General features: G+C 48.3%; 2 protein-coding genes across 3 annotated transcripts in view; one reads left to right on the forward strand and one right to left on the reverse strand.

Annotated features, from left to right (window-relative positions):
• Positions 1-1,182, forward strand: part of FAM174B (family with sequence similarity 174 member B) — a 19,747-nt gene extending 18,565 nt beyond the window's left edge. The window contains exon 3 of the mRNA XM_052808281.1: positions 1-1,182. This exon is cut by the window's left edge and continues 2,742 nt beyond it. The gene's annotated coding sequence lies outside the window, so the exon portion shown is untranslated.
• A 23,545-nt stretch (positions 1,183-24,727) lies between these two features.
• ST8SIA2 (ST8 alpha-N-acetyl-neuraminide alpha-2,8-sialyltransferase 2) lies at positions 24,728-60,355 on the reverse strand. 2 transcript variants are annotated; one of them, XM_052808304.1, is made up of 6 exons: positions 60,312-60,355; positions 43,256-43,318; positions 41,147-41,275; positions 40,358-40,615; positions 37,781-38,074; positions 24,728-27,269 (listed from the first exon to the last, which is right to left on the reverse strand). In XM_052808304.1, the coding sequence occupies exons 1-6, from the start codon at positions 60,338-60,340 to the stop codon at positions 26,984-26,986; spliced, it is 1,059 nt and encodes a 352-aa protein (XP_052664264.1). In that variant the 5' UTR covers positions 60,341-60,355; the 3' UTR covers positions 24,728-26,983. The 2 variants fall into 2 exon arrangements, with proteins under 2 accessions (XP_052664264.1, XP_052664262.1); XM_052808302.1 differs by lacking the exon at positions 60,312-60,355 and adding an exon at positions 58,388-58,602.
• Between the last annotated feature and the right edge of the window lie 593 nt (positions 60,356-60,948).

A 60,948-nucleotide genomic window follows, 5' to 3' on the forward strand; every position in this document is an offset into this window, starting at 1 on the left:
TTGCAAATGTGAGGCAATGTTTACCTCTACAAAAGTTGCTGTATGTGATTTAAAGTGTCTGGTTAAATATTCTATAGCTATATTTAGTTAAGATTTTAAGAGCACTTGATGTGACTCATCTAATAGTATATATATGAATATTTTTTTAACAGTAGGAATTAGTTTAAAACATAGTTTTAATAATTTGAACTGTTTGGTTCAGGTAGTTCTAGGAGTTCATCAGAGAAGAAATAGCCATTAACCACTACATGAGTGTTTTACCTTAATGTTCTGTGTATCTTACACTGCAGATTTAATCTGATTGTGACTGTAATGTGTCTTAGTATCTGCTGCTATTTTGTGTTGCATAGTCAAACTTGCTTTGTTCAAGAGCATTTTTAAAGGTGTATTTTTTTGTTGCAGAAAATGAAAAGAGAAACGTTATTACAGATGTCTGTGTAGCTCGCACACTGCTTACAAAATCTAGCGACTAGTAGCAGAGTCAAACAGAGCAAGCAAATTAGAGGCTTTCCTATTTGCGCATGCTGTGCTGTGGAGGAAAAACCCTGCACAGAATTGCAGCTTCTTTACTCCAACCACAGCCCTGTCACCAGAGATTACATTTGAGAAGCCAGAAGTTGGTGTGCCACACTTGCCTGCAGAATTAAGTCAGAAAGTACACAGATAGCTTTGTAATTGTTTGGTGTGTTGGTTTTGGGGGGGTGGGTTGGTTTTTTTCTGTTGTTCCCCCCCCTCCGAAGATGTGGAGATGACTGCAAACACTTGTTTGGCACACTAACTTGTGCTATCCTAATGCTTATCTTAAGCCCATACTGACTTCTGGAAGTCTACAAGCACTAATGAAGCTTGAACACACAAGCACTAATGCATTTGAACATTTTGTTTGTAACCGTTCCCTCTAATTCACTGTACATGATATAATCTCTGCAGGGTGGCAGGCTATGGTTTTCATTAAGAGTTTTTTCTTCTGTTAGATGAGTTTCTGCTGCTGCAGTTTTTGTGGGAGGAGTTATCAGGACCATGCGTTTTGTTTTGTGCAATTGCTTGAACTTTAAAAAAAAATGTTTAAGAGAATTTGTCATTGTGACCAAAGCTTCTTTTTAAGAAAAAATTGGTAAGACGAGTTTCAGTGGACTTCTCATGTTTCAGTAGAAACTGCCATCATTAAACATGTTCTTGAAATCCCCCTTGTGTTGCGTGTTATGTTTAAGGAGGGAATGGGAAAGCAGCTGTTACTTGTTGAAGTTTGGTGAATTTGAGAGCCTTGTGTGATCCCTCAAAGGGCTGCAAGTCCCTTTGTCCCTGAACCAGAGCATGACAAGGGGGGAAACTGATTTTAGCAGCAGGTTAGAGGAATACGTTTAATCACACAAAGTCCCCATCAACCATCAAGAAGCTAGTCTTACATCTGGATTCCAAAGGCAAAACCCTCTGCAACAGGGAAGATAGCTTAGTACGTTTGACTACAACCATGTTCGGTACCTTGGAGCCCACAAACTGTAGACCTATTGTCCGAGACTCCAAGTCCAGTTGAGTGAATCAAGCCATGTCCTCTCCCTGGGGTGGGTGGCCAGGCCACAGCACAGCCATTAAGCAGACTTCCTTCCACTTCAGTCTTGCTTGACCAAATTCCCTGTGTCTGAAGCAATTTTGCCTTGTGGTTTTCAGGGTGTGGTGAGATGCTGAAGTGCAAGAGATAAGAATCAGGACAATCAGGCTTGCTTGTTTGTTGTTGTGCACATTTTAGCAGTACTTTGAAGACTGTTTTCCTCTTGCACTATTTTTATATGGAGTGCAGGCACTCCTAGACTGTAGAGCAGCTACAGGACAGACTGATGCAGTACACTGTGCATGAATCAGCTCTGCCTCTTTCCTCTCCCACGTATCACGTGATTGTTCCTGCCTTCATGTCTTCATCTCTTCAGTAATGGTCTTAAGAGTAATTCAGTGTTGCAAACAAAAGGCAGCTGCTGTCCAGCCAGTGCCTTTTAAATTATGTCCTGCCAGTAAAGTAAAGCTCAATCTAATTCAAAATACTTAACAAAATGCTATCAGGCCTCAGCCACGAGCCAGCTGTTTTGCAGCAAAGCTGGTTTGTGTAGGAAGTTCAAGACCCATCAAGGTGAGCTGTGGCTAAACAAGACAGGCCCTTCTTAGCATAGGCTGCAGAAGTGAAGATGCTGTGTAATGGAAAGGCAGCAGCTGCAATCTCTGGGTGTACTTACCTTTCTGATGAGGTCTCAAGTGGAAGATGAGCAAATGACTGAAAATCTGGTATAAGTTTTTAGCTAAGTAAGAGCAGAAAAGCTAGAGCTTGATGAAGATGATTGCAGCTGGGGCTCTGGGCAGAAAGGGCAAGGCTCAGTTTAGCCCTTTCTGGATTATGACATGGGGGAAGCCTGAAGCTGCAATTAAGATCTTGCACAACAAAGATTTTCTTAGACAAGTCGATACATTTGTATTTTTTTTAAATGGGTCCTATTAAAGGATTATTTCTCCAATATCTAGAAGAGTTCTGCGTGGGCCACAGTATAACATGGACTTCCCTTCTGTCCTGTATGTGGCTGTTGCCACCTTCGTACAAGCTGCTGCTCTCATTAGCAAGTCTGTGTGCAAGTGTGAGGTTAACAGAATGGAGCCGTCTAATACACATTTATAACCCTGGAAAAGGGAGGGGGTGCCTTTCTTATGTCTCTTAGTGTCAGTGATCTTTGGATGCCTTGATACTGATAACTGCAAAATTATCAGTGATGTTTGTCAAGTGCTATCAGAGAGACCTTAGCTTAACACTGTGATGATTTGAATTATGCCTGACAACAAGCTCCATTAAGAGTATGAAACAGGAATAGCTCTAATTGCTTAAGACCAAGTAGGTTGTAACTAGGCTGCACAAAAACATCACTGAAGATAGTTCATGTCCCTATCAGCTGGCAATTACCAATTTTTAAGATACCAGAAACTTTTCAAGCTCTGGTTTGTAAGAGAGAGCTACTCATCTGAGCTCAGCCAACTAAGCTCCCAGTTGGCTCACTTCTCCAGTGGCTGTTTGCTCATGGCATGTTAAATGAGCTGAATATAATTCAAAACAGCACTTCTATCTCATGAAAAACAGTATTCAGTTCAAGAAAGCAGTATAGAAGGGGTGGCCATTGCTTTTAAAGCTAAGAAGCAAAGGGACTTCAAAATCCAGATGCAGTTCTTGATGGCTTATGAGGTATAAAGCTGGCTTCTAGGCTGTTCGCTCCCCTCCTGCTGGTTTCTCATAAGCCATCATGTTCACTCGCTTCCCTCCACATTGGGGGACTGGCAGCTCCCAGGGGACAACCTGCTTAGGCTGTGGGTGGATGAGGCAGGGGAAGGCAGGTCCTGAGGGGCTTGAACAGCTGCTTCAAAGCTTCAACCAGCATGTTTAGTCTCTATTTTGGAAGAGATTACAATCTTAATTGCCAGCCTTCAAAGGCTGCCAGCCCTGGCTTGAGAATACACTCCTAGTTGTTGCCTGTTGCTGCCCTCTCCATTCCTCCCAGTGATGGAAGGAACCCACTGATCTGCACGTGAAGCAAGCACTAGGATTCCCTGGCCAGGGTTTCAGCTTTGTAGTGTGCAGATGCAAGACTGTTGGTTTGAAAGATGAGGTGGGATAAAGATTAGGTGACCTACTGCACCGTTTCTGCCAAGTCGATTTATTTTAAGGCTTTTATATGAAGTGTAACACATATCATCTACTTAAAGCTCTTCCTGACTCCTCTGGGCTTCTTACACTGGCTCTTCTAGATAATTTAATTCAGTGTACATCTTGTTATTCTGGCCTAGCAACAGTTAAGCAACAGATACCTGCTCAGGACCTTCACCAATTCCAAAACCCAAATGAGCCAGTTTGGCCATCTTCTCTGACCTGCTTTAGGCAGCACAGAGCATCCTTGGGGACTCCTCCACCAAGCATAAAAGCTGGTGAAATAACTGTGGCAGCACTCCCACAAACCCACTCACTCCAGGCTATAGGATCACAGAAGCCAAACTCTCTCCTCCAGACTTGCTGGCCCTGCTCACAGTAAATCCTCAGCTGTGAGTTTCAGATGTGCATTTCTTGCCAGGTAACAAGTCTGTTAAAGGGACACAAGGGGCCTGGGTTGATGTGGCTGGTCCTCATCAGCTCTGATGCCAGCCCAGAATAATCACTGTGCTGCTGCTGAGCAAAAATAAATGCTTCGAATCATCATCAGTTCCTTATCTTCTGCCTCCCGCCAGCTGTTTCCCCCCCTCCATGAGTTTCCAGGCTGCCTCTGCCCTGATACAAACATACTTAGCTGAAGAGAAGCTCTTTTTTACAGACACTTTTCTCTTCTCCTGCCCTCAATTCATAAAGGTTTAAGCTCAGGTCAAGAATATTTGACATTTCCCCACTTCATTTCTGTCTGGCTGTCAGCAGAGTTGTCTCAGCAGCACCTTTTGGACAGTGTCTGAAATCACCCAGCTCTCTCCATCTCCTTGCGTAAGGACTCCTACAGTACAGATCCCAGTGGCATCAAGATGTTTCTCAGGTAAACAGGAAAAACAGTCTATTTAAGCAATTTCTCTTGTTTTCTTTCCTTGATCTGATAAAATTTTTTGGGGGTCAGACCAGTACCTCTTGTTGATGGTGCAGCAATACTCTCAAAGCTCAGAAGTGAATGCGGTGGTCCCTGCCCTTCTTCCCCTGCTGCCCCATTTGCCATCCAGCTTCCTCTGATACTTATGCCACCAGCTTCCCAGTTACCCTACTCTCATCCCCAGCTGCTGTGGGTTACCTGCAGTTATATATTAGCAATGCCCTTGTGGATAAAGCTATGGATAAGGAGAAATAAGGCTGTTTCTTTTGGACTAACGAGGTAAAATGTTGCTGCAACAACCTACTGACAAGGTTGGGTCTTGCTTGAAAAGCAGATGTTATCCAGAATACTGCTGAGATTCTCAGGACCCACTATTTCCCAAGGCTGACTCAAAGACACAAACCTGCCAGCTAATAAAAGCCACATGCCCAGCCTGTACAGCAGCAATGAATATCCATCCCCTGGCACAGGTCAACTGTTTGGTGCTTCAGCTCTAACCCCATCCCTAAAACCACCATAGGCTTGCATACAGAGTTAGCAGGTGTGGGATGCAGAGGCTGTGCTACACCATAAAACACTCAGAGGTGACATTTGCCATGGTCTATGCACAGCAATAAGTGTGGCCCCAAGTCACCCAGGCATGCTTGCTTCTCCTCTTGCGTGGCCATGGACCACCCTTTAGCTTGGTAATGGGCATCGTGGACCATCCTTTGGCTTGTACTGCTTGGTAACAAGCAAACTTCAATGTGACTTAATTCAAGGTTCCAGTCTGAGCTCCTGTAGTTAAGAGTCAGGTCTTCTTAAGCAGTATTAGCATTCCTGAAGCTTGCTAAGCTTAAATAAAACAATAGTACAACTCAGGATGCTTACAGACGGGGTGAAGTTTTTGCTGAAGAGCTTCTATTTAATGAGCTGTTCAAATGAACAACTTACTCTGTCCCTCTGCATATATGTAATATTTTTAAAATCGCATATTTGCAGCACATTGTTTGTTACTGTTCAAGGAAACAAATTATTTGCTTTTAACATAATCACTATCAGAAGTAAATTATTCAGCATTTGCTGCTTGGAAGTTAAAAAGGGAACCTGAATTTCTTTTTAGTTTCTTCCTCTTTTTTTATAATAGATATACAAGCTGCAGGGCACACTTTTATGCTCCTGTAGCCAAGATTTTGTAGAATTGACTAATAATCTATTTTGCATATTTATAAACACTTTATTATTTATTAATGGAACATTTCAGGAGTAAATTTATAATCCTGCCATGTGATCTCAAGCCCTTCAGAGAAAAATGGTTGCTCATGTCAAAGAGTTGGAAATTAGAGCTGGCGTAACGAAGAAATGAGTGAGAATATCTCATTAGTGTGAAAGCAAACAGGCAAGAGCCTTTTGCAAGAATGACTACACGCATACAAGATGGCTCAGAAAAACTACATTAGATGTTAAATACAGAACACAGCACTCACGATGTATCAATTCCATGCTCTGCTTGCTAGAAACCCACAAGAACATAGCACAGCCCTACAGCCATATAAAAGCACTGGCCCAACACACCCTGTCCTCACTCTCCAAGTTGCCATTACTGCACTCAGCCACTCCACCTCCAGGTGTTTCAAAACTCCAGCTTCAGGAATTTCAAAGAGAGTGCTGATGCCCTCCTTGGTGGATTCAAGCCTAAAGACCAGATACAGGTGTCCCATCACCACCCCACATCCCACCCCACTAATGCTGGAAGTCACAGACCACTCACCTGTTTCCAGTATCAAAGCTGGATGTTTCAGGCATCCTCTCTCCACCCCAGAGCATTACCAAACCACTCAGAGATGGGTGCCAGGAGCAAACAAGCATACGTACACATATGGTTTCTGATACCACCATTGTTTCAGTTAAAGACAAAACCAAAACATCTTCTAGGTCCTCAGAAAAAAACCTCTGAGCTCCTTTTTCTACCTTACCTGTCTCTGGGAAACCCCTGGATATCTGTCCTTACCAAGAGTGCCAAACTTCTCTGGTTTCCACAAGCTCTTTGCTAATGAAGCATCTCCCAACCACCTTATGCCACTTGCAGTGATTACTCCACTTGTGCCCTTTATAATTTTCTGGTCTTGACAGCCCCCCCCCTGCATCTCATCAAGTGACCCAACTCCTGCCAGGTGCCTTCCTTGCTAAAGATGCTCCTCCCACCCTGGTCCTCATCTGTCAGACCCAGGTAGAGGAGGAAGACCAGTGAAGAAGGCACAAGGCTCCAGATCCAAAACAAAGTTGGCAGCTTGTATAAAGACAGTTGTGGGCTGAAGGTTTCCGAGTTATGCAGATTCCCAAAATCACAGCCCTCTAAGTGCAAGGATGCTGGAGCTATCCGTGCTTGCACTGTGTCTGTGCTTCCCCCGGGGCACTGGTGGAACACGCCGTTTTGGAAGCCATGTGTCCAGAACTTCACAATACAAGGCAAAACCCTCCAACAGCTTCAGTGGTGTTGCTTGCATTTCCTAGCCCTAGAAGATGCTTTCTCCTGGCTGCTTCCAGCCATAAAATGAATGACACTTGCTACCCCCATGCCAGGGCAGCATTATTCAGCCGTTTAACTGTGTGGCTGGGCTTGGCATCGCTACCCGCTGCACAGCCGGCTGGCTTTCTGTGAGGCTGAGCTTGCAGCTCATGCCAACCTGTGAAACCTGAGCCACAGGAAAGACCTCACAGAGCTCCATCTCTTAATCAGGGCTTCACAGGTCGGTCAGGACATAACCATCCTGCACAGAGGGCTGCAAAACCTAAAGCTCCAAGAAACCTCAGGTCAAAAGCCTGGGAACCGCGTTCGTCTCTTTTCGATCCAGAGCTGGCAAGCAGGGAGTGTGTAGTGAGGTCTGTCTTGGTAAGGGAGAGGTGATTAATGAGTCTGGCTCATAAAAGCTTGGACAGAGAACTGAGGAGACCTGCCGGGCTCTTCAGCAGCAGAACAGGCAGCCGGGTGCAAGGTGGGTCTCCTTCTGTCACGGAGAGCTGCTGTGCAATTTGCCCTGCACCAGAGGCATCAAGGGTCTGCCACTGTTATGGGGCAAAAGCGTCTGGAAGGTGACATTTTCTGCACTCATTTTATTTTATTTTTCTGAAAGGAACTTGGAGCATTTGGAGTTTTCTTTGATTTGAATTTCAGAGGAAGCGGAGCAAACCGGCTGTGCCTTGCCTTCTGACAGGGAGCAGGTGGGGAAGAACAGAAGTAGAGGAGAGAAGGTGAATCAAGCTGCAGTTTGGCAGCATACCCAAGTGTAGCAGCATGTCATTTATGCCATTTAATTGTTCCCTGCAACTCAAATAATGTGGAAGGCATTAGTAATAATAGCACCTTCATTATGTTCCTTTTCTGATGTGCTGTCTAAAAAGCTGAAATCTGAGGAAGGACATTAGGAACCCAACATTTTAGGCTTCCTTTGGCATTTTGTTATTCTGCAGAACCTGAAAATACTTCAGTGAAGGCTATTAAAGCCTAATATAAATGTGCGCAAACAGAGGAAACCTGCATGCAGAATACAAATAACAAGTTTTTAGCAGGTGGGGTGTTAGTCAGCGGTTGCAGTGCTGCAACACTGAGCTTTTGCACCCCACATCTTCAACCCTCCCAAAAATGCATGAGCTGCTAGGTCAGAGACCAAGAGCTCTTGTTAGGAGCTACCTTTATTTAGCACAGAGCAAAACAACGTCCTGTTGGCTTAGAAGCCTTGTTGGGGTGGAGGTAAGAAGGTGCAGGAGTCACAGCATGGCCTGAAGAGCTGGGGGACGAATCTGTTGCTGCAGCCTTGGCCATTGTGGAGGTCAGCTCAGACCCTGCTGCTGCACGTTTAACATGGCCAATACATTAAATCATCTCACTCGATGGCTCCATCGATCTCTTCATCACATCCCGCTGGCCAGCTGTTGTCAGTGGGGTGTTCAGAAATGTGGTGTGGCACCTCTGAGCACCCAGGGGGTTTCACAGCTTGGCGTCATTCAGACTGCATTAGGCTTTGGTGAAGCATGTACTGACCACGAGTGAAAGGCGGAGGAAGGTTTTCTGCCAAAAATACAGCCAGTTCAGCTGCTGTGCTGCTGAGACAACGGTAGAGGTAGATTTCATGTGCTGCCAGTTCCCAGCCGACAAGCCCTTGTTTCATTCTCAGTACATGGATGCGTTGTTTTGCTTTTTTGACTTTGGCCACCCAGCAATAAAGAGCCAGAACGATGGATCCTGCTCCCACTGACACCAACACGAATGGGGAGCTATGCCACTGCTTGCAAGAATATCGATGCCTTATGTATACAAGGCATTGATTTTCTTTACACCCCAGTGGACAGAAGGGAGACATGCTAAAGGGGTGTTTTAATGGCATTGGGGATGGTGGATAGGTAGTTACATGAAAGATATTCACATGAGGTGCTGGAGTTTGTCACAACTCAACCTCCTCTTCGCGAGGAGGTCTGCAGCCTGCAATGTTTACATTGTCAGAGGGTATTTACCATCACTGCTGCAGTGAGTTTTCCTGACACTTGCTGGGGAGCACAGACTCACTGAGAAGGAAGAACTCAAAGTAGCAGCAGCCCGGAGAGGTAGGAGGTGAGAAAATCCTCTTGCACGTAAGACAAGAGGCTAAGCTGAGATTTCACAGTTTGCTGAGGCACGGTCTTTGCAATGACCTACATTCATACATGATATATGGGACCCAAATGTAAACAAGACATGATGAAAGAGCTGGGGAAGGGCAGAAGTGGTGCGTGGTTCCCGGGAAGGCTCTCAAGGCTGTGCTGGTCGGAGCCGGACCCTCGGTGCTGGGATCAGTGCTGCACCAAGTGTGCTGGTCCTAAATCAAACCGAGGTGCCTGACCTGTTTTCTGTCAGCCGATAAGATGAAAGCAGTGACAAATACGGCTCTCCCTGGGCAGCCTCAGAAAACTGTTGATGGGAAGAAGAGAAGAGGAGCATCGATGGTGATTTGTCCAATGCACCTGAGTATTGAAATAAATAGTTCAGGAGAGAGTTGGGGTTATTTGTGTTTCCCCAGCTCTTCAAGCCATGCTGTGTCCCTAATGCCAGGCTATCCTGGGTTTGGAGACATAGCCTGGGTGAATATCGTTGTCCTTTCAGATGTTACTGTGTCACTCAAAGGCCACCAAGCACAGCTGGGTGGCTGCTGTTAGCTATTACATGCCTTCCCCAGGGTATATGGGCACCAGGAATGATGGTTTTTTCCATGCCTTGTCCCCAGAGTGTACAAGGATGCTTCTTTTTCTCTTTTCCCCCTTGCCATGGTTTAACCCCAGCCAGTAACTAAGCACCACGCAGCCGCTCACTCACTTCCTCCCGCACCCAGCGGGGTGGGGGAGAGAATTGGGAAAAAAAAAAGTAAAACTCATGGATTGAGATAAAGACGGTTTAATAGAACAGAAAGGAAGAAAATAATAATGGTAATAATAACAATAATAAAATGACAATAATAATAAAAAAAGAATTGGAATATACAAAACAAGTGATGCACAATGCAATTGCTCACCACTCACTGACTGATGCCCAGCTAGTTCCCGAGCAGCAATCCACCCAAGCCAGCTCCCCCCAGTTTATATACTGGGCATGATGTCACATGGTATGGAATACCCCTTTGGCCAGTTTGGGTCAGCTGCCCTGGCTGTGTCCTGTGCCAACTTCTTGTGCCCCTCCAGCCTTCTTGCTGCCTGGGCATGAGAAGCTGAAAAATCCTTGATTTTTAGTACAAACACTACTTAGCAACAACTGCAAACATCACTGTGTTATCAGCATTCTTCTCACACTGAATCCCAAACATGACACTATACCAGCTACTAGAAAGAAAATTAACTCTATCCCAGCTGAAACTAGGACACCCTTTTTCTCACTCCATTCCTTTTCCTTCAGATTATTTTGTCTTTTCTTTCATGCTTATTTTGTTACTAATAGCACCATTTTACATGTCCTCCCAAACCTGGGGAATGTAGCAGGCATGTGAGGGCTCTTCCTTTTTCCCTGTGCACAAAATCCAGCCAGTGTTACTCATATTTTCTCAAGACTAAAGATATTCTAGGTGTTGAGGTGACATGACGGATGGAGTGAAGACGAGGTCTGAAAGGATCGGTGAAATTGGCACTTTCATAAAAGATGGATGAAGCATATGAAGAATTCCCTTATTCACAAAAAGCACCTGCCAGGTTTTTTTCCTCCCCCATGTGAAGGAAAAAGAAGCCTGGAGTGAAAAACCTGCCTCCAGTGAAGCCAATGGCAGGAATGCCACTGATGGCAGGCAAGCCAGGACATTGCTGCCGCAGCTGCAGTCTGCCCATGCCTCTGCCAGGGGCTGCCATGCAGTGGGTGCACCTTCGTTTGCTCCTGCCAGCACCATTCAACATATTAAAAAGACAACAGGAATGATAAAATTCCCTTTGTTGTCCATCCTTCTCCTGTAAGGCAAAAATCCAGATAGTCCTGTGTGATTAGATCCCTTTAGAGAGACCTGAGTTTTCTGTTGGCTTGGGCAGGGCATTGTGGCAGCCATGTGTGCAGGACACGGCTGATCTAGGCAGCATCTGCTTAGGCACAGTCATAGCTTCCCTCCTTGGACACCCAGGCAAAGCAGGGCATTCATGTGTGTATTCCAGATTCAACTTGAAGCTAGAAAATGTCAACACTGGTAAAAGGGGCTTATTTGGAGCTGTGAATGTAGGTCATGCCGAAGACAAGCGACCTACATTTCCCAGGTTTGAAACTGCAGAATAAAGTAACAGTCGTCGACCCCGGTGACTGTCCTGCTGCTGTCCCTGAGATGGGGGAAACCAGCCTCGAAGGTCCAGAGTAGGGAAGGAGATGGCCTATTTTAGGGAAAACTGAGACGCACTAGGCTGGCTTGGAAATACAGTTTATAAGCCAATATTGTACTTGTACTGAAAGGGCTGTGAGCACCCTGGAGCGGCTATCGGGTGAGTAATTAAGAATGCCTGGGGGGCCAGCGGGAGATGTACATCTCATCCTTTCAGCAACAGTCGAGGCTCACTACTATGCAATAAGTTAAATGGCTTGCCCTAGGTCCAGCAGGCCATTTTTTAGCAGAGCAAAGAAGTGAACAAGGATGTCTCTCTAGGGAACATGAAACAATGAGTCCTGCTCCCCTCTCTGAATCACAGCTCTAAGTTTCCCTTCCACCTATTGCCTCCAGGCCCATGTTCTGCACTTCTGCTGCTCCTGCCCCTCCTCAGGCTCTCAAGCACCCAAGAGCCAAAACACTGGCTTGAAAGGATTTGAAAAGATCCCAAATGAAGCTTGTTTGTTTATTTGTTGGTACTTTATTGTGTTTTATATAGGGTTGTCTCCTAACTGATTTGAGCATCTCAGTGGACACCTGTTTGCACACTTCTCTGCACAGCCTGCCACCTGCAAGGTCTTCTACTTAGGGTTTTGAAAGTGAAAACTGAGCACGGACTCAGATTCAGGAGCTGGAGCTGCAGAAAAAAACCACCCTTTGAAGCACCATGAGGCTCAGAGGAGGATCGCCGTCTTCTGCAGAGGAGTGCTCAGGTCATCAGTGCGGCATGCTCATGCGTTGCACAAGAGCCGGAGCTGCCGTGCCCGGTCCAAATGCATCCTCCTGGGTGCGCTTTTGATGTCGGAGAGATGGAGCATGCTGGATTTCAGGCTGTGTGGAGGTCAAGAGCTAGGGCACAAACAGTTTCTTGGCAGGTTTGGGCAATTAGCAGCCCTTTTTGAATCCTCAGCAGCCTGCGTACTGCTACCTCTGTGCAACCTGTGTAGTCTCATCAGGTTTTTTTAGCATTTGCAATTGCCAAAGCCTTAGTGGGGGATCAAGTGTTAGATACCCTGTTCACCTGTCTTGATGTTAACTGAAGAATTATTAGTATAATAAACATTTTACCTTGTTTTTTTAAGCCTCAGCACAGAACATTTTGTAGAATTTGACTGCAAATCTGGACCTTGTGGCTTTTGTCAAAATACTAAATACTGAACTCTCTGCTTGCCTCCCTTCTGACATCGTTAATGATAATAATCATCCCCCCACAGCTGCTAATCCTCTTTGCAAAACGCTCTGCCGAGTGCTGGTCTGAGTCTCCTCTGCCCTGTATATTCTGCAGTCATTTGTATCAATTCAATATGACCATGGAAATGACCTGGTGGGACTTTAAACTGCTGTAAATGACCACAGAAGATGGAGGCTAGCAGGGATGGGCACACACTGTTCAGGGATGGCTTAACCAGTTCTTGAAGTTCGGTCAGCTCAGAGTTGGAGTGTGTGTATGGCACAGCCATGTCTCGCTGTAAAGGGATATCTCATCCAAGGAAAATCATGGCAGAAAGCACTTGCCAATGCAAGGATCTCTCCTGAATCCTGTCTCAAAGATTCAGACATACTAACTCGCTTTTATTTTTAACATGGGCAAAATCTAGTCCAGTTGCTGTGTTAAAAACACACCCAAGCAAACAGAACCTGCAGGTGATTAGCCTGACCCCCTGCCTGAGATACCGATTTATTTTTTACATCTATCTTCTCTTGATGTGCAGGTGTTAAGTCTCAGCTCATTTCGTGTTCCTCTTTAAAATCATCTCTGAAGTGATGTGTCCCCTCAGACTAATACTAAAGCAGTGATTGCAGTATCTCTGGGACAACCTTTGCGATGGGCACAGATTAATCAAGCACCAGTTATGGTGCAAATTCAACCTCACAAGAGAATGGCAAGACCTCAGATGCTCCCTCGTATAACAGTAACAGTGAGTTTTTATTTAATGTTCTCCAGCAATCTATCTCCAAGAGCTTTAACAAGGGGGGCTACTGTTTCTCTCCTCCTTTAGAAAATGAAGAGCTGCAGCAGAGATGCTAAATTATCTCCTCAAGTTCACACATTTTAAGGCCTGCCTAGTAGAACCAGGAAAAAAATTCCCATTAAATATACTTCTGATGAAATTTTCAGTTCTGTGTGCTTGAAGTTTTCCATGGGAACAACACGATTTTTACAGACGTTCTTCACTGAGAAAAAACAAAATCATGTCAAGATGATCCAACCTGCAAATTTCAGGCATGTTCATCTAATCCGCAAAGTGTCTCGTGGACCCCGCAGCCCCACAGTGAAGTGTTGTGGTTAGCAGAGGAGCACCAGGGCACATTAAATTCAAAGTGTGATGCCAGTGGGGCATTTCAGCAACACAGGTGAATGTCAGACAGGCTGAAAGCTTTTTAGTCTTTCTAAATCCCTCTGTATGTGCATTTGTGTAGCTTTCTCTTCTGTGAAAATTGTGGCTTTTGTCTTCATTCCCCAAGAAAGCAAATGCTGAGACACTGCAGTGGGAATGCTCTTCTCCTGCCTGGTGGGTAGGATGGGATTAAAGCTGCAGAGGGATAGAGCACACTGATTTTCCTGCTCACAGGTCCCCTCCCTCCTGCAACAAGTCTGTGCTCTTAAAAAAGAGCAAATTTGTGTCCTGCCTCAAAGTTTTGAACGGTCCACATGCTCAGCTTTATGATAACTATTGAGGTGTCCAAAAGGAAACAGCTTTTCTGTGTGGTCTGTAGAAGATTGCTAGTCCAGGTCCTTTGGTACATACAGCCTTTCCGCATTTCTCCCTCCTGGTTTATTACAACCCTGAGACAAGCCCACTGCAAGACTTCATTCTTTTTTTATGAAATGCCTTGCAGTCCATTTACCAGCACATTGTAAAGTCTTATCATAAATAATTAAAACTACAGCTGTCAAAATAAATGGCTGAAGTCCATTTTGGCAATGCTATGTAATATTATCCTACCAGGTTGGTGGCAGCGGCGGGGGGGGGGGGGGGATTGTTTTTTTTGTTACGGTTGCACACTGGTGGCTAGGAGCCTGGCAGTGCCCTGTAATCAGCAATGAGTTTCCCAGTCATTAGTTCAAATTAGAGCAGCTCTGATGACAAGTCGAATGGCAACTCCAGCTTCTAATGGCTGAGGAAGGTGCAGACTGACCCTTTTCACAAGCAGAGCAGAATGGTTTATTTTGTCCCAATTTCTGAAAAGAGGAGCAAGCACAAAGCAGTTGTATAATGCTGTGTTCAGATGGGTTTGCAGCCGGGAGGTCTGGGGCCAGCAGCAAGCACATGGCTTTGGTTAAAGAAGCAGAAATCTCAGCAAGAACCAGCAAACTCCTGAGGTCTGGGAAGGTTGCAACCCCCATATATTTTGCAGACCATGGTCTTCCCAGTGCCCTTTCTTTAGGCTTCATTTCAGATCTACCTTTTCTTGATCTCCTCCCTCCAAAATAGACCTGGAAAGACATATTTGTAAATACACACTGAGTTGGACAAATCCACCGGTGTAATGTGTGCAGGCAGGATTTGAAATGTGTGCAGCAAGCAAAGGGGCTTAGAGACAACAGGGCTGGAGGTGGTAGGAGTTTCCACTTGGGGCTTGCTTAAAACTGCTAGTGGGGGCTCTGGCTCTCAAGGTCTCTGCTCCCAGCAGTACAGCAGTGAGACCAAGCTCTTAAGATCTCCTGAACCTCTGGTTTCTCTCCCAGTCATCGGGCTTACCCTGAGGAAATTTTCCTACCTGATTTCTAACAGTGAAGGTCCTGACCCGGGAGCTGCAAACACGGAGGAGATGAAAGTTATGGCTAAAACTGTGACGAGAGCTTGGGGTAAAAGCTGAGCTTTGCAGGGATGGGGAAGAGGAGTGCTGTGAGCTTGCACACCTTTTTTCACCAGTCATGTGATACGTGGGATTTTCGAAATCACAGCTCTTGAACTTCACATTATTTGAGATGCTCAGCTTAATGAAATGCAACAAAAGCTGCGAGTTTCTAGCCTTCATGGTTACAGGGAAAAAGCTTGAAAAAAGACCCTGGGAACCAGAGAAACATAACAAAATTAAAAATAGATGGCATACAGAAAGATTTCCACAGGTATTATTAAAAAAAAATGTTGTGATTTGGGAGGAAGATTGAACTCTGGAGTTACCAGCTCCAGAGCTTGTCCTTCCTTCCCAGGAGAGAGAAGCATCCCGAAACAGCAGGAGCCTTTCATGGGTGTTTGCCCTGTCCTCCCACCCTTACCCTGGGTTGCGATGACCCAGCCAGGGTGGAGGTGAGTGTCCCCAATCTGCTGCACACCCAGGTCTGGCAGATGCTGGGCTGTCTCTGCCACATGCCTCTGTCTGGCGGCTGCCATCTGGAAAGGATATTTTGATATGATAAAAGGAGCAGACCAGAGGTCCAGGAGCCAGGAAACCTGGGGTTTTGTCTCTGGTCCTGCCACTAATGTGCTGCCTGATCTGTGGTGAGTCACTTAGACCAAGTCACCCCGACCGTGTAATGCCCAAAATGCCATGTGCAAGCACTTGGCTAAGTGGTTTGTAGAAATACCGGGCATCCACCTTTGCTGAACACCAAGCTGTACTTTTAAGTGCCTGGCTTTAGCTATGGAGATGATGGTAAAACCCTCCATGTCTCTGTTTTCCTTATCTGTGGAGTAAGGATATCATTGGCTTATTGTCATAAATCGCATTGAGCCCTTCATCTGAGGCAGGAGTGGATGTTTCTCAAAGAACCTCAGGCATTTGGAAGTGTAAGTCCCGGTGAAAATCAGTTTGCAATTAGTCTTAGATGATTTTTGAAATTATTTTCTCCCTGTCTCTCCCTGCTGGAGTGCGAGGTCTCATTTCCTGCACGTAGCTATTTCTTTCACTCCGGAGCAGGAGCATTTGCTTGCAAAGCTTTTCCCCAGCTCCTACCCAGCTGTTAGCAAGCCCTTCTCCAGGTCCTGGAAACCTGGGGCTGCACCCATATCTCATGGCTCCTTGTGCCCTCATGGTAGCAACCTCTGGGCACTGCTGACCGACTGGTAGATGCTGCTGGCTTCTTAGCCGGGAGCATCCCAAACCAATGCTGCTCTCAGATTTCTCTCCCTTCATGGATCTGGCTGAGCCCTTCGGGTGACTTTTAAATGCCACCTCCCCTGGGACTTGTTAAAGTGCTTCATCGGTGCCCATCTTCCTCTGCAGGGATGACCTTTAACTCATCTCTGCTGTTGCTACCTGACTCGGATCACCTCGGAAGAAAGGTTGCCATGGTGATTTCATATTCAGCTCAGCCAAAAAAATCCAGCTTCTGTATCTTATTAAGTGCTCCCTTTCGAGGACCCTACGCGTGGAGAGCCAACGTCAGGGGTTCCCTGCATTCACTGCGGTGAGGAGTTTGGTCACCGGGACTTTCCCTGCCAGCCAGCGTGGCTGTGCATTACCCCTTTGCCAAGCCCAAGGGGGCTTTTTTTCCATGCTAGGGTAAAAGCTGGGGGTTTAAAGCCATTAGTATTACTATGAAAACACTCCTCTGCAAAATGTCAATCTGCCTTTTCAAGGGGATTTTTCACTGCTCTAATCTAAACTGCGCTGTCAGATGTCAGAAGCGGATGTTTAATGAGGATCAGTTGGAAGCCCTAATTGGATGGATATTCAATGGGCTTCTTTTTTTTTGGTTGTTGTTTTATCCTTGAGACTCTGTTTTCACAGAGATCCTTGTTAAATTTTAGAAGCTAATCTCTGTTTAAACTACAAGCTCAGGGAACCTTGGTCTTCGGGGACTGCTTGGAGCCATGGCTGTTGTGGGCTTTCATTGAATTCACCTGGAAGGCAGAGAGAAAACCCATCCAGGATGCTTCTGCGGGAGCAACAAGGACCATTTTGGGGGGTAGGAAATTATTTTCTTGCAAAATCTAGGTAGCACGCACAGTGAAAACTAAGGTGTAAAGGCACCAAGGTCATGGGAGTGATGGAGAAAGAGCCAGGGAGTGCTGGGGTGGTTGGCCCAGGGTTCCCTTCTCTGCTGAGAAATGTGGATACACACAGGCATGAAGAAGGGGTCCAGCTCACAGAGATGTCCACTGCATTTATCTCCAGAAGGACTGGGCACCCACAGCAGTGGGCAGCAAACCCCTGATCCCTTCCAAGGCCATGAACTACCCCAAACTCATATAACCCCTTTAAAACAGCCAGAGACGATGCCTGAACGCCCTGCAGCTGCCTCTCCAGGCCTTGTTAATTCCCTTCCATCATGCACCAGTGTTTCCCTGCCGTGGCCTCTGTTAGAGGCAACAGGTGTTGCACAAAATTATTTTAGTGCATCTGTCACCAAGCACAAAATGCATCGTGCTGTATCGTCTTGGAAATTACAGCTGAAACCCCTCTGAGCCATCCAAAGATCATCCAAGCCCAAATCCCAACATCCTCTGCATCCCACCTCCTGGCACATGGTCCCACTCCCCATCCTCTGGCATGCACTGCGTTTCTGGCAGCCAGATGCATCCAAAGGGGAAACAGCTGCTCGGCAGATCCCCGTGGCAGCAAGGAAGCCCCCCTGCACTTCATTGTCTTGTGCAGCACATGCTTCCTAACCGGAAAACCTGTCCTAAAGAGTTCATTTCTCCATGTGAACTCAGTGTCCTGAACGCTTTTATACAAACACTTCTTTGATTTTCTTCCCCCCCACCCCCCAAAACAATTTATAGCAGATGATTTATAAAACATCCTGGTTTCCTATGGTCATGTTTTTATTGCGTTTTTACTTAAAACCTTGGGAAGACCATAAAAGACACGTCACAGATGCAAGTGTTTCCATACCCTGTTTCACATTAAACACTCATAAATAACCGCGCACCCTTACAGCACCTCCTCTCTGCCCCCTTTGCCCTGCAGCACACTCAGGGGTCCACATTTTTAACAGATCCTTTGGCTAGGAACTGGCTCCTTTTCTAACACACATGTAACACCTTCTCTTCATCCCTAATTGCATTTCATTTAACACATGCAATTACCAAAATGACTTCTTCCAAAAATAAACCACAGGATGTTCAGAGCTGCCTGGCTTCTCAAATGGTTTTCAGCCAAGAAATTTGTGCCCTCCTGGTGTCTCCTGGAAAGCCCAGGAGCAGGCTGGCATGCTTGTAAATCTGGCCCTTCCATAAAATCCTGAGAAAAGACGCCACGAAGCCCATACTCGAGGCAGGTGAGACACACAGGTTACAAATCATAATGCCTGTCCAGTCATTTCTAGGCATTTGTTATGGTGTCTTAAGTCAGCAACCTCAACAACTCCCCTGGTCTCCAGCCAGGAATAAAAGTGCTGAAGGAAATCAGGCCACAGTAATTTGCCTGAACCACAGAGCTAACATGCATGGTAATTAATTCTTTTAGTGGAGAGAGGCTTTTTCCTGCTATGAACTCTCCCAGGGGCTGACACAATAGCCCATCTCCTTGGCGGTCATCCCATGGCTTTAATCATGTCCCCCACACAATCCTGCAGAAAAATTCAGCAGAAATTTCAGCATGTTGCCTGAAACTGAGCTGCCAAGGTCCATCTTTTGAAACAGAGATGTGACCTTCTGAAGCGGTAGATGAAATTGTGGTGCTTCTGGGCTTGGTGGAAGCTGCCTCTTGACTTTAGTGAGGTCTGGACATGTCCCACCATATGCTGGCTTCTCGATGCAAGGAACAGCATTGCATGCTAAGACCTGGAGTCTTTTGGGGCTCATTATTTGCTTTAAAGAAAAGAAAACATCCAAGTCCAGGGCTTGTGGTTAATATAGAGCTTGTAGGAGCAAAGTTCATTTTTCCTAGAGTTGTCTTAGTCATGGAAGAACTTCAAGAGTCCTTTCTGTAGCTTCCTTGAATTTGTCATTGAGGGTTTCCTGAATTATCCTTGCAAACCTCTTTGATCACAGATGGAGCATAAATGTCAAGTTATTGAAGTTGAAGGACACAGCTTACTTTCTGGGGAATAATACATTGCAGTAGGCTGATACAGAATAACTAGGATGATTTTTGTTTTGTTTTCTTTTAACCATGTTTCCTTCAAAGCTTCCATCCATAACACAACATTCACCCACCCCCATAACTAATTCATTATTTTACAGCAAGTAAAATCAAACAGGAGACAAATGACTGTTGTTTAGTGCCATTAGTTTCAATGGCTTTACACAATATTTGAGTCATTGGCTCGCCTCTTCCTTTGGAGGAATCCCAAATCTGGATGAATCTACGCGCATTATAAACCATCCATGGGGCCAGGCCAGGCCTGCGTAACAGATGGAGGTCCATATGCTTTGGCTCTGCACCCATATGGAACACTAATATGCAGTCCAGGAATAGAGCATGCCTCTTCTCCTCTTTTCTAGCAATCTCAAATCCAAAGTAATTTTCAGACACAAGCCGAGTTAAGCAAGTTCATCTGGAACCTGTGCAGCAAGACACTACAAGAGTGATGGTCCAAGCATAATATTATCCTTGCTCTGTGGTTCCTGCTGAAGCCTAAAGTGCAACATTTTCTAGAAAGCAGTGTGTCAGGCTTTCCAGAATGCTAGTTAAAAAAACCATTACATTCTGTCCTGATTTCATCTGGGATAGAGTTAATTTTCTTCTTAGTAGCTGGTACAGTGCTGTGTTTTGGATTTAGTGTGAGAATAATGTTGATAACACACTGATGTTTTAGTTGTTGCTAAGTAGCACTTATCCCAAGTTAAGGATTTTTCAGTTTCCCATGCTGTGCCAGTAAGCAGGTACACAAGAAGCTGGAAGGGAGCATAGCCAGGACAGCCTACCTGAACTGGCCAAAGGGCTATTCCATACCATAGGACATCATGCCCAGTATATAAACTGGGGGGAGTTGACCAGGAGGGGCAGATCACTGGTAGGGCATTGGTCAGTGGGTGGTGAGCAATTGCATTGTGCATCGCTTGTTTTTTCTTGGTTGGTTTTTTATTATTATTTATTTTATTATATTCATTTTCATTACTATTATTATTATAATATTATTATTATTATTGTTAGTATTACATTTTATTTTACTTTAGTTATTAAATTGTTCTTATCTCAACCCACAAGTTTTATTTTTTTTCCAATCCTCCTCCCCATCCCACTGGGTGCAGGGGGGGGAATGGGCAAGTGGCTGCATGGTGCCTATTTACTGGCTGGGCTTAAACCACTACACATTCTTTATAACCTCCTTTAACCTTTGCTGCCTGGGTTGTGCAAGAACACGGAGTGCTTCATTGGCCCTCGCTAGAGGAATTTCTCCAGGCAACCAAACCAGCAAATAGCTGTGGATATTTCACAACGCCTGGGAGGTTTTGTTTGCTGGAGGTACAGGATTAGTATCAGATGGCCTGCCACCATTTCAACATAGTGGGACTTAACTTTTATTGCTGGCTGCACTCCTTCAACAGCACCAGCAGGTTTGTTCTGGCCAGGCACTTTGAGGGCAGACAACACCCCCAGTTGCTTTTCGGCATTCAAAGGCAGTGTTTGTCCTGGTGCCTAATCCTTGCTCAAACTCTGTGTTTTTCTCGTCAGTACAATGGAACAGATACAGCTCAGTTCTGTTTTGAGCACTTGAGCAGTAAATTCAGTGCCTGCACTGTGCAATCTTGAAGGAGGTTGGTATCTCCTTTAAGATGGCATCTCCCCAGCCATCCCTGGGGTATGCAGGGCCGGGGTGAGTGCCCTCCTCCTGCCCTGTGCCTTTTTTAGGGGGATGGAGACAGCTGCTGGTGGCTGGGTCCTGAGGATTCCTATGCTAACCCAGAGGGAGGTATTTCCATCCATGCTGTTACTTTGTGTTTATTCTCAGCTCATGCACAAGGTCATGAGAGCATCACAGTGGGAAGGGTTGGTGGGTGTTGGTTGTGATTCTTGTAGAAGCGCTTGTGGATTTGCTCTGAGATGATGTTAAGCAGCTAAATGCATCTGCCTTCAGCTGGATTGTGAATGTAATTGGCATGTGACGGCTTTGCTCTGCATCGGGCTAGGTTTGATGGAGCTCAACACAAGTTATTCCCAGCTGGAAAGGAGCTTATTGCCGAATCCCTTGATGTTGCTAATACTGGGAGAGAAGTCCATCCTCTAGGGAGGATGATGATTTTTTTTTTGGCTATCATTCAGGCCTCTGTCCAAGGTCTTTCACAGTCATTTCTTTGCATACATGGGTGATGTGCAACTGTCTGGGGGGTTGAAATAAGACATGTAGTCCATTCCCCACTGGTGGTAGCCTCTCCAACCTGGAGCTTAAGCTGGGAGTGCTGTAGTATCCACAGTGAGGAGATGACCCAACGTGGAGCTTGGACACGAGCCATCCCATGGTGGTACTGGAATGGCAGAGGGGACTTGCCAGCTCATGGGTGCTCAGCTGGTTTCATAGGGAAAAATATGATTAAGTAGAGGTGAAGAAAAGGAAAGCTAGAAGGTGTTTGATGTGGTCAAAAGGGGGACCCCAAAGTGAAATTCTGGTGCTAAGGGCAATAGAGTAACATTTAGAGATGAAAATAAGTGTTAATAAACCATTCATAAATGTGAGAAACCTAAAAAAGGAAAGCAATCAAAATACTGAAAGAGCTGAAAAATATGTGGTTTAACAAAGCATTACACTGGAGACCATGGTTATGTGCCTGGTTTTACCTGCTGACATTGGGCACACTCTGGAGCAAACCACTTCCCTGCCATCCCCTGTGGGTCTCTCAAAGCTTTAAGCTTTAATTTCCATAGTTTCAAGCCTCTCTAGCATGAAATTGCATCATTTAAATTTTTAAAAGCAGCGGTGGTCAAAAAAAATCCATCTATATACCAAGATCTGTAGATGGTGCAACCTTTTTGAGAATATTTTGCCCCAAATTAAAAATGATTTTGTATTGGGATCAACCAAAACCATTTATGTCATTTAAGTGTCTGACTGAAGTCCACAGTGTTCAGTGATATTCCCAAGCAGTATCCAAGATGGAATGTAAAAATGAAAACAATTTTCATCACACCTTCAATACAAAATATTGTGTCTTTCTCATTTGCAATACTGGTGTCTCAAAAAAAAAAATTAGAACATTCAGTTGTTTGTTAGCGCTAAAAAAACCCCTCAGGCAGCTTGAAAAAAATTTTTAAAAAAATTGTAATTTGATTCACAATGACTATTTGCACTTTATTTACTAATTATCTGGGCTGTGACTGAAGCAGAGGCTTGGTTATTGACCCTGCACCAAGTCCCGGCTGATGAAGCACTCAGAGGAGGGTGATGGTCCCTCCTCCATCCCTCTCGTTTGAAGGGGTGCCTCTGCCAGCCCTGCCTGGGCGAGGGGCTGGGGAGTGCGGGAGGCAGCCGAGGTCCCACGCCGCGGTACAGAGGAGCTGCTGCAGCTCACCCAAGTCAGCTTTAAATAAGGCAATGCAGGCACTATTTATAAAGGATCTCAGCAGCACAGAGCCTGCGGACTCTGTAGCTTGACCAGAGGAGCCACGCTCCATGCTGGTGCAAGATATGGGCAAGATCTCTCCCAGGAGAGCAACAGCCACATCACTATATTTGTATCTATACTTTTATAGGAAGAACAAAAGTGCTGTGCTGTTGCATTCCTCCTCTGCACGGCTCCGCAGCACACGCACAGAGCAACGAGCGCGGTGAGAGCTGAATTAAACTTCTTGTCTGAAGGATCCTTGTTCAGCCTGGACAGGTCTGTAATGACAGGTTCACTTCTCGAGCTTCACTCACCAGGGACCAAAATCACTGGAGTAATCAAGGGGAGAGGAAAACGGGAGTGAGCGTGCGCTTGCTGCGATGCTCAGCAGCGTCGGAGGGTGCGGTGAGGTTTCATGGCTCGGCTGGCTGTTAGCCCAGAGACACAAAGAAGCATGTGGCAGATCTGAAGGCTGGGATGTGACCAAATGAACCATGGTTAGAAAGAAATGCAATTCAGGCAGCTGTGCTTCTGGCCGTGGTGTGGCTGAGCAAGCAAGATAAGACCCTTATCCCCAAGCTGTTGTAAGGGGAAAATGCACCAGAGGGACATGGTGAGGAAAAGGATGTTGGGTTTGGCCAGAAGCACCCATTAGACTATTGCCCCAAAAAAGCCATGCTGGGAAACACAGCCCCAAACTCTGGGCTTACCCAGGTGGAGACTCAAGTTTACTTCTATGTTACAAGTTTAGGTCACTTGTTACCATCTGAAGGCCTTTTGGCACAAATGTGCCTAACCCGCGGGAGGGAGCTCCCTGTCCCAGAGCCACCAGCATTGCCAGTTTGGGCTGGCATCACTGCTGGAGGGAGCAGGGGGATGGAGGAGGGAAGACCAAAGGGAGCTGCTGCTGTCATTTAGGGCAGTTAAGTACATTCATGGTGCAGCACGTGCACCTGCATCCCCGCCTGAATAGCATCAATACTCCTTTTTGTTTCACTCTTGACGACAGCAGAGCCTTAATTGGGCATGAAGAAACTCATCAAGCAGCAGCCTGGTGCGGTGGTTGGGTCCCCATAGCATCTGGCAGCTGCCGTGCTGCAGCCCTGCGGCTTCTCAATGGCTGGCAGCTGCCCCAAAATAGCCCAAATATCATCCACCTACTGCAGCACGGCCGCTCCCTGTGCGGAGCAGAAGGTGAACCTGAAAGTCCGCTCCCGCTGCTCATGAACACCACATGGGCTTTATGGCTTGCTGAGTTGCAGGGACTGGGGCTTGGTGGAGCCAGGTCCCAGCTATTTGCTGGAAACAGAGATGGTAAATCATGTTTCCAACCTGAAGAGCTGCTCGGAGAACCAGACTGGAGGACTTGACACAGCCCACTAAAGCAAGGGGAAATTTCTAGATGTTTTTGTGCAAATAAACTCAGCAGGGACCAACCCACATGGCAGCGAGGTGAAATGGGAGCTCAGCCATTGATTTCAGTAGCTTCAGGGTCTCGCTCTTGGTTTAATGTATTTTTAAAACAGGGGTGAGCAGGACCCATTCTGGGAATAGAAACATCACCAGCAATTTCATCCCCCTGAATAACTTGCCTATAAATTGCCTGTGCTTTGATCCAGAAGCTGCTTCAAGGGCACCCGAAATCCCTTCTCCCACCCCCTTTTCAGCCCCCCCCCCAGGCCCCCCCCATTGCGCTGCTGTTAGATTCAGCTCAATTATCTCTCTGGGCACAGTGAGGACATCCTGGTGGCTTCAGATGTCCCCTAGCAGAGCACTGACATCCACCCCATATGGGCAAATAAGCCCAGCCTTCCCCTCTCCTTCACTGGCAAAGAAGGTCACAGGGTGTCCCCATTTAATTGCATGGCATTTCATGGTCTTGGCCCCCCTTCTTGTCCTTCTAGTCAATGAAAATAAATACAAAATAAAAATAACCCCCCCACACATTTATTTCATTTCTTGTATTTTTATTTAAAAAGAAGGTTTGCTAACAGCAATCAGTACCGTGGCCCAGGCCCCTCAATACAACAGTTGGCTTTAGCAGTCCCTGCGGCTTCATCCCTACTCTGTCCCTCCTCCGTGCCGGGGACAAACCAGGGAATTAGCCAGCTTTAACAACCACTCCTGAATCATGGGAAGCTCCTCAGGATTGCAGACTACTTCCATCTTGCAGTTTTACTCTCTGTCTCCTCCTATCTCAGGAAACCCCAACAGTTTAAGCTGAGGTTCACAGCCAGGTTTAGCTTTATCGTGCAACTAAACTCAAGTAAAAAAAAAAAAAAAAAAAAAAAAGCCAGGTTTTAAAAAATACATAAAAGAAATAATTTTCTGGAGTTGGAAAGAAACATCCCCTTGGTGGCAGATTAGCCTACATTTATCCACTGTAATGTTGCTTATACCTTAATCTTAGGCATCTTCAACTGACACTAATTAGCAGGCTGGAGGCTCCTATGGGTACAGTAGCTTCTATGTCCCAAAACATGAAAGTGAGCTCTTCCTTTTACCACTTGAAGCACTCAGCTTTTAAAGAGACAATCTCAAGTATTTCAGTCCCAAACCGTACACTTTTTAACTTAAAAAACACAGCAGTAGGAGGAGGCACAAAGGTGATGAAACCCAGCCATGAAAGCATTGCAGTGCATGTCCGAGGCTTGCATGTATAGTGTTATTTACTGTCCCACAAATTAAACCCAAACTGCACTCACTGAACCCTGGACTCACCTGCATTCTGGCTAATTAGGAGACAAATAGAGTAGACTACAGAAGCAGAAAATTAAACAGGCTAATCAGATCAATCTAGATGCTTCCCTCAAAAAACCCAAAACTTAGAGAAAAGCAAATGTGGTTATAAAAACTTCTTTATATTTTGGGTTCTCTCTGGAAAAAAAAAAAAAGGGAAAAGATTATTTCTTTGACATTCATCACTAGGCAAGCATCCCATCAAGATCCATCTGACATCCTATTTAACTCTTCAGAGTAAGAGCTAATTGGAGCTTGAAAGAAAGGACCGAGAAGGACTTCAGGAATACAGCACTGTATGCTGGTTCTTTGTGGACAAAGTGAAAATAAACTATTTAGACTTGACAAAGTCCCTTGAAGTCCTGCGGTATTTCTGCTTGGCTGGGTCTCAGGCCTATCACCAATATTTCAGCGGTTATTTTTGGAGGGGGAGAGAAGGCAGGCTGCTTAGCAGGTAGCATTTGGGAATTAAGAGCTAGATGTACTTATGGTTTTCACGAGCCCTGACAGATGTTGAGTGTCTTCGACTGTGGCACAGTAAGACACTTAATACTAATGGTGCCGGTTTGTGGCAGCAAACCTCCTTCCTGCCACGTTCCAGCATCTTTGCTCTTTTCTAAATTGCTCCTTAGGAAAGGAAGAGAAAATACATGCTCAGCGTTCTCCTCGCCGTCCACCCGGCTCAATGCTGAAGCGCCCGTTCTCTGGAGGCCCTCACATCTCCTCTCCGAGCAAATGTCACTGGGATCAGCTTAGCACAATGTCCCACCACCTCCTGGAGATCAAGCCGCAGCCCAGGAGGCTTCCCCCTTGCCTCTCCAAAGGCTGCGCTCAGCCCGGTGGTCCGTGTTTCGGATGGATCTGTGCGTGACTCTGCCGGGCACCAGTCCCTGGTGGGCAGGAGCTGGGTCCTGCTCGGTGCTGCAGGCAGTCCCTCGGCCGTGAGAGCCGCCAACAAACCTTCCCTGCCCACCCCGCTCCCTGCCCCTTCCCCTCCCCGCCACGAGCACGGGGCCAAGAACGTGCCTCGCTGCAGAGTGCCAGCGCCGGCGTCCTTGGCCAAACAAACTAACTACCAACCTCGGACCAGTCACGACAAACGGCTTAACGTTTACCCATCACCTAACATACCCTCAAAAACCAAGGCCACCTTCACACCTTTTGGACGTAGGTCGAACGCCCTTCCGAGCCCAGCAAGCCCACGGCAGGGGGTCTTGCTCAGGCCAGTCATGCCAGATGCTCCCGCATCTCTCCTGCCCCTTCCTTGGTGAACACCAAACAGTTATAATACTCAGGTCAATATATATAGGTACCACGTATATATATTTGTGTCGCTGTTCTGCGCATTAACAAAGATAACCAACCCCACCAGGCACCACTCGTCCTTTCCGCCCCCTCCCCTTCCTCCTGTGGCTGTGCAGGAACGTGGCCGGGGACCACCCTACGTCGCCCCATCGCACTCCCCCACTGTCAGCTTCAAGGCTCCCTGCTGGTGCAGCGTCTTTAAGGCTTTGAACTCCAAGGGCATGGTGTGCGGGCTGGCCTGCGAGGTGTAGCCATACTTCAGGCTGTCGTAGTAGTGGTACTTGACCGGATTCTGGTTCTGGTCCAGGGGAAAGGGCCAGAAGCCGTAGAGATAGATCTGGTTGCAGAATCGAGTGGCTAAGGTGTACATGAGGAGGCCTGTGGTGGGTCGCTTGATGTGCACCTTGTTTGTTAGCCAGTACCTGCAAAGGGAGAGTAGAGGGAAGCGTGTTATTCCCGCCACACACCAAGCTCGTGTCTTGCACATTTTCTCTCTCCAGCCTCTGACTGAGATATATTGGTAATTCAAACTGAGAGGTTTCTGACTAGCAGAAGAGTTCTCCATGCCAAGAAAAAGCCTCTCTAGGGATTGCTTCATGAATAAGCATCCTCCTGCTCTCTGTCTGGCGGTTACATCACACTTGTTGCTATGGCATTGAAGCATCTCATGCCTCGGCAATCCTTTATGAAAAACAAATTGCTTGCAATGGTGGCCTTCAGTACTTCAGCCTACAATTATCTTCCAATCAACCTAGGAGATCAATACCACAGACCAAACCATCCACATGTCAAGTAGACTCCAGCAACCCCTTGAAGCAGACACACTCTCGCACACACAAGCTGATGATTTTCATTGATGAATGAAGATTTTTACTCTGACGGTAAACAAAACAGGGCTGTAAAACGTTTGTCTTGGAATAAAGGGTCACCAGGCTGAAAGAGCTAAAACACACTGTGTTCCCATTACACTCAGCGATTGCTACTGTGATCCTGGACCAAAATACATCACCACACTCTGCAACATCAGTCCATGAGATACATAATATGGCATATTGCAATACATAATACGCGATACGGAGGTCAGCTGTGCTCGCTGCTGAAAAGTACGTTATTTTTTATGAGGGATGGCAATAAGAACAGGGGAAGGAGGCACCCTGTAGTGATGCACAAGCAGAAACGGTATCAGCGGTTGTATTTTGGGCTGCTGATAAAAGTTATTGCAGCATCAACATCCTGTAAGAAGATGTTTCCAGCGCCCAGATTTTATTGCACAGGCAACTTATCTGGTTTGCTCAGCAGAAAAACACTGTCAGAGGAGCAAAATCAGAAAGCAAAAAGTTTAAGGGAGGTAGAAGATGTACCCCCCCGGGTGCACTCCCTCCTCCCCCAGCACATCGGATGCCACCGCTGCCCCACAGCAGGCAGGGATGGTGCAGGCAGCGCATCCCACCATGTCACAGCCCGTTCAAGCCCTTGGATTATTTTTAATAGATATTTCAAAGGGCCTCAGTTCAGGTGAGTGACTGGCAGCGCTTTGGATAAAAAGCATGAGGAAGCAGACCAAAGCACGTGGCATTTCTGTGTCCTCACCCAGAGGTTTGGGATCCTGAGCTGGGTCCCGCTGTCGCATGCGGAGCCACGGAAGTGTCTTGCTCCTCATTCGCACTTTCCGCCGGGCTCCCGAGGGTGCGGCACTCAGACAGCGGGAACCCTTGGGAAAGCTGAGCCTTAATCCTGCAAATTAGCTTTTCACGAAAGCCATTAAAATTTAGCAACCAAGGCACAAAACGTACTTGCTTGTTCTCAGCCAGATAAGAGAAAAATTGACTTTTCTGGTGAATCAAATTCTGGAAGCAGAGTGACTGCCTCAGCACGTGCAGGAAGGGCACAGCGGGGTTTACTGGGGTCCCACACCCCAGGGGTGTCCAAGCACCTGTAGCTTTAGCAAAAGACAAGTACGATGTTTTGGGGAAGTCCTCCTTGCCTGACTCATCTCCTTGGCATCCAGCATGAGAAAGGAACAAGAAACTGGGGGAAAACTGGTGAGAACGAGTATCTCAGAGGCACTGGCATCAGCATTTTCTGGGATTGCCCAGCCATATGGGTTGTGCTATGGGGACACAGCAATGCTCGCTGGGGTGCCAAGGCAATCATCTCCCACAGGTAGCCATAAAACAGCTTCCTTGATGAGTTTACTGGTAAGCACATTAGACCCCTGGAGAGCGGAGAGAAATGGGAGATTATCACAACCATTTAACACTGTGAATTAGGGTATCCTCATGCAGCAGGGAAACTACCTGGGAAAAACTGCCAAGCCACATTAACCGGCTGGCGTTGGGGGAAGACAACTCTCTGGGTTTGTCCTGCAAGCTGCTTTAGCCTTAAAACTCTCCTTTTATCAATTTACCAGCTGGAGCACAGAAAGATGCTGGTGACCTTACAGCTGCCCAAAAGATTAACTTTTGGGTTTTGTCGCGAGGCTGTAAAAACTCTATGAACATACAATGACCTTGACAGCATGATGAAGTGACCCTTGCACATGGTTACCACCAGTGACCACCAATGTTTCAAGCGTATTAATGACAGAAATGACCTACAGAAGAAGCATGCTGTCCTCTGCAACCCAGCACGCACAAACAGCCTTACCAAGACCAACAAGCGTGCGCAACCACTACCCAAAAGCAGCCCTACCAAAACCAGCCCAGCGTATCCACCTCAGCACACGCAGCTAGTGAGCACTCACTCAGTAATATCAGGGTAGGGAACAATGACAATTCAGTTTCTTATAATAAAAATTAAAAAACAGGCTCTTTTTTCTGTATTTCCCTCTATTGCAGGTATGGTATTGTGAAAACAAGAAGGATGACAAATCTGGCTCCTACAGCATCATAAATTCTCATTGCTGGCTGCAGCTTTGGGAGGGGGTGATGGACTTCAGGCTGTCCCAGCCCACCCACACAGGTGACATACATAATATATAATGCCCAAACCATAACACAGGCCATGCCACAGTGCTTGCAGTTTGTTTCCTGGACAGTGAAGGTGGGAAATCCTCTGGTGAGGTCTGGGGAATACTTTTTAATGACTGGTTTGTGATGGGGGTGTGGGAGCTATGCAGGAAGATCTCCCTCTTACCTCTCCTACCACTGGCCAACTGAGACAGTGGCCACATTCCTGGTGCAGGAGAGAACAGCTGGGGATGGAAATAAAACCTAATTAATTCTGTAAATCCAAATGAGGTTGTCTAGGCGCACATGGGATGCTGTGTCAACAGCGCACCTTTAATATGTGAGGTCCGGGATTTTAATTAGGAGGAAAGATAATCTTGAAGCAGGCAGTAATTATTTTTCAAATTGGCTACACCAATCACCATAACTATTAACTGCATCATTTTATGGAAAGAGACAGCAATTAAAAGAGAAGAGCAACGAGCAGTCCTGAAACCCAATACCTTCTTTTTCAGAGCTGTTCTCACAGCGTGGACCTCCTTCAAAAGCTGGCACTGTGTCGTTTCTGTAAATAAACCCTCAGGGGTGGAAGCAGCTACAGATAGAGGCTGGTGCCTGCGCAGGATGCAGCTATGAACAGGAACTGTGATGCTGTCAGGCAAAAATTGTCTGAGACAGCTCTTGTTTCGGATCATGATAGTGACAGATGGAAAATGTCATCAGATCTTGAAGGCCATCTTTTCTAAGAAGGCAGCCCAGACACAAGCCCTAGCACCTATCTGAACTAATACTTGATGGTAGCCAAGGACAGAGGCTTCAAGAAGAGCAGCTCAGAGAGTCTCGTCCTAGCTGCTAGGTGGTTCTCGTTGCTCCTCAGCAACATCAATTTTCTAAAAGGTTTCCAACAAACTTAAGAAGTGTCCTAAGCAGAACTGCATAGCACTGCTGCTGGCTGCCTGACCATCCGTGTGTGCCTCCTGCGAGGGGGCTGCACTACAGCCACAGGGGAAGCGACTGCTGTATTTGGAGCTTACAGCCCAGTGAGAATCCTTCAGGAGACAAAATGCTCTGAAACTGCCCCTAGGAAGCTGCAGCTGCCCCCCGAGGGAAGGTGGCAGCCTCCACATCCCACATCTGGAGCACGCACCCCACCGCACTGACAGTATTCATCCCCCCCCCAGCATCACTGAATTCAGGGAGCACAGCCTGGCCTTGATTTGGGCTGAAACACTGGGTGCAAAACTCCTCCCTGCAGGCAGTGTTTGAGGACTGCTAGTGAGGGCAGGGTCCTGTTCAGTGCTTACCCATCACCTCCTGATATGTCTGAGAAAACCCTGAAGTAACTTGTAACCCCAGGTAAGGGTTAACCTGCAGGATAAAATGAACAGAAAATCCATTGCCCTGATGAAATGAATAAAAAACTCAGGTCAATGAAGAAATCAAGTGTCAGCAGTATCAGCTGCATTATTTAGTGATACAAATCAGAATTAACTAAAATAATGCAATTTCAGACCCTTTTAAAACAGCTTCTTCACAAAAGTGTGATACAAACACAAGCTGTTGTGGAGGTGCTAGTCCTTGACAGTCAGAAGCATATTATAAGTCTGCCACACACATCCTGCTCCCATTAATACTCATGAAAAACCAGCTACAGATAATCAGAGTGAGTGCCCCGACACATTGGTGCGGGCGAGGACAGGGCACAGCATGTATCTCAGCTGCTGGGTGGATGGAGATGAAGTGCTGGAGCCCAGGAAGCAACCACTATCCTCCACGCAGCTTCTGCCAGCCCTTTTCTGTCCACGTATCCAGTCTCCTGTCACCTCCACCAAAATAGCTGAGAGGCACATACAGTGATGAGATCTGTGCTGGACGGGTAGGAATGGGCAGGTTCCCATCCAGATTCATGCTAATGCTGACTCCAAAAGCTGGATCTTGAATCAGAGTTGGGTTTATCCCCAGGCTGGGCAAAGCCCAAACACCAAGTCAAGCCTCTATATCCAGACTGGATCTGTACCGTGTGGCTTCAGTCTGGTTTTGGTGACTTGGTGCAAGCAAATCAACGCTGAGTCACACATAAATAACTCTCTTCTCCAGGTCTTGAGCTCTGCGATGCCCTTCAAACACACACGGTACTCAACACCCACAAGTTAAAGCATTTCCAAACAGACAGAAGAAGAGGAAAGTAACTGGGAAGAGAATTACCCTATTTCTTTCCCCTTTCCTTCCTATGTCCCTCACCTTCTTTTGACAAAGAAAAGACTAAATCTTCTTCCCAATTAACCAGAACAAATTAACTGTCTTGGGGTCTCAGTGCAGACACACCACAGCTCAGGTTCAATGTGCCTCAAGTGCAGAAGGGACGAGAATAATAGCTCACACAAGGATTTATTTGTGGGATATCCACTGATGTAACCTATACGTGACTTTACGGGGCAGTCATAGTCCCTCACATCCTACCCCAGTCACACACTTTTGAATGGCTATTTTCTCCCCCTACAGCCTTTGGTCATTTTGTTCCCTCACCTGAGCACAGGACCACTGTCCTTAAACCATCTGTGGGACCAGAGAGGAAGGGCTTTAAGGCATGAATCCTCAGGGCAGATATTTCAGAGAAGCCCCTGTAAGCATGAAGTACTATAAGGGAGGAAGCATAAAGTAGCTGGTTTAGAAAACCCACATGTGGGTGATGCTGGCTAATCGACAGCAGAACTGATCTCGAGACAGAGCGAGAAAAGATGAGCTGGGAGGGCTGTGAAAAGGAAAAGCAGCAGCTTAGGTTTGATGTGTTAGAGAAAAGGGGAGCCTGTGGAGGGATGCAAAAGAGCAGGGTGATGCAATCAAAGCAACAGGCTAGGAGAATATCTGCACACATGTGTCCTGTATGGCTATAAACAAGGCAAAGGCTGTTGGAAAGGAGGTGGCATAGAATCATAGAATGGTTTGGGGTTGGAAGGGACCTTAAAGATCACCTAGTTCCAACCCCCCTGCCATTGGCAGGGACATCTTCCACTAGACCAGGTTGCTCAAAGCCTCATCCAGCCTGACCTTGAACACTTCCAAGGATGGGGCATCCACAACTTCTCTGGGCAACCTGTTCCACTGCCTCACCACCTTCATAGTGAAGAATTTCTTCCTTACATCTAATCTAAATCTACCCTCTTTCAGTTTAAAGCCATTACCCCTTGTCCTGTCACTACATGCCCTTGTAAAAAGTCCCTCACTGGCTTTCCTGCAAGCCCCCTTTAGGTACTGGCAGGCTGCTATAAGGTCTCGCTGGAGCCTTCTCTTCTCCAGGCTGAACAACCCCAGTGCTCTCAGCCCTTCCTCATAGGAGAGGTGCTCCAGCCCTCTGATCATCTTCACGACCCTCCTCTGGACTCGCTCCAACAGGTCCATATACTTCTTATGTTGGGGGCCCCAGAGCTGAACACAGTACTTCAGGTGGGGTCTTATGAGAGCGGAGTAGAGGGGGACAATCGCCTCCCTCGACCTGCTGGCCACACTTCTTTTGATGCAGCCCAGAACGCGACTGGCTTTCTGGGCTGCGAGCACACATTGCTGGGTCATGTTGAGCTTCTCGTCAACCAATAACCTCAAGTCCTTCTCCTCAGGGCTGCTCTCAATCCATTCTCTGCCCAGCCTGTATTTGTGCTTGGGATTGCCCCGACCCATGTGCAGGACCTTGCACTTGCCCTTCTTGAACTTCATGAGGTTTGCATAATCAGGACAGAAGGCAAGGAGGGACCAGGGGAGGGTTTCCACCATGGCTTACGGATGGGAAAGGCAGCAGCTGAGCAGCATTGCCCTGAAAAATCAGCAAAGGCTTAGATGTTGTCTGGGTGTGAGGACCCAGAGAGACATCTGAGGCAAAGATGAATCCACCTTATGCCCCACCAGGCCGCGCTTCTGAGGATACGTGGCAGAGATGCACTACGCAAGCTATGGACCCTCAGCAAGGTGATCACTGTCGTGAAGAGCGCATGTAAACTGTCACAACTATTTGAATGTTAAACCTAATGGGAGACCTAGCCAAGGAGCTGGAAGATATATTGATTTTTTATTTTTTTTTCTTTCAAGAAGCTATTAACAAAATCTTATGGGATTAGAATTGGTTACTGCCAAGAGACCCTCGTGATGGACACAGTGAGAAATGCTAGACTAGATTAGACAAGGCAAACTGAAACATGTCCATGAATTCTCTGCAAGGAGTGATAGTCAAACCTCCAGACACAATTATTTTCCCGCTTCCTGCATTTCGTGTTATTTCTCTAACAAAAGCTGCTTGGCAATAGGAATTACAAGGCTTTTTGGAGACACTGACAGATGACTTATAAGGGGCTTGCTTGCTTCCCAGGCAGGAGACGAGCACTGCGCTCGCCAGATGAATTGCTCAGGAGACATTTTATAGAATCGCTCCGAAGTGAGTCACGCAACCCTGAAACGCATGGCACTGTCCCCGTCCCCGCAAGCTGGCTCCCTGCCACGGCACAGCTTTCCTCCTCAGCCTTAGGTAGTGACTCGGCTTCCTTCTGAGCTTCTCCATGGAAATGCTGATGGCTCTCTCCCCTCCTGGTGTGAAGATGGTGAGTTTAACTGTGTAAGAAGAGCCTCTGTCCTACTGCACAGATTATCCAGAATCATCGACACCAAAAGCTATCAGCAAACATTTAAGGCACCCTCACAGCTAGGAAGGTGATGTCTCAAATGATGCTGTTAAGGACAACAAAATCAAATGCTTTTTACTTATCTCAGCAACACACACTCTACAAATACCCCAAATGCACTGAAAATTATAGGAAAAAATGCTCAATTGCCACTGAAATGCATTCTGGTCTGGGGTACAGCAGAGCAGGACAATAAATACTGTGGTTCAAGGAGGAGTCAAGAACTCACAAATGCATTTTGCTGGTAGTGAAGGAAGAGAAAAACCAAAGCTTTTGTAGCCAAATTGAAGTTGGCTGAGATGTTAGCCTTTGTAGAAAGCGCTATTCCTTGAAAAAAAACATATATATAAAAGAGTGTCTTGGCTGAAAGACTTCTCCCATTTCTTTGTGATTTCCAAATCAACTTAGGATAGATTATAAAGGGTGGCTTTATCCAGCAAAGGAGAAGATGGGACATCTCTGCAGCTGCAGCCCACTGCAGCACTGAGGGATGTTCTGTGGGGCTTTGTGGATTATCGATTCTCTGCTGCATGCTATATGCCACAAAACGTATTCATTTCACAAATCTCAGATCTGTCAAAGAAAAGTGTAATGCTACGAACTGGCATGTTCCGCAGGGAGAGCTGGAGAGACAGAGGAAGTCATTGGAGACCATATCCCTGTAACAGCAAGGAGCTCATAAGCAAAAATATGGGATGATCATAAGAATTAGACAGTATCACAGAAGATGAATAAGTAAAATTCTAGTGATTCTGGTCAGTTTGACCTGAGGAAAGACTCCTTCTTCATCCCAAACTACATCATATCAATTACCCTGAGCAGATGATCAAGACAACCCTATAGATACCTGAGAGACTTCCTATATAGCACCAAGAGCCTCAGCATAACTCCCCTCCCTCAGCTGTGGCCAGTTCATTCAATACTGCCTGAATCACTCTTCAATCCATCCAAGTCCAAACCTGAGGAGGCTGCACCAAGGAAAGGGTTAACATTGACTCTAGCCTTCCCCCAGAACCGCACAGCCCTTTGCCCCCTGGCCCTGGGTGCTCCCTCTGCACAGGTCCTTGGCCAGGCCACAACACACTGGGTAGCCGTTGAAGTGCTCCCATCAGTTCTGGCTTTCTGAGGGGGCTGCAGTTTTAATTGTATTAATTGTTAATTAGTAGGCATCCTTGTTTTCCTGCTGTTAAGTGTGAGAGCAAGAGGGCAGGTCAGGCAGCAGCTCCCCCGGCTTAGAGGGCAAGCCCTGACGAGGATTAGCACTGGCTTCTGTGGTTCTAATTGAATTAGCGCTGCCTCTGTGCAGCCATGACCCACCTTTCTCCGTTGCCCCACAGCACAGTGACCAACCCAAAGGACGGGATCGAGGTCTTGGCTGTAGCTCAGACTGGGTACTTACAGCCTGTCATCATCAGCATCAGCCAGTGTCTGACCATGTGCTGGTACCATATCCATCCCAGACACCAACAGTGGCCACTTCACTCTCTTGCTGGTCTGACTGGTTACATCCCTCTGAGCCCCTGTAGGTTTTCAGAAGCTTGAACCCATGTTCCTTGCATGGGACCCCATTAAAACCCACGGGAACACTAACACATGCAAAAAGAAGACACTATTATAAGCCACGGGGGAGAGTGGTGCCTCAATCCCTGCACCGAGAGACAGCGTTGAACCCCTGGGCTTGTCCCAAAATCCCTGCATCCCCTCCAGCCAGGCAGCACCTGCCAGCCATGGGTGGTGGCTCCAACACTGCTCTGTGGGAGATACACATGGACAACCAGAGTGCCAAGGACCAACCAGCTGGACTGCAGGGCTGCAGCACAGGAGGGCCAGGAAGGTGCCGTGAGTTAGAAGATAAGCTCAGCAGCAGAGCTTATCAAGGCATCCTCCTCCTCTCCTGTGGGAAAGTGATGCCCAGCCCTTGCCAATTCCTCTGCAAAGCTTCCTACAGGAAGTTTCTGGCACTGGGAATGGTTGCCAGCACAGGATTAGCAGCCTGTTGATTTAAAGGGCTTATTACAGGAGCTTAATTCTATTTTGACAGACGAAAGTAAGTCAATTACAGCTAGAAATAGCTCAGAATTTGGGTTGTGGTTTTTTTTTTTTTCTTCATCTCCTCCCTTTCTGTGAGTTGTGGTATCATTTCCTTCCCTTTCTTTACCTCAAAGCCAGTGTTTTCTGTAAGATGCCTCTCTGGCCCAGGGAAGTCTCAAACACAGGCACTTGGGGCAGACATGGTTCTTCTCACCCACTGTTGCTGCCTGGGATGCACCACAGCACCAGAGCCTCCACTCCTCCCAGCCCGCCCAGGCTGCCTGCAGAGCTGCCCTTCACAGCCCTCTCCCTGGAGCTCCCCCTTAGGCTTGCTCCTGTGGGAAATGACCCCCAAAACTGTCCTGTGCCCACCCCCTGCACTGACATGCAACGTGAGCTGGGACAGAGCAACACCCAGCATGGACCAACTGACCAGAAGAGCTCAGGCTCAGAGGTGTGCAGGCAAAGAAGTACTCAAAGCAATCAAGAAACATTAATGCTGAGGCTCAGAGGTGGGAGTACCAGCTACATGAGTGAAATCCCATCCTGGGAGATCGACAGGGTCTAGTCAGGATCAGGGAGGACAACTACTGCCACTAAGCCATCTCCAGCATAATCCACCACCTGCCTAGACTCCCTGAGTGCCTAATGAACTCTCTCTAGAGAAACAAAGCAAGAAAGCAAGAGCCTACCCCATCCCCAAGCCATTTACATGGAAATCTCACCCAGCAGGACCAGACTATGTCAGTCCCCTCCCTGCCTTGGCTGGTCATTTAAGATGAGCAGTGCAATTGTCACCACTGCAGGAGTGTAAAGGCTACTCAGGAACAGCCCTTGGGCCTCTGCCACCGCCGAGCCCGTCCAGGCTGCCATGAGCTCCCTGACCTGAGAAGCTGTGTGAGACTTGCATGTGTCACTCAAGCACAAGGTGACAAACCTCATCACTAGCTCAGCACACACACACTTCTCCAAGGAAAGCCCTAACCGTAGGTTGGGGAGTTATCATGGTGACACCCAGGCTTACAGCCACAAAAGCATTAGAAGACTTAGGCTCACTATATTGCATGGCTAAAAGACCTCACACTCAAAGTGCAGAGCAGGGAGCCCCTGCTTGTGAGGTGGTCTCCAGTTCTCATCTAGGGACCAGCCACTGCCTGTGGAGTCCTCCTCACGGTCTGCAGAAAGAAACAGCTCATGCTGTTTGCCTCTGGCACAAACCCATCGATCGCTCCCCAGCTCAGGAGGCTCACAAAATCCTGGCTCTGAGCACACCAGAAACGCTCTCACCCTCGGACAGCATGCAGCAGGCGCAGCGAGGGGTAGGCAGTCCTGACGTTGATGTGATGCTTCAGGATGAGCTCATTCACCCACTCCACTCGTTCCTTGCCCCCCTTGGCCATGAACGCTGGGATCCAGAGGATGCTGCCATTGAGGCTGTGGAGGCGTTGCAGCAGCTTCTCCCTCCAAGTCTCGTTCACCAGGTCCTCGAAGGCCCGTTGGATGACCGAGGGGTTCATGGTCACCAGGTCCGTCTTCATGCCCACGTCCTGCGAGTACTCCTGGACAGGGGCCAGATTGCACCTGCGAGGGGAAACACCAAACAGCCTTTTACAATGGACGTGAGAGGGCAGTGACAAACACAAGGGGTGTTTGATGCCAGAAGTCAACATGGGCAGTGACAGATGTGCCCATTCACCCTCGTTTTGGGGAGGAGGAGGAGTGAGAATGAGTCTCTGCAATAAATTAGAGAGGCTCTGACACGCCGTCATGTGTGTGCATATTCCTCTGGGGCAATGTTAATAACAGAAATAACTGGTGTCTGGTGGGTGGGTTTGTACGGATCGGTATCTCTTCTGGTGTGGTTCAAAAATAACACATAGCAACAAACCTCCCGTCTTTGCTGCCATGGCAGATTTGAAATGAAACGGCCTTTCCCACGCAAGGAAAGCAATCACCTATTAATTATAGCCCTGTTGGGGTAATATTATCCCAAGTCCCTTTTCCCTTCCCAATAAGTCTCTGCTAACAGCAGACCTGGTGGCACTGGCAGTGATAATGATACCAGTGGGCAGTGGATGCCAGGAGATGGTCTCCACAGGGTTTGGCTGTCTGGAGGCTGTGACCTTCAAAAAACGTCTCTTTCTGTAGTATTAGTTGGTGCCTCCTCTCAGGCTGCGCGTGCAGATACAGGCACACACGCTCCCCTGGGAGCTCCCATGCCACAACCTTCTGCGTCACGCCAGGGACAAGGGCTGAGGGGCTCTGGGATAAACTGCCAACAAATCACCCTCATTATACGGTGGTTTCCTACAGCTCCTCGAGGGGGGATCCACAGCCGTTAAGCTGTGGCCATGCCATGCACGTGGTGCTGGGTATATGGGACAGGTGACCAGCTGATGGAGGGATGCAGAGATGCACCCCCAGCGTGGTGAAAACCAGAGGGTACCCACATGTTAGTACACTGCATGCTCTCCTGAGGCGTTTTACAGTGAAGTTACAGTATTTAATGAGCAGGAATTGCATCCTAACCATCTGCCTTGATAATCAGCCGTTACTACTGTTTTCCCTACTTTACAGATGGGGAAGCTAAGGGAATGGTGTAAAGAAAAAGCAGCTACTGGCACGTGGGGCCCTTCTGATCCACTCGTCACAGGATTAAATTCGCTGAAAATAAACGTTGGGTCTGAAGAGTGAAGCTGTATCCTGGACACAGAGCTCATCGCTGGTCACTGCCAGCCCTGCTGAAAAGGCTGCCTGGACGGAGCAAACCTTCATCAGGAAGATGCAGATTCAAGTGGTGGCTTAGATAACCTACAGTGGGAAGAGCATGTCCATGCCAGATCTGCACTAGCATACCTGGCTGGAGAGAAGTCGCTCAAAATCCCAATCCTTATACCCAGAAAGGCTTTTCTCCTACAACTTTGCTGCCTGCCACGAAAGCCCCTCCCTAAACTTTGCAGAACTGCAATAAGCAATTTTTCCTTTTGCTCACTCTGGTTACACTTAAGGATGTGAAGGATAGTGTCCTGTCCCCCGCGGACAGGACAGAGCTGCTAGCAGCCAGGCAGGCTGGAGCAGCCAGGTTTGAGCGGGGGGCAGAGGTGACATTATCCTTGTTCCCACGTCACACCGAGGACCGCCTCTGTGAGCCGCTGATGGATTGGGCTGTCTTCATAATAGACTCGCCAGAAAGCAAATATCTGCACATACATAAATCATCAGCAGACTCCTACAGCCCCTCAGCTAACGGATGTACACGGGTGTTGGGGATGGGAGGGCTGGCACGCTCCTCTCCGCTTCAAGCACCTTCTGTGGTGAATTTGGCATGTGCCCCAGTGGGGGTCAGGATCTGCTGGTGCGGGTCCAAGGGGCAGTGCACCTGCGGGGACATTGGTGCTGGGGACGGAATGGTCACAGGAGAGCGTCGGACCCGGGCATGCAGAAGTGTGGTGCCAGGGCACCACGTGGTGCACCCAGTGCTTGAGGGGAGAAGTGACTTGGGGAAGGATCCAGCTTGTGTCCATGGGAGAGTCCAGGACAGGGTTTATTTACAAGAGGGTAAGTATGTGGGAAAAGAGGAGTGAGTGCTTGCGCCTGGGGGTGCTCAGGGTTAATGGAGCCCTGGGGGGTTAACGGTGCACCGTAAGAATGCACGGGGTGCATTTGCAAGGACAGTGGGGGAGTGCTTGGTGGTTGGTAGAAGCATTCGCAGCGGGACGTTCGCATCGGTGAACTCTGCGCATGCACGCGGGGCTGCAAGTCTGCGCCGCACCACGTGGATTGGGACTCCAGCCCCTTTCAACCTCTCCGAACCCTCCCCAAACCCCCCCCAGCCCCATCGTGCGGCAGGGTGTGGGCCCCTACCTTATCACGAAGCTGTGCGCGTCGATCTCAGGGCCGCAGCCGCTGCTGAGCAGGACCCCCGAGTTGCCCACGATGGCGCAGGTGGGGAACTGCTTGCCCTTGAGGGGCGAGGTGCGGGGCAGCAGCTCATACAGGTTCTGCGAGACATTCATGGTGCTGTCCCTGTCAAAGACATAGTGGATGATGTCCCCCGGCTTCAGCGTCCCCTTCAGCACCGAAATGTCCTTCTCTGCATCCAGGAACTTCAAGATCTGTTTCCTGAGGACAGGGAATGAAACAGCCCATCAGGTGAGGTACAGAGATAACTTGGGTCATACCTAAGATGAACTCTTGCCTCCTGGCTGCTCTTGCTCTGTGGCCAGTCCATCTGACTGATGCTCTCCAGAAAGAGCTTACAAAGAGCTATCTCCACCTTAACGCCTGCTCCTTCTCCACCCATCCCTTCCTGGGCAGGCTAGCACGGTCAGCCCACCATTAGTGGGGGGTCCTTGCATTTACCCCGGGAAGAGGGTCTCCTTCTCCCCTCCGTGACCCGCTGCCAGCACACACCAATTCCACTTGGCCTGGAAAACGGGCGCTCAAGTGCTCCTTGTTTTGTCATTGTAAGGCCAGCTGGTTCAGCCGGGAATTCATTTCCAAGCGATCGCTTACAGATATGAAGCCTAGCTCAGCAGGAGATAAGCCTTTTATTTCTTCCTCGACTTCTTTAGATGATATACAGATGCAATTTGCCAGTTTGCACTGGAGAGGACCAAATCTGTCTCTTGTCCTATAGGTAATTACCAGTACCTGATCTTCAAAGAGAGTGTCTGGTTGTGTCTCCATTTGGATGAGGCTGGTTTAATGTTGTGCTTAATGCTTTCATTACTTCTGTCAACAACAGCTGGAGACGAAGAGTCATTTATTACTACCTCAGCTCTAGAGAAAAGAAAGACAGGGAGAGGGAGAGAGACAGGATCCGTTAGCATCCCAATGGCATTTCTAATCACTGTCTTCGGCTCTGGCTGCTGGAATTCAAACTTCATCAGAAAAGCAAAATTGTAGTTATTAGCTAAACAAGAACTGAAAGCCTGTTTGTATTCTGCTACACTCAAGCAGACAGACACAAATCCTTAAATACCTGCTCAATTATATGAACACAGACTTACAGCCAGGCACAGCTCTGCAGAAAACACAACCTTACACACCTAGCTGTAGAAAGGCATGCACACAAAACCACAAGCAGGCTCTGCAAAGACAGGCTGGCAGACAGACACTTGCAGACGAGACACCCCAGAGTCCCAGGGAGCCCTCAAAATTCACCAAGACATTTCCTAAGTGGGCAGCCAAGGTTGCTGCCCTGTTGCCTCATGGTCACACATGAACACCCCGAAGTGGAGCCAGCTCAGCTCCTGGAGAGGGTTAAAATCCTCGTCAGAGAAGTGCAACCTTCACTTCACCTAAAGGAGAAATTAATTTAGCTGAGCTGCTGGGTGCTGCTTGTGAGATTGGGCTACGAGCATCCCGTACCGAACAGGGGTAGGCTGGCTCGCTGGTAACTTTTTCCCCCGTTAGAAGAGAGCATGAGGATTTCAGCACCCGTATTGCCTGCTCCAGACCCAGAAATGAGCAGGGGGAGGGATAACAGCCAGATGCTGCGGTTTGGACATGATCACTGGGAGACCCCAGTTTTTAATCCCTGCTCTAAGAAGCAAATCAGCCCCAGCAGTTCAGTGCCATTTACATCAAATGGAGGATGAATATTTGATTCCAGCCAGCCGCCCTCCAAAGAGAATACCCAAGCATCTCATCAAGAAGATGCACGTGCATCTGCAGCCCTGAAAAAACCTTCACACTACAGAGTGCTCTGAAAAATACACAGCCAAAGCACTTGCTGTCAGCTGAAGGGAGTCTCCCTCTCCGGTGCAAAGGGCTTTTTCCAGTTGGGAAATGGTTTGCAAATAAATACATTTATAAAAAGCATGTAAACCTCAAGGAGGGAGAAGAGTGAGAGATGGGGCAGAGCTGGTGGCCCAGGCTCATGGACAACATCCAGCTCCCGGGAGCACATCTCCAGCCCAGGGAAGGAGCTCCTGAGGACACACTGTGGCTCACACTACATAACATTTCAGAAAGGCAAGGAAATGTGTTTATAAATGCTGGCTGCCAGTGTCCTTGTATGTGTTTGTACAGTACCTCTCCAGAGCCTGCCAGTTGAGGCTGTTGGATTTGTTTGCATCTTGCATTTTGCCATATTACCTCGTGTCTTGCAAAGCTTACTTATCAGATGTCAAAAATCATAAAGGAAATAGGGTAAAGAAATCTTGGGGAATAACTACGATTTTTTTGGTTTTGTCCATTTTCTGTGTTTTGATCATGGGTGATGAATTCATCACAGAATGGTATCATTCCTTCTTTCTTGTGTGGTGTCACTAAGCTTTGCAACCGTGCCACTTGGTAATGCGGGGCTGACATGAAACCATTGTAAAAAAAACACAGAGAGACACTGAATGAAGCTGTGATGCCATGAAATGACTCTGCAATGGAGCGACGTTACTGAAGTGCATTACGATAAAACCAAATGAAGTTCTGATGTCAAAGACAGCGATCTCTCTTCTAACAGCACGTAGTAAAACTACGAAAATGGCAACTCTGTCACTGACTTATTTTCACAATAAGTAACTCTCTCTTTCTCATTCTCTCAATCACCGCAACTTGCAGATCCTTGGTTATTTGCAAATGATTATTGCACTGAGCTGGGGGAAGGAGGGGGAGAAACGATTAAGAAAATGCAAAGCAGAAGTGAAAAGAAACAGATATATTTGCTAAATAAGAACAGCACTATCCAGCGAAGAGGAGAAGCAGATTAATAGCTGCCTTACAGCAAAAACAAATGAACACAAAATCTAATTTACAAACCTATTAGATTTGCTATGTAAGCTGTTCACAGCTGATCTGATTGTACCTCTGCCTCCAGAACTCCTGCAAGACAAAGGAAATGCATTATTTATAAATCCAGCTCCTCTTTGCCAAGCATTGTTCAACAGTCAAGAGATCCTGCTCTGAAGGGCTCCGAACAGAGACACTCCTGCGCCGTTTGCATCCCACCCCATGCAGACGGGAGATGTCCTGATGCCTGTGAAGGGCTTTTCACATCCGTTGTCATTGCAGCCCTACTGCGACTGTAAAATCATTCCAGCAAAAAAGCTCCTAACAAACCCAATTAATAATACCTGCGCAATCCAACCAGCCATCAGAGACATCTGGTCTCTGTCGTCAAAGCAGCATGCAGCCTACAGGTTGCATTAAATACATCTCTCCTTTTTTTTACGAGTCAGGTGTTAGCAGTGCATAGAGAAGGTCTCCTCCATCACCAGGTTACCAAGGGGCTTTACCTGTCCTTTTCAGATGGGGACTGATCTGGACAGGCTTCCCACCACTGTCTTCATCTTGGGCTTTCAGTTGAGATTACCCAACTTCTCCATTTTATCCAGACTGGGCCGCCAGCCTCCTGGGTGACTTGTGGAGAACTCATCCTCACAGTGAGCCTTCTCCTGGCTCCCAGTGACCCAGGCCAGACCCAGGGCCTCATTCCAGCCCCCTCCAAACCCATGAGTGCCCTGAAGCCCACCTCTGGTGTAACCTGGCTGAAGCTACGAGGCCAACTCACCACAGTCATTGGCATGCTGGAGCTGAGACCTGAAGTGACAGCTTGTCACTCCCATGGCCTGCCACCACTGCACAAGGACAAGTGCCAGACCTGTGTGAGCAAGACCTGTGGGAACGGACAGCCAAAGTTTCCAGCACCTATATGATGCTATAATGAAGAATAGGTGGGACCAAGCCCCTTCAGAAAGCAATGCCACTCATACAACCAGTGAATCCTCACTTAAAAATAAATACATACAAGTATTGGTCTGCACCTAGGTGACTGCAGAGCCCTTTCTTGCTTTAGTTTGCTATTTTCAAAGGTGTCACAAAGAACCAGTTGCCCACTTCGTAATGGTCAGTGAGAGCTGTGCTCCTAGTCAGACACATTTTAACTGCCATGTGCTCATTGCTCTGTTTTATTGTTTCCATTGCACAGATGTCCAAATGAACATACTCATAAAGAGAACCAAATTGTCTTCCAGCAGAAATATTGTTACCTGGAAATATATACGTTAATGAAAATGTATCTCAGGAGCATGTATTTCTACCAGTCCTGGAAAAATCCCAAATGCAGTAGACATAAATGAAAAAGAAATAGAGTGTGTGAACATTTGGTGCCATCAAAAAAGATTTTCAGACTTTCAGGGTGCAATGTAAATCCCTTCGTTAGGCTGAGCACAGCCCTCAGCACCGCATAACATCAAACCCTTGGAAATGCCACAAAGGTTGTCCCTTTCCTCCCTCCTGCTGGAGACCATCTATGGCCAAGTCAGAGCGATTCCTGCTCCGACACTCCTCTTGCCTTTGACAAATCTGAGAGTCAGTGAGCTGTTTCATTTTTTGGTGCATCAAGGGAACAGCAGGACTAGCTTACTCCTAGATCCTACTGGCATTTAACAAGCCTCCGCTTTAATAGGGTTCACCGCAGGGTGTGGGAGCAGACTGGATTAGTGTGCAAACCACACATCCTTTTAGAGACGTCTCCTCTGAAGGAGCCTTCCAAATGGGATTCACACTCCTTCACACTTGCTGTAAGACAGGTAGGGACTGGATTAAGGGCTTAGAAAAAGATAGGCTGCTCCCTGAGTAACTGCTGGTTCACAATCTCTGTGAAAGAAATTAGGAAGTGGAGAAGACCTGTTAGCTCCCACCTGACCCATGTTTTGCAGCTATGGCAGGACTGATCCAAAGCATCACAACGTATTATTCAAATGCATTTATCCAATCTAGCTTTACATGCTGCCAGCGACAGGCCTGTGCATGTCTCCTCCTGAAATTAAGGCAGGCACCGGGGCTGGAGATGCTGGGCGTGAGGAAGACAAGTTGAGGGCACATCTCCCAACTCATTGTGTGCAGAGGTGGTGGGGAAGGAGATTGGCTGCCTGGATCCCCTGCTGAGTAACCCCTCAAGGACAGTTTCAGGGGTTACTCTTTCCCACTCACACACTGTGAAAAACGAACGTTTTCAAAATATTGTAATGCAAACAGAGCACGAAGTGTTCTGCTGTCATATATGAACATGGAGGGGGTGGCTTATCAGTGGAGAAGAGAGCAGGGCTCTGCTAGCCATCTTCCCATGACTTGCTCCATGGCACTGGGCTCACTGCTTTGCTGGCCAGCAGCAGCCAGGATGCTCTTGGTGGCCACCTGAGATGCTGGCAAAGACACTGCTCCCTGTACCAGGCTTGGTTTCTCTCTCTGAGCCACGGAGATTACCTGAAGCTGGGACATGATACTTGGCTGAAGGTCTCAGCTGGTTTTGTGAATCCTAAAATGCTACTGTGGCTTCAAAAACCATCAGCCTTTTGGCCCTTTGTGTTCTACACTGCAACTTGTGGACATCTTCCCTACAATCTCCCTTTGTACAGTCAAAGACAATGTGTGCTGTGAATATGACACCATGGGGTGAATCCATGTCCAGCCATACTGCTCAGCTCAGCCCACCGGTGGGTACCAGCCAGGAAAACCAGCTGCTCAAAACACCCATAGTTTAGCCAAGCATGGTATTTTCCAATGTCTGCCATAGTTCATTACCAACACAGGCAAGCCAATATCGCTGTACTGTTTCACTTCCCCCACCCGGGAAGACGAAAACATTAAGAAATGGAGGGCACTAATTAAGAGGCACACATTAAAAAAAAGTCAGCCCATTTTATTATACCTTGCTGACCTGGAGTTTCACATCTCTTGGCTTTAAAAGGCAAAAACCAACCTCGATTAAAATTGCACAGATAGGCATTGATTTTGAAAAGCTTTCTAGTGCTACACCGTGTTTAGATTGAATTGCCTTATTAATCTAGTTGTTATCAGTTTGATTGTATAGCCAGCTCCACAAAGTACCAACCTGCTTCCTAATCCTATTATTTACAAAACGCTCTTCTTTTGACTTCTGTTGGGATGTTTTCCAGTGATAAGTCGCATCTATGTGTGCTAATGCCATATTACTAGCTTATGCCATCCTTTTTCACTTTTGCTTTGAGATTTTCAAGCTGAATTTCCACTATCTAAGATATTATATAGGTCAAAACAGTCTGTGCTCAGATGTAAAGTGACACTGATTCATATATCAGAGGATAAAAAAGAAAAATTGTCTTATGGTTCAGGTGCAAATTTTCTTGGATGAATAATTTCTGACAAATAAGGTATGCGAAGACTTTTCTATTCACCCACTATGAATGGGCTGTTTAGGGTTTTTGCTTCCTTTTTCATCGTTTCCCACTTATTAAATGATTCTCTTAATTGTTGCTAGGTAGGGTTCGGTCTTGCTTCGAGCAATTTGGATACATGAAATCAAAGCTGCTTTGACTGAGCAAGTAGGTCACACAGCCTCTTTGGGCAAGTGGATCTCTAAGAGCAGGCTTTATGCATCCATATTCTCAGGCTTACAAATTCAAAAATGTGTTTTCCATGGATATTTTACAATGCCAACCTCACAAGTCCTGCTTCCCCCCAGCATCTGTGGCAGACGATACACATGGGAAGCAGGCATGAGAAGCATGAACTAGCTAGAAATTTCAGCCGTACCCAACCACCCATTCAGCCGCATTTGTGGAGCCCATTCCTGGTGGAACAAAACCTGTGCCTCTTCCTGACCCTGAGCAATCCAAGTCCTCCTCTTCTCCATCCTCCACATAAAAGAGAGATAATAATCCCTTAGGGGATTGTTAAGCAGAATTTATCCATCTGAATTCCTCAGAAAGAGAGTTCAGAGTGCCACAATTTTTATCTGAGGCGTTCAGATGATTAACACCTACTAACTAAGTTTTCACAACTTGCTTTTGTGTTAGGTGCATTTTATGATCCTTGTTTTACAGCTGGGACACTGGGGTGAAGTGGCTTGGCCAGAAACACCAAAAAATGACAGTCCCACAAGCCAGGACAGGAGCAGGCACTATGGGCTTACAGCAGACCTGTCCTCTTGAAAATGCTGCTCTTTACTTGCTGAGTGCGAGTACGGCTCTTGCTGGGTGAGAGGGTAGGGCACGTCACCCAGAGGACCAAAGGAATCAATCTGAAAAGGTCTCCCTGGCCTGAAAAGCACATGCAGCCATTGGTCTCCTGAAATGGCTGCAGGCTGTACCCATAAGGCAGTCTGTATCTCTTAAAAAAAGAAAAAAAATCGCCACCTATATTTACTTTGCTTTTCAAGGATTGCTCCGATGTTGTCCTCAAGACCAGAATGGCTGTTTTCTATCTGAAGAGCACAAGAGCTTGATGCCAGGCCTGGTCAGGGACCACCCTCTCAAAATCACGGCCCTCCCAACCCACGGACTCTCGCCGAGGCAGCTGGGTGGCGAGGGCACACGGAGCGGGATGCTCACAGACCCTCTGCAGGATGCTGCTTCGTGGCCAGACAGACCCAGTCACTGTAACTAACAGTTCTGGGGAAAGGCATACACTGCCCAGCCACTGGAAATGAAATACAAACACATAGATCGCCCCCCTCCTCCCAAGCTTGATAGACTTGCTCCTGCTGACGCTCACAGTGCTATATAATCCCGTGTGCATTCACGGGCATAAGCCAGACCTTGCAACATCAGGGACTAGCTGGCACGCCACCTCATTAGAGATGGGCTTGGATGCACTGACTGCCCTATTAAGTGAGTGAATTCATTCTGCTGACTAAGAGCAGTGCAGTCATTAAGCTAAGCCATGTGCTCCCTGAGTCCTCAAAGATGGGGCGGGATTCGCTCGGGCCAGTGCTGTGAAATGTGGATGAGGATACAGGTTTCAATCCTCCCTCCTCTTCCCTGAAATTCAGGGTTTGTGTTGAGACCAGCAGAGCAGCAAACGCGACTCCAGGGCTTTTAGGGGAATATTGCCACATTTCCAAGTTGTCTATGAAAGAGAAATAATTGGCTGCTGAGGGCCAACCTGTCCAGCCTGCCTTGCAGGGTGGGGAAGCAAAGGTGTCCCAGGAGCCCAAAGTGAGCAGGAACCGAGCCCAGAGGCTGGAAACCAGGATTCCTCAGGGACCATATCCTAGCTTTCCATCTGCACATCAGGGTCTCACTGAAAAGATGGAAAAAGTCCACATTCATTGGCAAGTGCCCGTGTGGGCTTCTCACCGGACACTCAAGTGGTTTCTGCGGGGTATAGGTCGAACCCCACCCATATCCATAAAATGCTCTGCTATCACAGGAGAGACTAATTTAGAGGAAAGGCTTCACTGCTGGTTAGCCCCACATGAAGACCAAGCTGCAACCAATTAGAACCAAAAGCCAAAGCCAGTTGAGAAGCGATGGGATCAGAGGTGCATTTTTGAACCTTGAAATAACGTACTGAAACAAACATCGTGCACTCTCCCTAACACTGGTCTTGCCCCATCCAGAAATGGAGCTTTCGTGGGCTCGTTTCTCATCTCGCCTTCTTGCATCACATTTCATAACACACTGGGAGGAGCCAGGACATCTGACACTTGCAGATCATTCTCTGTGACGTTTCACCAGTCACTTCTGGGGCTTTCATCCCGGGGTGTGGAGGAGATTGCAATTAAGAGAAGCGGTGGCCATTGGGCAGCCCTGCGTACCCGCGCTCTCCTGGTGAGCAAGGTTCCCTCTGTAGGGATTAATTTGGAAGACATTTCTAAAGCATTTGTCTGCTAGGATGAAAGATCCTGCAATACATCTTGATGAGACATTTGAAATTGCACTTCGATGTGTTTAAAATCTCACTTGTTCATATTGTCACAGCTTGGCAGCCTGGGTGTCAAAAACTTCCTAAATATCAGGTACTATTTTTACTGCTCCAAGTTTCATTCTTTCTATTGAGTCATACGACCACATTTGGGAGAGTGTGCCCACACCATGGCTTTCAGGAAAATCACCTTGCCCCGCTGGGGTCCTGATGCGGCTCTGGTATACGAGCCACAGGGGCAGCACTTGTGCAGCCAGGCTGGCGGCATAGCATCTTCCAGCAAGGCAAGGAGGGCCTCGCTGTTGCTCACAGCCCTTGCTATTACCCACCACGTGAAAAAAAGATCTGTCGGTGTCACTCAAACCAGCCTTGCTAATTTGGTCACCTCCTCCCATGCCCCAATCCCACCTCCGTCATGTCACCCATCCTGCAGGCTCCTTCCTGGGGACCACAACAAGATGGGAAGGTCGAAGGCGCTCAGCATCCCTACCTGTCAGGTGGTAACCCTGGCTCCACATCAGCTCCCACGTAAATGAGAGCAGGGTTTGGCCCTGAGATTTCTGCCTGGCTGCAAATCACTGTATAATCATTGCAAGCGTACACTGAGGACGCAGGAATCAAGACACATGAGTTTTTGCAAAACAGAGACACCTATTGCTTAATAGGGAATAAGCCAATTAGGCTGAAACGCTTATGTGACAAAACTGGTGAAGAATCAGCAGGAACGGTGCAGCTCTGACGACTAAAGGACACGAGGCAATGGGAGGGACGCCCGTGGCAGCCTGCCACCAGGATGCTTCTTGGGGATCACTCTGCACTGGGGTAACTGGAGCACCACAATGAAAACCCTGTCCCTGCCTTGAGCTACCTGCCCTGAAGGACCTGTATGAGGCAGGAGGATGCTTGAAGCAGCCTGATGGTTACTGCTGCCCGTGAGGGAGCCATGGTCCAGGACTTTCAGGCTCTGCCCCCAAGCCAGCATGCACTTTCCCTGAGCCAGAAAAGTCTCTCGCACCTGTAGAGTGTCAGCTCTCACATCCACATGCATTCACCATAACGCCAGCATGACCTGACCCGATCACCCCGTGATGCTCTTGTTTTATCACTGCTCTAAAGACAAAATACTCACGTGCTCGCAGGGCTCAAATGTCACATACTTCACCTCTCCCCATCATGTGTACTGGCAGGACCTTATTCCTTCCTTCATCTCAGGTCTGCCACTAGAAGTTTATTCCTGGTATCAGTTCAGTTTCTTTGGCTGTGTTAATGAAACAGCCAACAATGAAAAAGACATTAAGGCAAGCAAAAAGGATCCAGTGAGGGGCTTGGGACTGGTGGAGGGCTGTGTGTTTGTGTGTTTAGCTTTCCCCTTCTGGAAGGGAGAAGGAAAAAACCCCAAGAGCCCAGCGAAGACCTAGAAAGGAGCTGAGACAGAAGCCTCACTGCTTAAAACACATGTCTACGCTATACATTTTTCCTGAGATAATTTTTTCAGCCAACAGAGCAGAGCTATCAGGGAGTGCAAACAGCAGAGCATCAGTCTTGCAGCAGATCCTGTCACCCTGAGCATTTGCATCCCAAAAGACAGAAATCCCAGTGGCTCCTGCAGCATCTTGGATGCCAAATACCTTGGGAAATAAGAATGGTGCAATATGAAAAGATATCGTGTCTGAGAGGCTGTGGGTCCTTGGGCTCATCCTCCCACACCCATCTCTTGCCTACTTTCCCCACTGCTCTGCAGAGCCCCTTGAAATACTCAAGGTCTCGTGTGGTTTCTTCTTTCACTGTTGATGTGGATGCTGAGGACCTCTCCCAGGCAGTGACATCCTCCTGAGGTGGTTCTTCTGTACGAGTATCCTCAAAATAACATCTGGTGCCTACACAAAGAACGCTGGGAGTGCCTGGATGAGAGCTACACCCCGCAACCAGCAACTGCCTGAGGTATTTGCCCACCATTACAGGCACTCACCACCAACAGAGCCATCCTTTGCAGAAGGAGCCAGAACCTTTGCAGGAACTTAGTCCCCAGATGACAATGTCCAGGTGCCAAATATTGAAAAGCCAATAGCGGTTTCAGAACTCGGCCTCCTCCCTCCTCCCCTGGTTCATAAAGCTACACCATGGAAATCCAGGCAGCAGTAAGAAGAAGTTTAATTACCAGCTGAGCAGCTGCTGGTTGACAGTCGAGTGTGCTTCTGGGTGTCTGAAAAGGCACTGGAGATGCCTTATGATGATGCTTAACCTTCACAGGGGAAACACGTCCCCTGTTGTAGCCGCTGGCTGAGAGCTGAATTATATTTCTGAACATGCCAGTAAAGCCTGGGCTGGGAGGTGGTGGGTCACGGTGGAAGAACCATCCTTCGACTTGGAGCTGCCAGATACACGGGCAATACCTGGAGCCCACTGCGATGCTGTTTGACTGAGGGAGGCCTTGAGAGAGCACTTCAAAACTGTGTCGTGACTGTGACATTATGTGCTTTTAAAAGGAGCCCTGCCCATGGAGAGCACTGGACAGGGAGGGACAGCGTGCTCAATATGCAGATGGCCAGCCTGGGGATTTTTTTGTGTGTGTTTGTTTGTGATATTCCCAGTGGATTTCTGCATGCAATAACGAGGACTTTATTTGCAGTAGCAATAAGAAAGAGTCCAGCACTTAAATTTGGAAAGAGTTGACCCGGTGCATAAGCAGCCAGGTTGATGAATCAAACACCCTGCAAACAAGGAACCTCAGAAGGGTCAATCACAGGGCCAGGAGAGTTAGTGGGATCAGGGCGATGAAGCTGCTGACTGCCTGGCAAAGGGGAGCATCCCTAAAGCTGACAGCATTTCTGCCTTGTAGTGTCACCCCCAAGAGGGATGATCACCCCTGGGCTGGTGCAAGGACTCCTAACGGGGTTACCTGATGGCAGAACACAGCTTTTGTGCTGTGGCATCACTTGCTGCTTCAGGAGAACCGTTTTGGTCCCACCACCCACACACCGAGCACCTTTACCATGTGCTGCCCTCCCTGCTCATCTTCCTTCCTGCTCCCAGGCTGCCCTCTCACCCCGCACCATCGCCGCTACCCTAGCAGGTTTTGGCAGTGCCATGCTCGTCTCCCTGGACTGGCCCTTTTGCTTCCCAACCGGAGCCAGTACTGCTGCCGTTGATGAGGATGCATCTCCCAAGGCCACCACCACCACCAGTGCTGCTGCTCAGCCAAGACAAGGAGTTGTTTAGATTTACGGTGGGAACACAAAGAAAAAGGAGCTGTAAAGATGCTCTTTTTTTTTTTCTTTCTCTTTTTGCTTCTTTTTTCTATTGCATTGCAAGGGGCAGAGCTGCTGACACCAGCCTGCTCTGCCAGGGTGTTTGCTTGAAGGACACCTGAAACTCTGCTCCTACAGTGAATTTACTGTGCCAGGGAACTCCCTTGTTTCCAGAGGCAACTGGGGACGGAAACCAGAGAAATGGCAAAATAATTACTGTCTAATGTTGTAGTTCAGGCTTATTTCTTGCTGCTGAGGATGACCCAGGCCCAGGGAAAACAAATGATGGGGGCAATTAAAAGAAGTCTGTCTTTGGAACAACTGTTTTTTATAGCAACAGTGCCTGTAGATGTATTTAAATAGTGCTGGTCTCAGGGATGAAAACCCAAAATACCTATAGCCTGAAAGCCCAAGGAAAGATAAGGGAGCTCCTGTTAAATGCTTTCCTTGAGGATTAAAAGCACATCTGACATGCAAGTAGGCATCGATGAACAGATGTCCAAGCAGAATAACCATGGCTGCTGCAGAGAATACAAGAGCAAAGTGACCCCTTCATCCACGTCCGGGAGAGGCCAGGAGGGCTCACAGCTGCAGCAGGATCTGCTGTGTCACTGCTGGCTGTGGTCCCAGGGCTTCGCTCTCTGCCCACGAGTACGGCAGTAGCACGGAGGAGCGGGCACTGTACTGCTGACGGCTGAATCACTTAACCTCGCCGTTAACTGCTCAACAAGCCTTTGCTAAATGAACCAACATTTGCAACTCCTTGTTCTCTGCAGAGAGAAAAAGGTTTCCTTTGCCTTCCAGACTGGAATTGTGCATTTGCAGGGTTAGAGGTGGGAAACAAAAAGCCCACCCGGATGAAAGGGAAACTTGAAGCCCTTGTGGGAACTGCTTTGCTCTCTTCATTGCTCTGGTCGCTGGGGGTGGGACTGGCCATGGGTCCAGCAACTCTGCACCCAAGAAGTGCTGACTGGCAACACCCGTCCTCCTACCACAGCTACTGCCTTCCTCACTGGCAAGCTCGGAAATTCCTTCCTTGGGGGTCTTGCAAGCTCCTGACAATCAGGACTGGACCAAAGAGTAACTTTTCACCAACTCTACTGGAAAGGCCTTTCCAGAGGGACTGGTTACGTTCATGGAGCTGGGTTTTCTTTTTGTTCCACTGGATCGCTCAGGGGTCTGCTAGTGCTTTTGATCCTGCTGCTGCCAGCCCTTCTGCCGGACACCGATTCCCTGCAGGTACCACTGCTCCCACCACTCCCTCAGAGCTCAGCTTAAGGAAACAAGCTACGGAGATTCATCTCCTTCAGCTTGCTCTAGGCAGGAGCACAGGGGTTTTGGATACGTCTTTGTGGTAGCTACCCCTGCCCCTGCAGGGCAGCAGGAGATGAAGGAGTGCTTTACAGAGAGGAAGGGGAGCTCTGCAGCTAACCTGAAATTGGCTGCTTGAGCTCAAGTTATCATCAGAAGAGTTGCAATCAAAGCCTACACCGAGTATTTTCTTACTCAAATCACTCCAACATTGCTTTTATTTTCCAGCCTGATGCGTCATGGGGCTTTTGTTAGAGCCCTGCCATACCCAACGAGTACAAAGGTCTCTCCATTGGCTCCATTTACATGAATAGTTACGGGGTATGTGCGGGCTTCTGTCCTGCAGAGAGGTATTACTCCTCCAGACCGACCCCGATAATTGTTGCCTTGTGTGCACCCGCTGTGTGAGTGCACAAAAGTGTATGTTGCTAGAATATAGCACTTTTTTCAACAAAACTTTCTGGTGGAGAGCAAGTCTTAGACTAACTCTGGGTCAGGCGCAGTAAATCACAGCCTGAAAGACCTAAGCAGGACATTTATACTCCATGGACCAACCTTGACAAGAAGTGTTACGACTACAGCACGCTACAGACCACTCAGAGCAAGCACATCAGCCACCGTAAAGGACACAAAATCTCTTTGTGGCATTCCTGAGCCTTTGAAAGGCAAGCGTTAGAAAAGGGCACATGAGGAAAAAGTGGCAATTTACTGACAAGCTTCCAGGCAGGCCAGCAATATTAGATACTCCAATTCATCACTTAAAAAGAGCAGAATATAATTCCTCTTGTAATCAGGATGGAAAGGCATATGGTCTGGACTAGCAGAGAAAAGGTTGACTCATATTAAGACCAACCCATTACCAAGTGTCAAGTGCTCCCTAAGATGGCTCACACGCTAATTTGAGAAGTCACCTGGTGGCAGCAGGTCACCAGCTCCCTCTACAGACAATCAGGACACAGCCGGACCCCTGCAGAATTGCTACAGCAGATGCATAATAACAAAGAGTCCCTTTAAACTGCCAGCAAGGAGCAGAATTTTCCTCCTTGTCACCGGCAATAATTATTCCACTCGATGCCGAGTCCTTTGTCTTCCTCCATGGCGAGAGGTCTGGCCCGCTCCCCTGTCCTGGGGTGGATGAAGAAATGGCTGCGATCGCATTAGCGTTCCCCAAGTGAATGTGTCTTTTGTTTCCTTCCAGGGAAACAAAGAGCCAGAGCGATGGAGGGAAACGTAGGCGCCACTGGGCTGCAGGAAAAGTTCAGCAGCCCGGAACCAGGTGGTTGTTCGGGAACAAAGTGCCAAGACCGTTCGCAATGGCAATACTTCACCGCGGCAGCACACGCCAGCGAGCGCAAGGAGCGAGCCAAGGCGAGTAGGACGAGTGCGTCTGCCTGCCCGCTGACATCCCGCAGCACCGCCGAGCATGCAATTCGAGCGATGCGTCTATGGGTGATATGTATATATAATGACAGGGATGTAGTAGGATGAAAACCCGTGCGCGGGGCTGGCTGCAGGGTGGGAGGAACAGGCTAACGAGAGCGACACGGCGTTGGGAGCAAGAAACTGCTGAATTTTCATCCTTGCCCTGACACCTCTTTGTTTCAGTATCTCCCGGCTGCAGGAGGTGGTATAAGAATATCTGAGGAGCAAGATGGGACTGCTTAAGGAGCACACATCTTTCTCAGAAGCCTCTGGCAGGCAGAGGAGCTCCAGCCACCCTTGGCTCCTACCTTCATCTGCGATGCTGGGAACTTATTGTCCAGGGAGATAGCATGATTTTTTTTGTTGTTGTTCTTTTCCCAGGAATATTATATCCTTACTTTGTATCTAATGAACATTTTGTTCGTTCTTTCTGCAATTTCTCAGTATTTGTAGGTGAGAGAAATATGTTCCCCCCTGCTCCCACCCGTATGAGGCATATTCTTCCAAAGACAATCCAAATCACAGGTGGGGGGCAGGGTATGTGTAAAAGTGGGCAAGCTGTTCGCTCCTCACAATAATTAGAGAGTGTTTTGATGCCAAGGAAAAAGAAGAAAACAGTTGCACCTGCCTGCATTTCCCAGCCCCCCTCAGTGCCCTGAACCTGCCAGGGGACACCTGGCCAGCTCTTCGCTTTCCTTAATGCTTGGGCTGCGCTGACCAAAGTGAAGGTGGTCTATGGGGGTGTGGAGGAGGATACTGAGCCACATGATCCATCAGCCAAATATTCCTGACCTGGGGGAGAGCTGCACAAATATCCGGTATCTCCCAAACCTCTTACAGAGAGGAGCTGCTCCCTCCTGGACACACAGAGAGCTCCTGGAAAACTTTGGAAGGGTGTCTTTACACTGTTGTGCACTTTGCTGTCATGCAGTCCCCTTTACCTACAGGGCCTGTTACAAAAGATGCTGCTATCATGTGGCCCTCAAAGTTGAAAACCGTTTATCGTCCCCTGATCTGTTGCAGGTCAGGCACTCAGCCTTTCCACATCTCCCCAGCAATATACTTCAGTCAGGTCAGAGTGCTGTGTTGACCATTCCTGGTACCACAGCAGCAAAGGGATGATGTGTTTTTGTGCCAGGCTCCTGTGCTAAGAGCTTACTGTGTAAGATGAACAGTGCTTGGCCCCTTGCTGTCTTTGGGATGAAGCAGCTCATCAAACCCGAACCACTTTGGAGATGCAATGGGGAACAGAAGTGGGTGGGAGAGGGCAAAGCAAGAGAAAGGGTCAGTTTGCCCGAGTTCATGATTACTTCTTAATATAGCAGGGTCTCACCTTTGCTCTGTGCATCCCTGTAACAGAAGCACAGCTTATGTGGGAACTTATCTATGAATGGTCTGGGATTAATGCATATCAGAGGGCACCAGATGGCAGGACCCCTCCTTCACTCCCTGCGGTGTAGGGTGCTCCTCTCCTTTGCTAGTTACCTCGTGCACTACAATTTCTGAAATGCCGTACGAAACAAGCTGCTGGCCGTTTCTACAGAACTCGTCTGACCCTGTTGCCATCTCTGCCGCTGCACTGCTTGGCAGTACTTCCTTGGAGGAACTACAGCAACAAACTCAGATGCCAGGGCTTGGAGATAAGCAGCCAGCAAACATCCAATTTCCATACAATGTACAGAAAAGAGAGGAGAAAAAAACCACAACACTGGGAATCCCTAATGAACCAGGGTGAAAACCAGGACAAGTAAGTAACAAAACAGAATAGATTTTCAATAAGGGCACAGCAAGTTCTAGCGGACAGATCTAGCAGATAGACGAGGCGAGAGAAGAAAGAACAGAAGCCGGAAAAGAAGATGGGAGGAAAGCAAGGGGATCAGAGCAGTCTGTCCGATGGGGAGGATGCTTCAGAAGCTTTTCATTTCCTTTATTATTATATAGATAGTGCCAGCTCATTGCAGAGCAACAATTCATCTAGCCTGGTAACCTACAGTCCGGTGCTGGATGTTTCTGGACAAGGCTACTGACCTTTAAGCACTTCTTTGCCCGTGGCACCCAATCCAATGTAACAATGAAACAATGACAAACATCACTGCCTTTCATTTATAATTTCAGCCAGGTGTTTGTTTTGATGCAACACAGTGGACAATGCCACCTGGTCCCAAATAGAAAGACCTTGTGCCATTTGGGCACTACGAGTGCACCCCACATTACTAGAATTATTTGTTTTCCCTCACTGCTGTAGCGAGTTCCTCAAGTTAATGCAAACCCTCCTCTCCGCATTTGTTCCTCTCATCCCCTAAGTTTCCAAGCAGCCCTCAGAGATGGGGTTTATGGGGTGGGTAGGGTGTTGCTCCTCTGCCCAGACTTTGGGGCCGCTTTAGCCCCTGCCATACCGGGCACCTGCAGGTAAGCACCCACCCTTGTAGGTGACTGGGAAAGGGTGATCACGAAGCCCCCGATGCAGCCCGTGGGGACAGACGAGTGGGTTGAAGTCTCCCACCCTGCTCCATCACCCCCACCAGGTGGTCCCTGCTCAGTCTCTCCCACCCTGCAGACTGGTCCTTGGTCCAGCACCCTGCAGGCCGGTCCCTTATCCGTCACCCCCGCGGGCTGGTGCCCTCTCTGCCACGCCCATCCGGACCAGCACCCCTGCCCAAGCCCCCTGGGCTGCAACTTGCCCCACCGTCCCCGGCCAGCAGACTGCCTGCACCAGCATCCCGCTGAGGGACCTGCTCCGCCAGTCCAGCAGCACCTGAGCACTGCCCGCGCCCAAACCCCTCTCCCCAGACCACTAACTGCTCCAACACCTCTCAACCAGACTGGTACCCGCTCCAGCATCCCTCCCCAGACCTGTACCTGACAGAGCATCCCTACCCGGACCGGCACTTCCACGTCTCTAACGGGACCGGTACCCGCTGCAGCATCCCTACCCGGACCGGTACCTCAGCGTCTCTAACGGGAGCGGTACTAGCTCCCGCACCCTTGCCCGGACCGGCGTGGCTCTCCCCCGGCCCCGTGCCCCGTCGCGCCCCGTCCTGCCCGGCGGCGGGGCTGCCGCCGGCTCCGCGGCGCTGCGCGGGAGCGGAGCGAGCTCCCTTCCCACTTCAGCACGGCAAGAAACCGGGAGAGCCGGAGACAAAGAAACTGTCCGGGCGCTCCCCCCCTCCACCTCCGCCGCCGCCTCCTCCTCCTCCTCCTCCTCCTCTTCCTCCGCCGCCTCCAGCACCCCTATCCTCCGCGCCCCTCCGCGCCCCTCCGCCCCGGGGAAGGGGGTATTTACCCGCTTTCCTCCTCGATCTCGGAGATATCTGCGAAGATGAGGAAACCGACAAGCAGCGTGAGCAACGCCAGCGTCCAGCCCCGGCACGGCAGCGGCATGGCTCCCGGGCTGGGCCGGGCCGGGCCGGGCCGGGCCGCTCCGCGCCGCGCCGCTCCGCGGGGTGCGGAGCGCGGCACGCCGCGTCCCGGCTCGGCGCCGCCGCCGCCGCCGCCCGGCGGGGCCGCCCCGCCCCTCGGCGCCCGCGGAGCGCCCGTCCCGCCCCGCCCGGCGCGGGGAGGGGAGAGGAGGGGGCGCACGGGGCGGGCCCTGCCCCCCGCCGCTCCCCGCCGCTAAAGTTTGCGGTGGGTCCCCGCGGCGTCCCGGCAGCGGCTGCCCCGCGTCCCGGGGGGAGCGCGCACACACACACACACACACGCACACGACCCGCCGCCTGCCCGCCCTCGGAGGTGCCCCCTGCGAGCGGGCTTTGCTTTTTGTCGTCGCTGCCCCTGCGCGGCCGTGGCACGTCCCCAACCTTGCGCGCACCGGCGCGGTGTGGCGGGGTCAGTCCTGGCGGGCGGCGGGGGCGGGGGGGAGGAGTACGCGCAGGCGGGTGGTTCCTCCCCGAAAGGACAAAAACTGTAATAAAATAAGACAAAGCTAACTACTGTTTGCGATGGCGGTGGTGACTGTGCTTCTCCCTCTCTTGCAAGGTGCGTGCAATAAAGCAGATCTTCTGGGATGGAAAACGCTTGGTAAAATAAGATGATGAATAACTGATCACACTTATCTCTGTTACTATTAATTCCTATTTTAGTATCAATAATCCTTTTGCATTACTATAAATACTGTCATAACCATACCGGTCCTGCCACGACTCTTTGAATCTTGCTTGGAACAGGCAATTTATTTAAGCGGAAACTGCACAAGGGGCTCTGCTTCTGGGGCACTTGGATGGGTCTCTGCCACATGCGCAGCTCCTGCGAGCAACCTCCTGCAAGCTACAGGCGTACCCTGAGGTTTTGTTATGGACAGAAAAGGCTGCAGTTTCCATCCAGAAAAGGAGATGAAAGTGTATGAAAGTTGGGAAGAAGGAAAAAGGGACTGGCTGGACCAAAGAACAGCCCAAAAAAGACCAAGAAGTCCTTTCCCTGTATCCCTGTTACCTCTTAGTCCAGCACCAGCCCTGGAGAGGGGAGGCTGGCTGTGCCGGGGGGTGAGGCAAGGCCAGCCTGGCAGAGCATCTCCAAATCCAAGCATAATTCTTTTGGACCAGAAAGTTGCTGAAGATCAGAATATCTGGTGATACATGCACCACCAAGCTGGAGAGGGATGCAGTGGATTTATAATGCAGCAGATAGAAGCAGCACAGATGTGTTGAGAGAGAGAGATACTAATTGCTTACATATTTAAAACAGCATCTTTAGTCTGAATGGGAGGCACCGTTAAGCAAAACAGAGCTATTAACTGGGGCCACTTGGAAAGCTGCCATTTTCCTTTCTGTGCATGGCTTTTTGCATCAATACAAAAGTACGTTGCTTGGGCCGTGTTACGCTGTTAATGTTGTGTGATTCCTACTGAGGACGCCGAGGTGCTTTGCATGGGGGTAAGTGTGTCCAGACGTACGGGGATGCATAACACCGGTATTGTGTATGGGGAGGCATAGTCAGTGGAAGATTTTTCTTTTTATCTGGATTAAATGGTAGAAGGAGCCTGTTACGGCCGATGTGCTTTCCTAGCAATTCTGAAACTCTTGTAGAAAGAGGAGACAAACAAATCACCGTTACATTTATAGGTAAAAAATACAACACAGGTGAGTCTGGCACAATTACATTGTAGTATATATGGCAAATTCACAGTCCAGTATACAGCTTTTATAATAGAGCATATTCAGGCCCCTAGGGAGAAAGTGATTTTAGGTGGTGTAAGTAGCCCCATAATTTACCTTCTGCATAAATCTGAGAAAAGCCTCATTTTCCTTCCATTTTATTGTTCTTGGACTCCTTTCGCTCACCCTATTCTGGAGTTTCACAGCAGTGTGACTGGCCTGAGGATGAGGAAACAGGCTTTGAGGTGACCTTGCTGGTGCAGGGACTGACATTGGGGTTTCCCGAGATGCAGCGGGGCAGAGCACCAGTCCCCTGTGGTTCGGGACTACCACACCACAGCTGGCTTCCCGTCTTACTGGAGAATACAGATGGAGATATCTGCTCCTGCATCTTTTTCAGCTCCATCCCAGGTGGTGTTTCAGCTTCTTTTGTCTGACCTTTCTGTTTCAATTGCCAATCATGGTGGCAATGTGCAAGAACAGAAATCTCGATGGAGACTGAGCAGTAAGTGGGGGGATTGTTCAGTGTGTGGTGGGAGTCGGTTTCTCTGGATGAGGACTCTCGCAGGGGCAGGGACGTCCTGTCTGCTGAGATGCTGCTTCTGCTGAGGAGTAGCTTGTCTTAAAAGACATGCTGGGATTTGACTCTGCTCCTGCCTAAGTCGATGGAAATGCTGCTATTAACTGAAATAAAGAAAACCCCTCCTTGCAGGGTGAGCTGAGAGTTAAGCTTGGTGCCCTTCACTGGAGAGCT

Source organism: Harpia harpyja, chromosome 14, assembly GCF_026419915.1.
Source record: "Harpia harpyja isolate bHarHar1 chromosome 14, bHarHar1 primary haplotype, whole genome shotgun sequence".
Classification (NCBI taxonomy): Eukaryota; Metazoa; Chordata; class Aves; order Accipitriformes; family Accipitridae; genus Harpia; species Harpia harpyja.

Excerpts from the sequence above, each read along its gene's own strand:
- ST8SIA2 (XM_052808302.1), bottom strand. The coding sequence starts at position 58,485 with ATGCCGCTGCCGTGCCGGGGCTGGACGCTGGCGTTGCTCACGCTGCTT. Across the intron at positions 43,319-58,387 it reads GAGATCGAGGAGGAAAGCGG|GAGTTCTGGAGGCAGAGGTA; the intron begins GTAAATACCCCC and ends TTTGTCTTGCAG. Across the intron at positions 27,270-37,780 it reads CTGCTGCATGCTGTCCGAGG|GTACTGGCTAACAAACAAGG; the intron begins GTGAGAGCGTTT and ends CTCCCTTTGCAG.